The 72,089-nt window shown below is 40.7% G+C and overlaps 1 protein-coding gene across 1 annotated transcript; it reads right to left on the reverse strand.

Annotated features, from left to right (window-relative positions):
• Positions 1-10,622: 10,622 nt before the first annotated feature.
• On the reverse strand, positions 10,623-48,968 carry LOC141802314 (complement C1r subcomponent-like). The gene is made up of 8 exons (XM_074685852.1): positions 48,533-48,968; positions 12,697-12,815; positions 12,495-12,573; positions 12,224-12,358; positions 11,865-11,939; positions 11,555-11,754; positions 11,264-11,478; positions 10,623-10,989 (listed from the first exon to the last, which is right to left on the reverse strand). Exons 1-8 carry the CDS (start codon positions 48,966-48,968, stop codon positions 10,623-10,625), a joined length of 1,626 nt encoding a protein of 541 aa, XP_074541953.1.
• Between the last annotated feature and the right edge of the window lie 23,121 nt (positions 48,969-72,089).

Raw genomic sequence — 72,089 nt, forward strand, 5'->3', positions numbered from 1 at the left:
GGCAAAAGGAGTAGGAAACAATCAAAGAGGCATTTGTTTACTTTTCTTGTCATACACCATGCATCAGGAAAGTCCCTCCTCAATCGTTTTCTGCCCCTTTAGCCTTGCTTCACCTGCACTCAAGAGTGATTATGGTCCCGAATCAAACAAATCTAATGCCAAACTCCATGCATATATTTTGATCAACTGTTTTTGATCTATATCCATTGTTTTGAAATAAAACAAAAATTCAAACAGACTGTATACACACACTGTACCTCCTCTGCAAACACACTTCTCATGTCACAGTTCACTTTTATCATCCATCACTTTGTTTCCTACTTCCCTATGCATCTTATCCTCTCCCAGCTGTTAAGCAGAGCTACAGCTTGCAAGTTATAACCTGAATACCTAACAGTTATTGTTATTGTGAGAAGGACACAAAGTTGATATGAAAGCCTGCTGTGCATAAGAAAGCTGCGCGGGTGGCAGTTTGCGAAACACACGGGTATGATAGTATACAAAAATTTAGAATCGTACAGAACATTACTGATGGTTTACCGTGCACATCATAAAACACAGCACTACAAAGTATATAGAGTAGACTTTATTTATCCCTGAGGGGAAATTCAGGAGTCACAGCAGTAATCAAGAAAACAAAAGTGAGAAGTGTATAGAAAGCGCAAAATGTTCATAACAAGATAGATGCTGACAGCTTGTCCATCATTCTCCAGTTCAGCCAGCCTCCACCTCCACAGGGTCCAGGACTGAGCCTCTTCAGCAGTCTGTTCAGTCTCTGTCTCCTGGATCCTGTCTGCTCACAGCAGCTGAATGTGGCGTTGGTGTCTGATGTTGGCTCTGTTAGCCATGTCAGTGAATAGCATGATGCTACTCTGCCTTCTGGTATTCCCTCTGTTGCTAGGTTAGCACGGCTAGCTCAACCATCTTATTGGAGATAGATCTTTCGCTCCCAATAATGATGGATGGATGGACAGGTCCATGTCGTCACTTCTTAGCTCAAACCTGAGAACCAGCACATTGTCCTCACCTCCTTCCCCTCACCTTGTGGGAAAACATCCACAAGGTGAGGACAATGTGCCTTGCACAGGTTAGCATTGACATGCTATAGGCTGCTAAAAGTTGATTTCACATGTAAACAACACAGCCATGGTTACATGTAGGATCTCCAGACAAACACAGGAGAAAAAGTAGTAAAATATCACTGAAAACACAACCAGTTTGGTGTCCATGACCAAGAAATGAAGCATACAAAGTAATGATCCTCTCCAAATGCAGAGATAAGGACACTGTAAAATTACAGTGAGCTAAAGGGAGAAACCACAGTAAGTTCAAACTAAAAAGTTTTACAGTGCAATGTTTTGAGTGAGAAGCATGACCTGTGTGAATCACTGAGGCCGATATGTGTGTGTTCATGAATCCCACATGGCTTGTCTGTGTGCAAGGTTACATTATCACCAGATGTGCTACAGGCCTCAGGTCAAAGCAACTCAGGAGTTAAACAGACTGCAGAGCCTGGCCAGTGTTCATAGCTGAAACAAGCACAGAAGAAAGTTTCTCCCCTCAACACATTTGCACATTTTCCAGGAGAAGAGTAGAAGAGTATATAACCCCAACAAAAAACCCTGAGGTTAACTTGAAAAAGAGAAATGCATGTGCTGACTTTCTGTGTAGAACAATATTGAATCTGTTTAAGGGTGTTTTCACACCTACAGTGTTAGGTCGACCCAAATTTAGATCGACCTATATTTGGTCCCGTTTGGGTTGGTGTGAAACCAAAATCGGACTCTGGTGGGCACCAAACTGGTGCGGCCAGAGGAGGTGGTCTCGGTTCGGCTCTGGCCGCACTCTGGTGCCCACCAGCTGTGGTGTGAAAGCAGCCGCACTCTGGTGCGATGCAACTGTCAGGCGAACTCGGTGAGTTTGACATTAGAGGGCTCCTGTGGAGTTTTGTTTGTATGCAGGACAGCTGCGCACTCCAACATCCTTAACTACCCGTATATACTCATCTAAAAAGCAGTGCTCTCCCCTGACTCCTCACGTCAAAAACACATGGCCTATCATATAACAGGCATTAATTACCTTGTCGGTCGTCTGTATCTGTGTCTGATGAGGATCTCACGGTACATGGTAAGAATCATTATTTCTGAATTTCCCCTCGGGTATAAAAAAAAAGAAAAAGTATCGGCTTCTCCAGTGCATCTGTATGCTTTTTTCGAGCCGCAGCTGCGCTTCATTTTCAAACACTACCGTTTGCAGATGGTTTTACACAAACAATATAGAAATGAATTTTAAGCACTATAAAAACTCGGCGTAGGCCTATTTGACTCTCCATCATCTCTGATTTAAGCAAACAGTTCTCTCAGCGCTTCCAGCTTCCAACTGAAAGTACGCTACACGCGCTCTAGCCGTTGTTGTCATGGAAACATGATGCTCTCAAAATACTGCGGCGAGTGACAAAAAGCAGATGTGAAAGGAACCGCACTAACTGCAAAATTGCAACAAAGTATCAATATGACATTCCAAGCCGCACCAGGGTGCGCACTATCAGGTGTGTAAACACCCTAAAGGTGTTCTGGAGGCAGATCTCTGAAGTAAAACTCAAAACAAAGAAGCCATGATGTTTACTGCTTTCACTCTATTCAATGACGGGAGCATCTGTAGGCAACCTTTCATGAGGAGAAAGCATGCGGCCAAATTATGCAAATGTCTGTCAATTAAATGAATCAGAGGCAGAGAACGAGCAGGCTGTTAGTCTCTCTTAGACCCACAAAATGCTGCTAATGGAGATCAAAGGCTACAGCTTGATTTTATTATCACTGCTCTGAAAAAGGAAGGAAGGGAGGAGAGAAAGGGAAAGAAAAATGACAAATCAGATGATGGAGACGAATGAGTGTGGAAACACAGAAAGCCATTCAGAGCTCTGTTGAGTCCAAATATCACATTAGCTCAATAAATGGAACAAGATAAAGGATGGAGTGGGGAGGAGAGGAATCGCACAAGGCATACAATTAAAAGAGGAGAATCAGAAGAGACTGTTAGAGAGTCTGAATCAGATGAAAAATGATGAAGTTTCAGTCATTAATTCAAACATACAGCATCTAGTGTCTGCCTCTGGGGATCTTAACATAATCTCTGTACCTCTAGCTACTCATTTAAACATATCATTTTAGTTTCAGGCAAGGAAACTAAGCTTGGAAAATTAAATGCAGGGCAACCTTAGCTCAAGAAAAAAAGGTTGCCATTAAGGCTTCTGTGTCAATTGTTACGTTTCAGCAAGTCTTGTGACGTGAATGACAGGGGTCACGGACAGGGAAACTAACAAAAGAAAAAGTGAACCTTGGTAAAAAAAAAACAAAAAAAAACAAGCCCCACAGAATCTTATAGGTGGAGTGGAGGTTTCATGCTTCACAACTACCCACTAAAACAAACAGAAAAATGCCTTAAAAAGGTGGAGTTGCTTGGTGGTGGTGGTGGAGGAGGGGGGGCAACAACTGTGTAAAAGGAAATCTCTCGAGAGATCTACCTTCTCAAATCTCTCATATAGACCCTCTTCCCCTCAACACATACACTCCCAAAAAACACTCATCCCAAAAACCAAGAGACACCAACTGAAGATGTTGGCTCTTTGGAGTCACATTCTTAACTGGAGGAAAAATCCTCCTTTTATAGACTACTCAGGCTGATGAGCACCAGCTGGGTGCAACGAGGACAGGTGAGCTGCGTTAGAGCTCGTTAGGAGTGCTGGGGGTCACAAAACACCTCCATCTGTTAGTTAACTTAAGGCTGGTCATATTTCATATTCTCCAAAACTTCACACATTTAGAGACCACACACTTGATGATAACAAAAGACAGATTGCACAAAATTTCTTTCTCCTGATCTTACAGTGTGTTTTCTGCACTGTGAAGACACCACACACTAACAGATTCTTCGGCGGAGCTTCAGCTTCTTTTTGCTCAATATTCCAAATCTAATGTAGTAAAACGTGACTTTGGTGTAAACAAATATGAAAGACAAACGGGAAAAACAAGGATGGTTGTTTTTGGACTTTAGTATTTATTTAAATATAATACACACTCACACACAAAAGAAAAAGCATTATGGAAAAGGTTGTGGAGACGGCGGGGATATGGGCTGTATGAATAACAATGCAATTTGGTGGTGTTTAAAGTCATTATTAGTATTACAGATAGATTTTTTTAGTTCCTCTTCAATCAGTCAGCTGAGACAGCTCGCATCTTGATTGGCTTTGCTCTGGCACACGTGACATTACACGCTGTACCTGCTCGGCTCCTCTCAGGGCGCCCCACACACTACCTGATTTTTAGTCGCAAACATTAAACATGTACATCACATATGATCTCTGAATTGGAGGCCTTCCGAGCAGCTCCAACCAGAAAAAAATTCAGTGTAAACACACCTTATACCACCGGAAAATCACACATGATGTCATCCGACAATCAGGCCTTTGCTGGCTTGGGAGATTGGGACAAAAATCAGCTCGATTATCCTGTAGTGTATACCTGCCTTTACATCCAAGCATTCTATTCAAGATACTAATGACATTTCTAGTTAAGACACAGTCAGACTCAGCTTTTGCTTAAAGTAATTATACATTTCTATTCCACAATTTTTGGTAAAGCAATCTCTCCAACATTTCCAGTGTATAATTACAGATCTTCGTTTGTGGATGAGACACAGAGGAAAGAAAGAAAGAAAGAAAGAAAGAAAGAAAGAAAGAAAGAAAGAAAGAAAGAAAGAAAGAAAGAAAGAAAGAAAGAAAGAAAGAAAGAAAGAAAAAGAAAGAAAGAAATTGTATTCTGGGGTAACCTGAGACACACTTTTGATTCTTCTACAAACTGTTTTTTTAACCTTTTTTCCAGTGTTTTTTTCTCGTCACTTCACTTCTATCTCACGGACTGTCTAACGTTGATGTTGTTGCACTGTAGGTATAGTGCTGACTCATTCAAGTAGATGGCGGTAATTCAACGAAACCTGCCATCCGGGAAACAGTATGCCAGGTAGACTGAGAAATTTTCCTAGATCAGTAGGGCATCAGGGAATTTTTGGCATGCTGCAGATTTTGCACGTTTTGGCATAATACCTGCTACATACTAAATTTCAGCCAAAAAGTAGGCACTGCTGGTGTAGTAGGGGATTAGGAAAACAGCCTATGTCTCCTGAATGCTGGAGTCTGATTTAAATGGCGCAATGATGTAGCTCACTGGTCTGAACCTCATTGGAGTAAAGAGTACACTGACAAAATGTGAGTCAGTGTGTGATAAGTGTTGACAGTGGATCTTGGTATGAAGCTTTCTGCTAATATATGCACCACTGAATCAAAAGAAAACAAGCAACATGTTATTCAGCCAAAAATAAACATTTTTACCCTACTTAATTCTTGCTACATGGTTTTTATTTATTTTTATTTTTGCTTCTTTGCAGCAGTATCTAAAAGAAAGTAATGTTTGTCTTTTTCTCTGCTCCCCGTCTGATGCCCTGAAGTGATCCTGCCTGTGCAGAGCAGCAGACTGCCCTGAGAGGTTTGTAAGCATTTCTTTGTGCAAACAGGGTAAATCAATAACACCTTGGTTCAGGGAGCATCTCTCTGTAAGAAGGTGAGCTGACTCCACACAACTGGCAGCCTACGAGGGAAAAGGGGTGAGGAGTGGGGGAGTGCAGAAAGAACGTTACATAGATAAAATGCAAGGTAGTGATAAGATCCTCTGTAGACAGATCTTTTAGTGGAAGTTAGATAGAAAAGAGTGCAAGTATCAGCATACATTACAGATTGAGAATACAACACCTCAGCTCTTTAAGGTTCTCTGCCCTTGCATACTGGCTCTCTGTAAGTCTTCTCCAATGGGCAGCATCCGGTTAGTGAAAGTAAAGCCTATATGGGAAGTGAGAAAAGTTGCTGTTCATCGGGGTCTGCTCGAGGCTGGCTGCAGAAAGACTGGAAGACACATACACACCCAGCCATATAAATGGACTTTAACAGCATTAAAAAGCATTTTCACAGCCTGGTTCAAAAAACGGCTTGGGTCTGAAACGTTTTTTTTTTTTTTTATCTTGAGGGTTTAGAAGTTATTAGGATCGTTTCATTTTCCAATGAGAGACACAGCTCAGGTCACATGACTGACGGGCGCCTTGTAGCTGCCCGAAAAGACACTCAGCCAGTGTCATAACCAATCTGGCTGCCTCCCTGAATTGGCTTCATTTCAGGGTATCAGGAACAGAGGAGTGACGACGGCTACATCCATGTTTTATACAGTCTAGTCTACTCTCATGTAGTAATAGCAGATTTAGCTATTGCAAAGACAAACACAACTCCAGAGATGGATCCAGAGGGTGGAGCACTAATCTTACCTGTTCAATTTTTCCAGCATTACTGATAGGCAAGACTCCCTAAGTTATCTTTAACATCTCCTTTCAGTTTTATCCAATTCATTTTATTCTGCCCTGTGCCTTTTATCAAGCTGTATGATATCCATTTTAGCCCGGATTCTGATTCAATAGTTACAGAAGTATACTGGTAAACTAGGTTTGATTTTTTGATAAAACTATTAACGACAATATTTATTTTAAGTATTCTGTTTCCACAATAAGTCATTATCTATCAAATTATAAGTATATATAATATACTCTATATATAATATATAACTCTTTTTTTTTTTTTTTTTTTTTTTACAGTTAATTGTAAGTCTTAACTGTTGACCCCTGAAACTTGATTGAAAGGAGTCAATAATCACAATAACCACACTGAACAATATACTTTTGGTCATAGAACTTCTATTGCTAAGTAGACAAACAAGGACCAATAAAGGATATCTACAGTACATTAGCTTAACTTTTCACACCCATCCACACGTCTGATCAACAAGAGAAGGAATGTGGAGCTCAATGTCTTGCTCTTGCATGTGACTGGTAGCTGGGATTGAACCCTGATCCCTCTGACTGCAAGAAGACTGACTCTACCACTGCAACAGCCACCACCCTAAATATGGTGCCAGGGGCTTAAGTCAGAAAGAAAGAAAAAAACAAAAAGAGAAAAAGTGATGTATCTGACTGAGCTAATAGAGGAAAGTGGATCCAACACCAGTAAGGGAACTGGCAGCTTTAGGATCACAGATCTGATTAAACTCTGGGAAATATCAAAACAAACTTCTCCCCAGAAGGAGGAAAATCCATCCAAAAACTGAAAGTGTGGGATGTTAGGTACAAGTTCGCATGTGATTTGGACTTAATGATGCAAGTCATGTCAAACATTGGTAGGATTACTGAAAAATGTGTTTCTGAAAGCAGAGCTGCAGCAATAAGAAAGTCTTAGAGACTAAGTGTGCGTCTGTTTTCCTCGCAGTTGTTGTGTGTCTCTTCACTCTCTGCGGTGACCATAGACCATATATAGAGTGAACAGCATGGCCCCGCCATTTACCATTGTATGGTTTTGAAGCCAAAAAAAAGAGTCTAAGCCCTTCTTTGCTCTCCCCTGCGACATATTTTACAATACCTGAAAAAATCATCAAGAACGGCGGCTGCCAATCATTGTTTAATGAGATGTAGATCCTTTTTTTTGAACCTCTAATTAAAAAAAAAAAAAAACAGAGTAAAACAAAAAGGGACTTAAATACAAAGCAGCCAAATAACATCTTAGAATCACCACAACAATCAGATGTAAGGCATATTTCTATGAGGTGTATTATTTTTGTAAAGTTTGACCACAGCCCATCTAGAATGGCTGAGTAGATGGCGTTTTTGACATACACTGCAGCCAGCCATCAGGGGGAGCAGTTTTTGCGGTGACCTCACTCCGAGTCCAGCAAGATGATGCCTCTTTTTTGTTGTTTGTTCGTTTGCTTGTTTTGGCAGTCTATGGCAGTGACAGTAAATTACACTTTGGTTATCAAGCTTCATAACAGTGCTGTGAGAATGGATATTGTCATTAAGTTTCCCAAAGCAGTTCAAGGCACAAAAAATAAAGGACGCACTTAGGGAAAAGCTGAATGAGGTGATTCATCTCTGGCTGTATTTTTCAATAAAATGTTCAGTGACGAGTGTATTACAATGTGTCAGGAAGTTACAACATAATTTGCACATTCATCCACCACACAATGTGTCTTTGTGCAGTGTGATTGAGAAAAACAGTGATGTGACAGTGTATATTTTACCGATACACTTGCAACATCTTAGCAGCAGTTCTATAGAAGCACAAGGTCTGCATCTCCTGCTTTCCTCTCTATTCAGAGCTGACAATATTGTGCAGGATTGTTGACAGTGTGCGAACTCTCTGCACTCAGCCTTTACCGCAGCTCTCTGCTCTGTTGAGGGGCGAGACAAGACAGCCGAGGTGAATATATTACTCTCAATAAATGTCACAAATGCCATTTCCAACTGCTGAATGTCACAGAGACTGTCAGGGTGACTGCTAACGCTTCAGAGCACCATGACGTCTCTATTCCTGCTGTGAACATCCTGTAGCTCTGCTCTTCAATATTCAAACCAAAGCCCACCACTCTATGAAACAAATCAACATCAGTAGGTCAGAGCAAGTGAAGGTTATTGGCTAATGGAGTCTTGATGATGTTTTGGAACGATTCTGTTCTGGGTGGAGAGTAAACACGGCCACCTCAGCCAATCATAATGCACCAAGTGTGTAAGTGACTTTGCGTGTTGATGATAGCGAACGAAAAAAGCTATCCTGAGTGGCTACGATAGTGCACTTAGGGTGGAGAAAGAAAAACACAACTATAATGAAACGAAACACCAAACAGATAAAGCTTTTTTCTAAGCGAGGATGATGCTTACCCTCACTTTCAGGAACTTGGAAAAACCAAAGTGAGCTGTGGAAAAGGAGTGACACAGCTGTTTCCTCATTTCAGTAGATATCATTCAAAGGTCCTGTATAATGCAAAAATCACTTTGAGTCTTTTACTGAAATTTGTGGGTCTTTGTCTTTCCTCCCAGCCCACAAAATGTGATATTTAATGACAACCAGTACTTAGTAGTGCTTGTGAATGTAAAATCCTGAACTAAAACGAGTTGTTTGGATTTTGGGGATTTGCCGACGTCAGCAAGTCCCTTTTTTGACCAATCAGTAGCAAGTCTCACCTGATTGGTCCACTGGAGCAGAAATCCCTGAAATCCCTCCCTGCTGCTGGAGAGATTTCTCTCCGGCATCAGAGATTTCTCTCCAGCAGCGGGGAGGAGAATGCAAAAGTTGAAGAGCCATCACTGCTTTGTTTTTGGCTGTAAACAGCCACATAATTCCATGCACAAGCTTCCCATCTCGTAAAAAGAAAAGACTAAGTGGCTAGAGTTTATTTATCAAGGAAATGTGCCAGCTACACTCAGTAAAACTGTGCATGTGTGTACTAGTCACTTCACGGTCGACTGCTTTTCCAACTCTGGATGGTACAACAGAGGGCTAGTGAATAGACTGGTCCTGAATCCAGGAGCATTACCAACCATCTGCCAACAAACCTCGGACCCTGGAAATGTGAGTATTTTAAATGCTGTGTGCTGTGGAGCAGATGTAAGAGCTTTTCCTCAGTGTCCCCCCTGTCTCTGTGTTAGCTTTAGGATGCTAACTTTAGCTGCAGTTAGCCTGTTGTTTTAGCCTGTAATGTTACAGTAAATGAGCTTCGCTGTTTTCTTAACATTGTGCACTAGGAGCTTGTGGCGCCACTTTTAGTGACGCGGAAGAGCGGGGCAGTATCAGCGGTGGCTCATTTACATATGAAGGCCACGCCCACCAAATCAGAGCGTTCTGAACAGAGGAGCTATGAGAGCCTGGAAACAATGCTGCTGTGCTTCTTTCAAATCTAAAGAATAATTTGTAAAAGTATTCTTGTTATTTAGACTCTGAGACAGGTTTTCTTTTTCACCCCATGGGTCACCAGTCAATTCTTTGATTTATACAAGGGCCTCATGCAAAGTATCTGCCTCAAGGCTTTAAAGTAATTGAGTTGTTCTAGTAATTGTTGCAGCCTCAGCCAACATGTTTTGCTACATTTATTCATAGACCAGCAATCAATCTGTGTACTTGGGAAGTAAAAATGAGCTTGTATATGAGCCATATGCATCTGTGAAGGAGAAAAAAAAGACACTGCATTCAATGAAGCAAAGGAGCCTCTGTGCTCATCAGCATGTACAACAAGAGAAACACAGTGTGTGTAATTACTGCATTTAAAGTGGACAGAGATTATAAACACAAGATGAAGCGCAAGGGTGATAACCTGTATTGCATGACACTCTAAGGCATTAAAGACACATTTTTATAGGAACTCTTAGAGCCAATCATAAAGACGACCAGGGCTGATAGGGGAGGTGTTTTCATCATTAGCTCAAGACAGGACACACAATTAGGAGTTGAGCTGCTTTTGACCTTTAGAATGTAAAAAGGAGAGTAGCACTTATGAAGGTTGTTGACTTCACACAGTCTATCCATCTCACAGAAGTTTACAGTTTTAAGGAGACTTTATTTGTGGTTGAAACACAACAATCTTTTAAAAAGATATTTTGTTTGAGTCATATACACATTTTTTTAAGCAAACCAGGTCCTGTTTTTTCTGATCTTCAGGGGTTTGAGCACGTTACAAAGAAAAAAGTTGGATAACTGTTTTTCAGTTCTCTTGCATAGTCTTTTTGATCCAGCTTATGTAGTTGGAGACTCTGGTATACACACCATATGTCCCTTTTTTGCCACAGTCAACCCCCCAGCTCACAATCCCACCAGCCCAGTAACCAGTGCCGTCCCAGATGGCAAAGGGACCTCCAGAGTCGCCCTGGCAGGAGTCTTTTCCGCCCTCAGGGAGGCCAGCACAAAACATGTTATTTGTCAGATCAGGAACATTTCTTAAATTTACCTTCAATTCATTGAATGACTTATTGCAAATCCTCTGATCCACCACAGGAAGCTCCACATAATGCAGTTTATTTGTTATCATTTTAGAGTTTCGAGTTTTTATAAGGCCAAAGCCCGACACCAGTCTGTAGGAAAAGTCAAGGAAAAAAATATAAGTCAAGGTTTAAGGAACACGGAGGAAACACACACACACACACACACACACACACACACACACACACACACACACACACACACACACACACACACACACACAAAGTGCGAAAGAAGTTTTAAAAGTGTAACAAGATGATTATTGTCACACCAAAATAAGTGTGTGAAAGAAATAAGAGCCTGAATTAAAAAAAAAAAAAGAATTAAACATACAAACAAACAAAAAATAAATATGTAAATAATTACCCCAATATGCCAGTGGTATATGTGGCATTCTCTGCTGGCAAACATAATGGCATAATGGATGAGTTAAATGTGAGTCGGTCTTGCAGTTTAATCAGGCCAATGTCGTTGTTGTAGTCATAGTGATTAGGGTTGGTGTATTCAGGATGAATATGGACAGAGGAAACATACATGGGAGAGCTTATCAGGGCCTCAATATCATTACCTCCCATGAAAATCTGCATAAGAAGGTTGAAAAAAGTTAAAAGTGTAGAAAAAAGGGTATGCTGGGTACCTTAGAGGCAGCCCTCTAACCTGTATGGATGTGTCTGTGCTTCCGTGGTGACTCAGGACACTAGCTGCGGTCATAACCCAGCGGTCTGCGATCACCATGCCTGCTGCTCTTTGTCCATTTACTCGTATGAGCACTTGCCAGGGGATTGTGTTTTCTGGAGCATCACTGCCTCCAAAGATCCTCTTGAAGTAAGGGAGGGGTTCTGTCGGCTGGCCACACACTGAATCACACAGACATAAATGCAGGTAAAAATTGGTATCATATGTGATTCACTTAAATAAATCTGGTGAAAAAAAACTTGTTAAGATTTAAGTGACCAAAAAGCAATACCTGGTATGCATGTTGCAGAGACAACAGTATCATTGCTGGATTTCCATCTTCTGTCTGCTTCACATGTAAGATTAACTGAGGGCAGAGCGAAGAACACAGATGAACTAAGTTAGACACACTCCTGAAGTTTAGGAGATTCAGAAATGTTTGGATTGTCATTTACAAAGACCCAAATCAGAATAAAGTGTGAGACTCAGTTTAATCCCTCAGCTCAATCATTAACCATATTTACCACATGATGACCATGCAATGCTGATAAAAGAAATACAGTTTATGCATGATGGATTGAGCAAGTTCCACTGGTTTCTTTATGGAAAACAAATGACTGAGAGGAAAAATTAAAATTTGCAGATTCTCACCAGTTAGGCCCTCCATGAGAGAGTAAAATGGTCCATTACAGTGATACTGAACCACAGAGAGGTACTGATTCTTAAAGCCTGACAGGAAGGTCACGCCTCCATTCAGCAAATGTTCTGGCTCTCCACAATCAATGACTGCAGGGGAACAAAACAAGAACATATTTGTTGCCCTTACAGGAAATTTTGGACAGTTTCAAGATGACTGTTTTTATGGCTGAATCCCAACATATTTTAAAAGTATATTTGTTTTAGTTTTATTTCATGAACATACTGTGGCATTCTGGCAGAGGCAGGTCCCACTGTCCGTTGCTTTGGCACGTAGCAGAGAAACTGTCAATCTCCCCACCATCCTGAGACAAAAGGGGGTCAGGCAAAGAAATGAAGCACAAGAAGGGCACAAATGAACATAATCCAAATGTTCACAGGAGTTTTAAATTTAGACATTGTAAGAAAAATGGCAAGTTTTATACAACCGTCATGAGCTTGTATCCTTGATCACAGTGCACAGAGATGTTGTTTCTGTACAAATATTCATCTGAGATGGGAGTGACTTGGCCTTTTGTTACATTACCAGGAAATGGACATTTCTCTCCTGGAAAAAACATGAACACATTAAAAGATAAAACATAAAACACACATTCATTATACACACAATGGTACCACAGATTATTGTAATATTGTTTCATACTGGGTTCAAGTTTCTGTTGACCACTGGGTACTACGGGTAAAATACACCGGATGCATCTGCAGTGCATCTCCATTCTGTTACCACAAATGGATCAAATAGGTTTCATTCAAATCATTGTGTCAACTTACACTGGATCTGTTCTGTTGCAGTACATCTGCATGGCTGGTCCATCGTGTTGCAGGTAATACGCAGCCATTCTATTTTTGAGGGATGCGGAGCTGTGACGCATAAATTCAGTGTAGGAAAGCTTGAACCGGACAGGCAGTTATGACCGTACACTACCAACAAACACCCAGTGAATTTGAAGATAAAACAGAGCGTGTCAAAATCAGTTTGTATTTAGTTTGACTACGATGATAAAAGAGTGGAGCCAGACCAGGAGTCAACAGGTTTGAGGTTTTACAGCCCAACATGAATGAAGAGAGACTTATCAATGGAGAGGGAAGCGCGGGAATTCCTCAGTCTGTGACTCTAGCTGTCTGGCAGTCAGGCTGCTTGTCGGACTGAGCATGCAGCCAGTGTAAGTTGACAAATGCAGTCAAGACGCAGCGCAATGGCGTCGCACTGCAGACGTTTCTGGTGTGTTTCAGGCATTCTGTTAACACAATCCTAGAAAAATTTGACACTCATTGTTCTCAATAGTTCTCTATCAGACCTGGACTCCTAGTGTCACGCAGCTTCACAGGCTCTCTGTCCAGATCAGTCACCTTTAAAGAGAGTTTCAAAGTTTGTTGAAGTCATTCCTGATTTATTTTAGGTGCACCTCTTCATTTCCATTAATCCATACAAGTGTGTTGTGTTTGAAAGCTGTTTGTTTTTACCTGTAGCCTGTGAGGGAGGTGGCTCTGCCTTTGCGCAGTGTCCAGGTTGTCCCTGAAGTAAAGAGAGACAATGAAGCCAGGCTCTACTGACAGGATTCAGCATAAGGTGAAGGACACAAGAATCCTGGACTGATCAGGTGTTTCTCTGTCTCACCGAATGCAGAATACTGGGCAGTTCAAAAGAACAAACTACTCAACACATACTTACTGAGGAGACAGGACTGCCCCGTGCAGTCGAGTCTCAGATTCAGGCAGTTTCCAACAGTCACTCAGTGACACAAACAGAAACCTGGGAGCAGAGAAAAATCAATCTGTTTATCTGAGCTGTTGGTCCAAAGTTGATATAAACAGAAGAAGAACAAACGCTCTGGCATAGCCTGCTCTGTCAATGTAAAGCACGATGGCAATGAAACGTGTCACAAAGAAAGATAGATCACTCCGTAAAAATGTGTTTGTTCATAAAGAAAATAACACAAAATGAGTAGAGGTGACTAAATGAAGTTGTGCAAAATTTTGGAATCAGGAAAAAAATCTAATCCTCAAACTTCAAGTTTAACAGAAGAAAGAGTTTAAATTCCATCCAACCTTACCAGACAATACAAGATGTCCACCCCATCTCTGCAACAAACACTGAGTCCTTGAGTGAACTGATTCTGCTGCTAGAGGAGCAAATGTTTCACTTTCAAGTGAAGCATTAATGCCACAAAGTTTGTTTGCCCCAAATATTTCACAACTTACTGCGCAAGTGCTGGGAATCTGATTTTGTTTGTTTTGGCAAAATCAAACAAACTCTGTACTTTCAGTTTCATAGAAACAGACACTGATGCTGAAAATAAACCCTCACGGATAAAGAATAAGCATTAACTCAAAACATTTGCTTTGTTTTTGAATTACGATAAAGCTAAATAAGTTTTGTTCTCATGTGAACACATACTCATAATCGTAGTTCTAGCACTAGAGGGGCTATTAGACCTTATGGCAAACCCTACAACAGGGGTGGCCAACCAGTCAGAGACCAAGAGCCACAGAAACCACAGTGGTGCTACAAAGAGCCACATCCTGTGCATGGTTTTACAAACACACTTCCTCTCACACATGTATGAAGTGACATAAAATGAAAATCAACAATTTTCTAATTCTCAAAGCAAGATTTATTGTGTTTTTAAGTGTGATTAAATTCATGTTTGGAGCCGTGTCAAAGACAAATGTCTGTTTTACTGCAGGAGAGATGAAGGTTCATCTATCTATCTATCTATCTATCTATCTATCTATCTATCTATCTATCTATCTATCTATCTATCTATCTATCTATCTATCTATCTGTAGATAGATAGATTGATTGAAGATAGAAAGATGAGCTCATGAGAGGAGTACATGTAGAGAAGAGAAACTGAAACTTAAGTATCAATCTCATTACCCAAGTATTGTTAAATTCTGATCCCAACTTTGGCATCAGTATATCAATATTTCAGATTGATCGGCACACCCTTACTCATAACTATATAGTGGATAGAACAGCCACACACCGAATAGCAAAGAGCCACATGTGGCTCACAAGCCGCAGGTTGGCCACCCTACCCTACAACATCTGGGCATACTTCTGAGGGATCAGCTGATGGTGGGATCTCCTCCCAGACCAAGATCAGGGCATTAGTGAGCTGCTGAGAAGTCTGTGGCCTAGTCTGATCCATGGATACGTAATGTCCAATCAGTGCCCAGGGAATGAGAAGTCGAGAAGTCAGTGGCATCAAAGGCTTTATCATCTAGGAACTGCCCCCATACTCTGGCCACATGAGGCTGGAACTGTCCTGCACCAGGATGAACCAAAGCCTCAGTGCACCGCTGAAGATATAAGAATCTCTCAGGATTTCATCCCAGTACCTTAAAGAAATAAGGGTACCACTGGCCATGACATGGAGGTCTAATCCTACACACTTTCAGCTATTGATGGAGCCAAAACACTCTCCAGCGCAGATTCATAGACATCAGTTAATCTGATCAGGGAGCACCTGGACACAAAGGTAATAAACTGGAAACTGTATGATGGATTACATATCAGATCACAACCAAGAGGAAAATAAAGTCAGAAACCTGCCGGAAGCAAAAACACACAAGCGTATAACCTGAAGATGTGATGGTACTGACGAATGATTGGATAAACTTACATACTGTTTCATATGATACCTCATTCTTTAAACAGCAGCCTAAAAGAGTCTTTAGGTTACTCATAAATATAAATGGTTTTTTTTTTTTTTTTTTTTTTTTTTTTTACTTGCGAACAGTAGGACTGATTTTTGATGATTGTAAGAGTGGTTGCAGGAAATAACAGAGACCATATAACTTTGTCGGAGTTTGCATGAGGTAAGAAGGTGGGGGGCCTTTGGCACTTTTGCGCACGTTTGCTTACTTGTCACTTAAGTCAGTTGCACCCTTACGTGAGCAAAACTCACATGTTTAATAGCTTGGAAGCAACAGGTTCTGAACTAAACCTGCAATTTGCAGCCTGAAAACATATTGACAACAGCTCGATGTCCCAAATAAAGCCATTTCTTTGAGTCCATTAACCTGCATGAGCATCTTACATCGACCAATCAGTTACACATGGCAAGCTGTGAGCAGGAAACGTAGCCTTGCCCGAATATGTTCCAAAGTCTTTACAAAGGTGTTGTTGCACTGGAGGTTTTGGTAAAAGGAAAATGTTTCTCTCATTCTCTTTCTTCAGTCGTTGAAGCCTCTCCTCTCTACAGACTGACAGGAGTCAATTGGCAATATCAAATGTGATAACTGGCAGTCAGCTGCAGGTGCATTTATAAGCTCCACAGATGAATCCAGGCGGAAAAAAATAAATGAAGCTATTCGAAAAGCAATAGAGAGATGATTTTGATATAGCCCTGTCATCATCTTCACTCTCAGATACCTCTGTTTATTTTCATGAGTGAGGCTGTGGCCTTGCATGGAGTAGAACATTTCTGTCAACAAGCTCATCTTTCAAATATGTTTACCTGGATGCAGGTGAGAAAATGGGATAATCTGACTCACAATTTCAACCTCAGAGTGTTCATGTCATCATCTTTCTGTCTGATTGTTTGGGTTATCACATCTAAAAGAAGGGGTTTCTGTGTGTGAGCAGATGCTGCTCCAGTGAGAAATCTAGCAGTCATTATTGACAAGCTCCTAATTCATGAATATGAGAGCAAAGCTGAGCTGAGCCTGTATGCTGAGAGGAAAATAGATGTCAAGGCAACAGCACCAGAAATATCAGCTGTATGTTTGCACAAGAGACAAAGTCAGGGGTTCACCAAATGCATAACAGCTGATCCTCAAGGCACCGTGTGTGTCTGAGTAAGAAGCTGTAAAGATATTTGTGTCTCAATCATTTTCAAAGCAGGGGATAAGCTTAGTTGTTTTAATTTAGCCCCAACTTTGGGATCATGAGGGCAGTGGAGCATGTGGATGAATGTAAAATTAAACAGGATGAAACAGTTTTGAGATGAAAAATGCCAAGGCTGTGAAAGTGTCAGTGAGAATTGAGTCTAAAATGGCTCTGGGGCTCACTAATACCAGAAAAGGATAAGGTTTTAACTGTGAGAAGTCTGTGGCATCAGTTTTTCTATTCAGAGTATTTCGTACGGCAACAGGATTGGTAAAAACAAAGGAAACAAACAAAAAAAAAAAAAAAGGAAAGGAAAGAAAGATTTTCCTGCATTTTTCTTGTTTGTTCATCAGAGGTACAGCTGCTCTTTGTCACAGCTCTGGGTTGTAAAAGTGACAGCAAATTTGTAGTTTATATGTAGATTCATGATTTTTAAAACTACTAAAACTACTAAAACTTCTCAAAATGACAAACACAGCATTGTTTAGAACAGCTAGTATAAAAAAAATCATCTGGGTTATATCTGAAACAAGTTTTATGTCATGTTTCAATTGCAAATTTGTATAAACTGGAGGGGAAAATATGGTAAAATCAAAAAGGGGAAAAAAAAAGAGAAAAATGGTAGAGAAGGACAGCCTGCAGTCAGCCCCAGTAGAAAGGCCCCTGCTGAACCAGATTCAGGCTCAGAGTGAACGATATTAACAAAGAAATTAAAGGAGGTAACAGCCAGCAGGCAAAGTCACACCAGCAGGAGAGCAGTTGCTCATTTCTTTCTCTTCTCTCATTTGACTATGGATTTTTCACAACCAAAACATAAGAGACCCCTCTCAACTCCAAGTGACTCAGTTGGTAAAGCAATACAAAACCAATAGTTATAAAAAGAAAGGTTGCCAGGAAGAGAGAAAGTTTGAGCAGCATGCAGTAGGTGTGACTTAAAAGGCAGGGACAGAGTCTCACAGGTGGGTGACTCTGTCGGCTCTAAAATCACTGCAGGTATTTCACAAACCTCACTCTCATCTGAGCCTAGGTTTTGGCAATGTGGACAGGATAATTGGGGGGAAAATTAGGCACACTCAACTGTTTTCAATCTTGATGGCAGAACTTAGTTTCCCTTTGTACATTTTTTTTCTTAAGTTTTTTTTTTTTTTTTTTTTTTAACCTTTTACCAGAAAAAAAATAAATTTTCTTTCTTCTTCAAGGACTGCCACCTGTGTCTGTCAAACGAGGTGAAGGTATTTTTTTGCTGGTTTAGCCTTCCTCTAGGAAGATACTATCGTTTAACACTTGTTTAAAGTGTAAAAACTGACTTTTCCAGCAAGATTTTGCTTTTAAAAAAGTACTAGAACAACATTTTTAGCTGAACGCAGGGAGAATCTACAACTGCCTCAAAATAAAAGGGAAATAAAGCAATTACCAATGCAAAAAGATTTTTTGTTCTTAAGCAAAGGTGTGGTTCACATCAATATGATACCAGACATGTAGAGAAAGGAGATTGCAACAATAATCGGAGGAAAGTCTATGTTACCGAAAAGCTCATTAAAGAAAAAGAAAGACAGAATAGGGAAAGACAGATTGTTAACATTACAGGAGACAGCATCACTTAAATCAGCTGTAACAAGGCAGATGCATGCTATATCCCAGCATGCTTTGCTCCAGGTGTGAGACTTGATGATGCTGTGTTGAACATGTCAGATTTAATCTGATCTCAGTGGGTGTATGTAAGTTTGAGGAAAAGCAGGAGGCAGAGCAAACTCTACACAAAACCAACTGAGAGGAACAGGAGAGACAAGATGAGATAGAACAGTAGGAAAAAAAAAAAGAAGAAAAAGTTAGTGTCAGATTAAAGGGAACACATGTTGGCTGATTTTAAATCCCACAGTGTGCTGACACATCAACACACTAAATACAATCTGTAGGAACATCTGAAGCATACCTCTGGATCAAAACCCTGCAGTCTCACTGCTCCCTAATGCATGTTTTTTGTTTTTTAAATTTCATTAGCTCTCTCTCCACAGAGGGTCAGTATGTATAGAAGAGAGCTTCTCCTCAACCTGCTCTCTAAATCCAGCCAAAATGGAGTGGGGATGTGCATTTTCAAAGGTGCTACATTAGAAACATCCAAACAGTCCAATGTAAACTGGTGTGATCAAGAGGCGAAATCCCTGCCAGTCTTGTAACTGTATCATTCACACCTACCATAAACTAAAAAACAAATTTTTAGTATCAAGTGCTCAGCTACATGAAATTCAACAGATGATCTGTAGCATGTGAGTAATCATTCAGCTAGTTAATGTGTGTCTGAGCTCTCATTCCTGCTGAAACAAAAAAGAAGAAAAGCCTTGATCACTTTGCTAGCAACAGTGTTAACACTTTATAACATCTGATGGGCACTTTATATGCACAGATGCCATAATGTGCTCCTCTCTGCAGATGGCCATTAAGGCTTATGTGAACATTTGGAAGTTTTCCACGTACAAATCTGGCAAATGATACTCACAGTTAAGTTAAGCAAAACAGATATGTCAGCCGACCCATTGGGCGCAGATGAAATAAAGGCACATCTGAGTTTACTGACTAGAGTCCCACTTGGGACATTCTTTTCAGCAGAAGACATTTGTAAAATCTCAGATATTTCATTATAAAATCTTCAGTAAAATATGAATGTTATACATACAGTAAGTCAGGAAGTGGAACAATATGATGCAATAAAATAAAGGGAAAAAAGCTTCAACTTGGTATGAACAAAAAATAAATTGAAGCTAAGAGCTGTGACCTTCAAACAATCATCTAACCAGCTGTATTAAAAAACTCAAGTTGCATGGTAAGCATCACAAGGCAACTCTGTGCCCTGTAGAGTTAAGTGTATGGTTAATAATACAGAACACAGAGAGACTACTATTAAGGCAGCAGGCACAGCCGTAGTCAGAGCTCAGAGAAACAGATGATCACTTTCCCTCAACTTTTTAAAGACTGGCAACTGTCTTTTAATGGATAAACCAAGAGTGGTCTCTCACAGCAAGATATGCTTGGGCATGTTTTTGTTCTGAAACAAACAAATGCCTGGTAAAAAAAAAAAAAAAAAGTGACGTCTTCACGACAGTGTGTGTGACTCAGCGCCAAAAGGTGGCGGTGATCCTCCTTACAGCATCTTTAAGAATTCATTATTGGAAAATGTGGGTATGAATATTTGTTTTTGTAAGAACCTTTCCCCTAAGACCAGGCATGGTTGATACACGATGCGCAGCCTTTAAGTCATTTGCTCAGGGATCAAACACGAAACAGTCCTGACCTGTTCTCAGCGCTTTTCCGGCAGCAGTGAGCAGACCACCAGAGGGGTCAGTACACTTAGAGGAAAACAGCATTTTTACATCTCACTGACCTCAGACCAGACCCTGATCCTGATATTGCTCAGAGGGAGACCTTGTCTTACTCTTTTACAGGAAAACAAAGCCAGACAGAGCCAAATTTGTGAACATGGAAGGAAAGTAAAGCAAAATTGATCATGCCTTGTCAAATAATTCAGTCCATTAACTGAACACTGAAGCAGGCAACAAAACAAAGCATGTGTAGCCTTTATGCTTCAAAGCTGATGAAATTAGGGATGGAGGAGTTGTTTCATTCATCTTATTCAAGCATTTTATGTATGTTTTCTTCACGATTTAAGGCAAAACAATATGCAGTTACCATTAAAAACAAAGAATCAGAATATAACCAACTCATATTTTATGGTTCTTTTGTTCCACACTGTGCAGTTTTTCTGTGGCACCATAAAATGTTAATTGGAAAATAATTTGATAAGCTCATACAGTACCCTTGGTCTATCCTTGGACGAGGATGATAATCACAGATAAATTAGAGCCTCAGAGTATTTCTGTCTGCACCTGAAGGAACAGTAATAGGTTAGTAAATATGGCAAGGCTCTGAAGCTGAAAATTATATGAAAATGCCCATAATTCTGCCTAGAAGTGTTTGTGTTTGTGCCATCTGTTGTAGACGGGAAAAAAAGACCAGGCATGCTTTCACTCAAAAAAGCTGGGATAAATTTAATTTGAAACACAATGCATCAGGATATAATGACGAGTGTATTTTTGGTTTTAAGAACAGGTAAATGACTCTCCAGAGACAGCTGCTTTTTTCCCAGTCAGATTATAATTCAGCTGAGGAAAAGGCCCAAACTGAAAGCATATGGCTGAAGTAAGGAAGGGTCTCAGGGGCTGGTTGTAAATTAATTCCTGAGCGGAAAAAGAAAATAGTTGATCACACATGAAAATGGAAGCACTTCCTGTTTGGAGACATTGTATAAAGTTTAACCTGAAATGAAGCTTTAGAAACATTCATTTCTGAACGCAACACAACTCACATGTTATAATAAATTGAAAGGGGCCATAGATGCATTTCGATTACACCTTTTTGCATAATAAAAGCAATATTTCTGAAGTTTCACTAAAGAACAATTGCGCTAGAATTATGCACATCTTGAGTAAAATAGTATGTGACATCCATCTGGTCACTCATGATGATGATTAAGCCATTCACACCTCTGCTGCTCCCTGCAGTTATTGGGACAGGCTATGCTCCTGGAGAACAGCTGATAAATCCTGGGAACCATGGATGTTTCTGTCTGTACCCAGTCATTTTCCTGCCCGAAAGTCTGTTTTTGTCATGCAGTGAACGTCAGCGTCAGCATGAACAGCATAAAACAGTGGTGTGAAACAAGAGTGTGTGTGTCTCTGTCTGAGAGAGATTGAAAGACAGAGATTCACACCATCAAAAGCAAGTGTGCATGCTCTGTGGATTTGATTGTTTCGCCAGTGTGTCATGTTCTATGTAATTAACTAAGTCATTAGTTGTTGGAGGTGTAAATCTGCCTACGAAGAGGATCAGACCTGAGTTGAACCTTGATGAATACAATTCAAATGAAAGAGGAATTATTAAAATAAAGTGACAAAGTACAATTAGTTGGCTTTTGATGAAAATGTATTATTTTTTACTTCAAATAACTATTTGTGTTTTCAGTTTACATTCTTGTGCTTAATACATTTTCAGAGAATAAAGTCTAGGCCCACTGTACAACCTAATGTAACAATTAATCAACCGAAGTTTTGATGAAGTAGCAATAAAACAGGCTAAAGATGTCACGGTAACCTCAAACTTCATTGAGTTTCAGCTGAAAAGTGTTTTATTTTAGGGGGCTGCCCCCTTTTCTGCTAGGTACTGCCAGCATTCATCATGGGGTCTGGTCAGATGAAATTGGTCTTGCAGCCAATGCACTTAATCACATTTCTACAAAGCAAACAGACAGGCAGACTTCTATTCATCTATTTATTTTTCAAATCTTTGCTTGAATATTCTGCTGAACTCTTGTCATCTGGGGTTATTTAAAAAGCATGATACACTTCTGAACACAGTGAAAGGCCATGAGCGATCACTGTGCTTCCTGAGCTCTGTGGAGATCAGTGAACTATGAAAGGCCGTTTATTGAGCTGCCCTCTTCAGCACAGTCTCTGAAGGACCCCTGATGCTGGTATCATTTTTCTAAAAAGCTTTCAGTCCAGAGACTCAAATGGTCTAAAAATGCTTTATACTCCAACCCATCTGGATATCTGAGCCTGGAGCTGCTCTTCAAATTTAGTTTTTGGGATATAAAAGGGTTTTATAATGGTGAAAAGAAATTTGAGAAACATTTTGATTTATCACATAACTTTCTATTAGTTTATCTAAAAAATGGCAAACATGACTTTTTTAAAAACTGTCATCATGGTGTCATTAAAATTAAAATAATTTAACAGAGGAATGGAAAAAATATAATTAAATAATAAAATACATGAATAAATAAATAAACAGTGAGAACTAACATGCATAGACTTCAAAGTTATTTGGAGTACATGAAATTGTTTAATGGTAAAAGATTAAACTTAGCACTGTCAGGTGATTAAAAAAAAATCTAATTAATTACAGGATTTGTAATTAATTATTCAAATCAGTCGCATTTTAATCTCGTATCTGCTTAAGGCCCCCAAATGAAGAATCTGAACTCCAGGACATTACAAAATTGTAGTGCATGACTAACGAAACAAATACACGAAGAAGAGAAGATTTGTGAATTCAATAATTTTTTCATCTGGCCAATATTTAAATGTTTAAGTTCACTGCCATTGAAGTCAATAGACGTCAATTCGATTGCAACCGTTTACTGTGTCTATATAAGTAAATAAAGGTTTTAATCGGGGGAGGCAAGGTCTGGCGGAGCTTGTCAATTAAAATCATGCTTGTAAACTACTGTGGGTGAGAGCGGTGCGCTCTTTGGATGAGAGATCAGCATGGATATGCGGAGAAGACATGAGATGATGGAGGCATAACGAGATGCGGCAAGTCAGGAAAGTTCAGGCAGCTTACGCTCGTGCTAAGGATGTGTTGCAGTAGTTCAGAGAGAAAGAGTGGCGCGATCATGAGACCGCCCTAAACCAATCAAAAAAGTATGTTTTGTCCGCATTTTGGATGAAAAACAGGAAGAGGGATATAAAAGAAAAGAGTCCACTCTTCTTGGGTAGTTTTGTTGTTTACATAGTTTAAGACCCATTATTTGGGTCTTGAAAGATCGTTTAAGATACTCTGAAAATAGCTGGCAGCCAATGAGTTAATATTGCATTCATTTCTATAATGCATTGATTTGCAGAGTAATTAATTCATTAATCTAATTAACGTGTAAAATGACAGCCCTAATTAAAATATTTATAGAATTACTATCTAGTATCTCTACTAACTCAAACTTCCGCGTATCCTCCTTAGGGGGTATTGCATATGTAGATGTGCATGCTGTATTTATTGTCAGTTGGGCTTAAGCTCATGCCAAGAGTAAATGTGGTTGAGATATTTCATTGCATTAGCTCTGCTTTCTGGTTATACTCAAAGGGAAAATATTTAAGGTTTAAACATCATTTCATACAACACAACAGTGGGACAGTGGGTGAAGATTTAGATTGCACTGAGGCCCGTGAGTCCTCATCTTTAAGTCCCACAGAGAGCCAGCTAAGCATTTAAGCCCGACATGATACTGTGGTGAATGAGGGTTAGAATAGATGGGGGCAGGAGGACACAGGAATACCTCATGACCTTAAGCTATACCCACAAATACAACTAAGTGTACTTGTTAAGTATATTATCTACAAAAATTGCCATCCATAAACTTGAAGCTGATCTCTCCTGGTCAGCTATCTGATGTAGTTAGTAGTGCTGTCTTTGGCTTTGCAGGTAACTAACAAGAGATACGCAGAACTGATAGATCCCTTAAAGCATGTCTCACCTGCTAATGCAGTTGTTTTAGTTCTGTGTAGCTGTTGGTAGGTTTAATTCTGCTTCATTGTCTTCTGGATTGCTTCAATGCACTACAATAATAGCAAGCCTCTTCACATAAGAGTTTTCTGTTGTGACATCTCAACTGTTAGTAAAACTTTGTAAAAATGGAATTTTTGTTACTTGGCCACTCTATAAAGAAGACATACAAACAGAGAGAAACAAGGGGTTGGATTGGAAAAGCAGCAATACAGAGTCTCAATAAGCCTGGCTGCAGGAACATTTCTGCTGGGCAGCTATCTGACAGCTACAGCTCCCCTGACAACTCTTTTATGAACCTTAGTCATTTTAATGAGGTGTGTTTTATGGTGTTATCGCTACTTTGGCATAAACATCATCCATAATGAACATAAAGTGCTTTATCAGAAAGTGCACTTGCTCGTAGGACGTGGATGCATTATGTAATAATTCAGATGAATTATTGAATCAGCTGAGCAAATAAGTACAGCTTGCATGAGGTCTACTGGAACAAATTTTAGAAAGACTGTCAGACTGAAACAAACCTTTTTTTTTTTAACTTGAGGTAAACCAGACTTCAGATTACTTCCGGAGGACACATTTCTCTGTGGTGTTAGCCTGTTTCACAAGACACAAGTTATGAACTCAGTTGAAATCATTTCCCTCTTCTTTGTCATTACCAGTATTTTTTTTTTTAATAAAACTTCATAAGCCAAGCTGCTCTTTAAAAGAAGATAAATTTTTGACCATAATTTGATAGTCTACAGAAGCGGTCGATTTTAGTTGAATGAGTAGACCCTTGTTGTGTTTCCATACAAAAGATAAATCATAACACAAAATGTACACACTGAGAACCATTCATGATGCCCCCCAGAGTGAAGTTGACAGGATTGCAGCTATGTTAATTTATTTTTTCTTTTTCAATGAAGGGTCTGTTTCTCTCAGGCCATAATTGGTCTCTGCTGATTGCTGGGCACTCTAGGGACGCCATTGAAACAGATGCCTTGATGCTTGTGCTTCACAGTGTTTTTCACAATGACAGAATGAGCTCTTTCAATCAGAGGATATTTACACATTTGATTTATGACTGGGCTTCATTATGACAGGTTTTTAATGATCAACATGGTGCAGCTTTTTGTCGAGAGAAGGAGAAGTTAGCGATGCGTGAGATGGGCTAGTTTGGTTATCAGTTACTTTAGTGTGCTGTTACTATTGATTTGTAAACTTAAATTTACCTGTTGGATAATTAGAAGTTATCCATCAGGGTAGAAAATAAACCAGAAAAATATACTTGTACAGTAATAAGCCACTGAGGTAGTAAAATGTTTTTATACGTATGGAGAAGATGTGAGGCTTCTCTTCTTTTTACACAAAGTAAATACTGTTTCTCTGGGCTTTTAACTGATATCTAGCACTCTTTATCACTCACTTTTCACACCACCCTTCTGGCCCATGTTGAATACTTAATCCTAATTGGTCAAGTCTAGACATGCATTGATCAGTCGGTCGGCCAATGGATTGGTGCCAATTTCCTTGATTTTGGGGGATCAGCAATCGGCCCATCCTTACATATGAAACTGATCTTATGTACCTCTGGGAAGGTCTGACAGCCAGTCCATTGCCGCTTTTTGCTTTGAGACCTAAAACTCAGGGCACTTTATTGGTTATATATATGTTAAAGCATAAAGGTTTTATTGTTTCACAGGTATTGTTTGATGATTTTCAATAAAATGATATTGGAACATTGAAGGTATATGCTGTCAGTTATGCAAAATTGAAATCGATATCGGCAGGTCAAGCTTTTTAAAGATCAGTAATCGGCCAGAAAATTGGGATTTGTGCAACCCTAGTCAAGACCCCAGAAAAAACTGTCATGACTTCTTCATGGAACATCAGGCCAACCTGACTGGCTAACCACAGAATATCAAATTAATTTGCTGAAAGGAGTGATGGTGCGTCTGGCTGCTGTCCTCCTCAAGAGAAGTCCCTCTGAGTTATCTGTCTCAATTTTATCTGTTTTCTTTCATCCCAATGGAAATATGACTACTTAAGATGAAGTGGAAAGGATCCTTCAAACACAAATCATCATGAAAAGGGAAATATAATCAATTGTTGTAGTTGATGAATGTGACTATGAAGTTAAGTCAGCAAACCATGATGAACGAGTCACTTCTTTTTCTATTTTTAAGTTTGTGTTTGCCACAAATGAAAGATCTGCAGCCCAGGGAACCAGCAATACCAGCAATGTTTTTTTTTTTGTTGTTTTTTTTTTTTAAGGGGGCAGAAGACACTTAATATTTTTTGGTAAAATAGAAAACATGTACTGGAGTATCACAATAACATACTTATGTTCACAGGTCTAGGCCTGTTGATTTCAGACAGTGTCTTGAGCATGGGTGGCTGGCTCATAGTGGGCACACTGTCCCCCTTTAAGCCACATAAAAAAGACAGAGAAAAATGTTTATTTTGCCTGTCTTGGTCTTAATGTTCTTGTCCAGTCAGCAGCCGTAATATAGCTGTCACATTTTAGCAGTTGACACATTCAGCTGGTCTTGAGATAATGTCTATGATCTGGTGAGTATAACAGTAAAGATTGATTAATTGAATATAACTGTTGAGCCTGATGAAAGCCTGTCACTCTCTGAGTTTTCCTGTGGTTGTATTCTCTGAAAGGAACATTTTTGACACGGATGAACCCTGAAATATCCAGAAGTTTTCATTATTCTGAGGAAGTGGATCTACCTGAAACAGACCTTGCCTACATTTCCCAGAGTGACTTTGGAAAACCGTAGATAAGATAAGATAAGATAAGATAAGTCATACTTTTATTTATTAAGGGCCCCCTCCTGGAGCCAGGCCTGGGGGTGGGGCTCGATGGCGAGCGCCTGGTGGCCGGGCCTGTTCCCATGGGGCCCGGCCGGGCACAGCCCGAAGAGGCAACGTGGGACCCCCTTCCCGTGGACTCACCACCCGCAGGAGGGGCCATAGGGGTCGGGTGCAGTGTGAGTTGGGCGACAGCCGAAGGCAGGGACCTTGGCGGTCTGATCCTCGGCTGCAGAAGCTAGCTCTAGGGACGTGGAACGTCACCTCTCTGGCGGGGAAGGAGCCTGAGCTGGTGCGCGAGGTTGAGAAGTTCCGGCTAGACATAGTCGGCCTCACCTCAACGCACAGCAAGGGCTCTGGATCCAGCCTTCTCGAGAGGGGTTGGACTCTCTTCTACTCTGGAGTTGCCGATGGTGAGAGGCGGCGGGCTGGGGTGGCGATACTCGTTGCCCCCAGGCTCGGTGCCTGTACGTTGGAGTTCACCCCGGTGGACGAGAGGGTAGCCTCCCTCCGCCTTCGGGTGGGGGGACGGATCCTGACTGTTGTTTGTGGCTATGGTCCAAATAGCAGTTCAGAGTATCCACCCTTTCTGGAGTCCTTGGAGGGAGTGCTTGAGAGTGCTCCATCTGGGGATTCCATCGTGCTGCTGGGGGACTTCAACGCTCACGTCGGCAATGACAGTGAGACCTGGAGGGGCGTGATTGGAAGGAACGGCCCCCCCGATCTGAACCCGAGTGGTGTTTTGTTGTTGGATTTCTGTGCTCGTCACAGGTTGTCCATAACGAACACCATGTTCAAGCATAAGGGTGTCCATATGTGCACCTGGCACCAGGACACCCTAGGTCGCAGTTCGATGATCGACTTTGTAGTCGTGTCATCGGACTTGCGGCCGCATGTCTTGGACACTCGGGTAAAGAGAGGGGCGGAGCTGTCAACCGATCACCACCTGGTGGTGAGTTGGCTCCGATGGTGGGGGAAGATGCCGGTCAGACCTGGTAGACCCAAACGTATCGTGAGGGTCTGCTGGGAACGTCTGGCAGAATCTCCCATCAGAGAGAGCTTTAACTCCCACCTCCGGGAGAGCTTCAACTGTGTTCCGGGGGATGTAGGGGACATTGAGTCTGAATGGACTTTGTTCCGTGCATCCATTGTTGAGGCGGCTGATCGGAGCTGTGGCCGTAAGGTGGTTGGTGCCTGTCGGGGCGGCAACACCCGAACCCGCTGGTGGACACCAGTGGTGAGGGATGCCGTCCAGCTGAAGAAGGAGTCCTATCGCGCCTTTTTGGCGTGTGGGACTCCTGAGGCAGCAGACAGGTATCGACAGGCCAAGCGGAATGCAGCTTCGGCGGTCACTGAGGCAAAAACCCGGACATGGGAGGAGTTCGGTGAGGCCATGGAGAACGACTTCCGGACAGCTTCGAAGAGGTTCTGGACCACCATCCGGCATCTCAGGAGGGGGAAGCAGTGCACTGTAAACACTGTGCTCAGTGGAGACGGTGCGCTGCTGACCTCGACTCGGGATGTTGTGGATCGGTGGAAGGAATACTTCGAAGACCTCCTCAATCCCACCGGCACGTCTTCCTTGGAGGAAGCAGGGTCTGGGAATGATGGGGTGGGCTCGTCCATCTCTGGGGTCGAAGTCGCCGAGGTGGTTAAAAAGCTCCTCGGTGGCAGGGCCCCGGGGGTGGATGAGATCCGCCCAGAGTTCCTTAAGGCCCTGGATGTTGTGGGTCTGTCGTGGCTGACACGACTTTGCAACATCGCGTGGACATCGGGGGTAGTGCCTCTGGATTGGCAGACTGGGGTGGTGGTCCCCCTTTTTAAGAAGGGGGACCGGAGGGTGTGTTCCAACTACAGGGGGATCACACTCCTCAGCCTCCCTGGTAAGGTCTATTCGGGGGTACTGGAGAGGAGGGTCCGTAAGATCGTCGAACCTCGGATTCAGGAGGAGCAATGTGGTTTTCGTCCTGGCCGTGGAACTGTGGACCAGCTCTATACCCTCAGCAGGGTTCTTGAGGGTGCATGGGAGTTTGCCCAACCTGTCCACATGTGTTTTGTGGACTTGGAGAAGGCATTCGACCGTGTCCCTCGGGGAGTCCTGTGGGGGGTTCTCCGGGAGTATGGGGTGTCGGGCTGCTTGTTACGAGCCGTCCGTTCCCTGTACGACCGGTGCCAGAGCTTGGTCCGCATTGCTGGCAGTAAGTCGGACTCGTTTCCAGTGAGGGTTGGACTCCGCCAGGGCTGCCCTTTGTCACCGATTCTGTTCATAACTTTTATGGACAGAATTTCTAGGCGCAGCCAGGGTGTCGAGGGGGTCCAGTTCGGTGACCTCAGGATTGGATCACTGCTTTTTGCAGATGATGTGGTCCTGTTGGCTTCATCAAGCTGTGACCTTCAACTCTCTCTGGAGCGGTTCGCAGCCCAGTGTGAAGCGGCTGGGATGAGAATCAGCACCTCCAAATCTGAGTCCATGGTCCTCAGCCGGAAAAGGGTGGACTGCCCTCTCCGGGTCGGGGATGAGATCCTGCCCCAAGTGGAGGAGTTTAAGTATCTCGGGGTCTTGTTCACGAGTGAGGGAAGGATGGAGCGAGAGATCGGCAGGCGGATCGGTGCGGCGTCCGCAGTAATGCGGACTCTGCACAGGTCTGTCGTGGTGAAGAGAGAGCTGAGCCGGAAGGCGAAGCTCTCTGTTTACCGGTCGATCTTCGTTCCCACCCTCACCTATGGTCATGAGCTTTGGGTAGTGACCGAAAGAACAAGATCGCGGGTACAAGCGGCCGAAATGAGCTTCCTCCGTAGGGTGGCCGGGCTCTCCCTTAGAGATAGGGTGAGAAGCTCGGCTATCCGGGAGGAGCTCGGAGTAGAGCCGCTACTCCTCCGCGTTGAGAGGAGCCAGATGAGGTGGCTCGGGCATCTGATGAGGATGCCTCCCGGACGCCTCCCTGGTGAGGTGTTCAGGGCACGTCCCACCGGGAGGAGACCCCGGGGCAGACCCAGGACACGCTGGAGAGACTACATCTCTCGGCTGGCCTGGGAACGTCTTGGGATCCCCCCGGAAGAGCTGGCCGAAGTGGCTAGGGAGAGGGAAGTCTGGGCTTCCCTGCTTAGGCTGCTGCCCCCGCGACCCGACCCCGGATAAGCGGAAGAAGATGGATGGATGGATGGATACTTTATTAATCCCCGGAGGGAAATTCAAGTTGTTTGGGCACTCTTCCAAGCAGAGAATTGTACACTCTGATGGCTGCAGGGAGGAATGATCTTCGGAACCTCTCGGTCCTGCAGCGCACAGAGGTAAGGCGTCCCCTGCTGCTGATCCTCTGGACTATGATGTTGTGAAGTGGGTGATCAGAGTGACGGATGATGGCCTCCACTTTCTTCTGTGTATACCTTTCCACCACAGCCTCCAGTGAGTCCAAACTGGATCCAACCACAGAGCTAGCTCTCTTCACCAGTTTTTCCAGTCGCCTCTTGTCCTTCTGCTTTAAACTATTTCCCCAGCAGACTGCACCATAAAACAAAGCACTGGCTACCACGGACTGATAAAACATCTGCAGCAGCTTTCCACAGACATCAATTGATCTGAGCTTCCTTAAGAAAAAGAGACGGCTCTGCCCCTTCTTAAAGAGTGCATCTGTATTAAGGGACCAGTCCAACTTGTTGTCCAGATGTACACCAAGATATTTGTAGGTTGGCACCACCTCCACGTCCACCCCATGGATGTTAACTGGCTGATGGCAGAGCCCAGACTTTCGGAAATCCACAATCATTTCCTTTGTTTTTGAGGTGTTCAGTAGGAGACAATTTCTATGACTCCAGTCACAGAAAGCTTTTATCAGATCCCTGTATTCAGATTCCTGTCCATTTTGGATACACGCCACAATAGCAGTGTCATCGGAGTATTTTTGGATGTGGCAGGACTCAGAGTTGTATTTGAAGTCTGCAGTATAAAGTGTGAATAGGAATGGAGCCAGAACAGTTCCTTGTGGAGCCCCCGTGCTGCTCATGACCGTCCCAGAGACGCAGTTTCCCAACCTGACAAACTGTGGCCTCTCTGTGAGATAGTCTGTGATCCAGGAGACAAAGGATGGGTTCACTCCTATGTCTTTGAGCTTATCTCTCAATATCATGGGCTGGATGGTGTTAAATGCACTTGAAAAATCAAAGAACATAATTCTTACAGAGGTGCCAGGTTCTTCTAGATAGCACAGGGCACGGTGGAGCATGTATGTAACTGCATCATCCACTCCAATATGATTTCTATATGCAAACTGCAGAGGTTCTAGTGTGTCTTTGACCTCAAGTCTCAACAGACGTAAAAGCAGCCTCTCAAAGGTTTTCATAACATGTGAGGTGAGGGCAACTGGTCTGTAGTCGTTGAGTTCAGCTGGGCATTTGAGTTTTGGTACCGGCACAATACAAGATGTTTTCCACAGAGCCGGGACCTGACCCAACTGTAGACTCAGGTTGAAGATGCTCTGAAGGGGTTCACACAATTGGGCAGCACAGTCCTTAAGCAGTCTTGGACACACACCATCTGGACCAGCAGCCTTCCCTGTGCACAGTCTTCCTAACTCTAACCTCACTCCTAAAGCTGTGACAGACGGTGACGGTTGAAGAGGCACAGGTGTAAGAGGGGATGTAGCAGGAGTGGTGGAGAGACACAGATGTGTAGAAGGAGCAGCAGTAGAAGAGGAAGTGGTCGCTGTGTCAAACTTGTTGAAGAACTGGTTGAATTCATTAGCACGTTCAACATCACCCACAATTGGCTGCCTTGTCTTTGTGTTATATCCAGAGATGTTGTTGATTCCTCTCCACACCTCCCGCATGTTATTATTTTGTAGTTGTCTCTCAATTTTCTTTTTATATTTCACCTTAGCCTCCCTTAATCTCCTCTTCAGCACTTTTTGCACCAGTTTGAGCCGTTCTTTGTCGCCATCTCTAAAGGCTTCCTTTTTCTGATTGAGGATATCCTTGATGTCACTTGTGATCCAGGGTTTGTTATTGGGGAAACGGAGTACAGTCTTTGATGGTATGATATTGTCTTTACAGAAGTTGATGTATTCAGTAAAACAGTCAACCTGTTTATCAATATCTATACTATTTTCATCTGTTTCTAACAATACATTCCAGTCTGTGCACTCAAAGCAGTCTCTCAGAGCCTCACTGGCCTCAGGTGTCCATTTTCTAATTGTTACAGTAGTTGCATGCTGCCTCAATACGCAGGGTCTGTAACAAGACTGAAGTAAAACCAGATTATGATCCGACCTGCCCAGTGGTGGTAATGCAGTGGCATTGTATGCATCTTTGACGTTGGCATATAGAAGATCAAGTGTTCTGTTCACTCTGGTTGGGCAATTAACAAACTGTTTAAATCCAGTGAGATGAGAGGAGAGGCTAACATGGTTAAAGTCTCCAGATATTATTATGAGAGCCTCAGGATGTTGAGTCTGTAGCCTGGCAACAGTTTCTTGGATAACTTCACATGGAACTTCAGCCGTTGCTTTGGGTGGAATGTACACGAGGATTGTTATTATATGACTGAATTCTCTGGGAAGGTAATATGGCCTCATCCCAACTGCCAACAGTTCAATGTCCGGAGAACACATCTTCACCTTGACTGTAGTATGATCAGGATTACACCATCTCTGATTGATGTATAAAACCAGTCCTCCACCTTTTGACTTGCCACTAGCTTTGGTGTCTCTGTCCAGACGTATCAGCGTGAAGCCAGGGATATCCACACAGGAATCAGAGATGTTTTGATTCAACCAGGTCTCAGTAAAGCACATGAGGCTGCACTCACGGTATACATTTTGTGTCTTCACCAGTATCTCTAGTTCATCCTTTTTGTTGGGCAGAGAGTTGACATTCCCCATGATGACTGAAGATGACTAGAGGAGGGATTATCAGTCTATGTCATCATCATCATCATCATCTTGACTTCAGAAGCAGCGTCTAGCCCCAGTTCGCATTTTTTAAACACTAAATTCAACCTGTTATCAGCATGAAAATGTACGATTGTTCTGTGGTCAGTTTCTAGAAACTATACTATACAACAGAGACAACGTCCATCAAATGTTGACCCTCACAGAGCAACCAGCATTTGGGAGTTAATAGCGACCATGCTAACTGGTGACTCTCAGCTGACAGTATCAGTGATTCACAGCCGAGAGTCACCGGTTAACAGGGTTACACTTTACACTGAGACACCAGAGACGCCTGCGGGTGGAATTAAGTGTGCCGTCTTTCCTGATTTGGTGCAGTTCTCTGGACATAGTTTTCTTGTTCTTTTGTTATGAATCTGGTCTCAGACTCAGCAGTCTGTGTGCGCTTCTTGGTTTGGAAGGGTTTCTGAGTTACTGACACATGTTTACGTCCTGCTATGTCACAGTCTGGTAAGTGTCCACGGATAATGCAGTCATGAGGATGCAGTGACAGTTGTCTATTTAAATTGATCTCTGGGTACACGCCGGATTTCTCATCAAAAACGTCTACCATCCGTATAAAAGCCCAATAAGAAATGAATCAGTCATATTTTCCTCATTTGGACTCATACTCTGTGAAACTGTTTTAAGCAGTTGCAATCTTTATACTTTTGTTATAATGGGTCTGTCTCATTAAAGGATGATGGATTCAGTATTAAAGCAGTTTGACTATTTTCAGTGGTTTATTCTTGCAGTACTTGATTCTTTGTTGCACTGTGTCCTCTGTGTATACGTACAGGCTCTGTGGTGTCAGCCTGTTTCAGTGGAGAGTTAATGGTCTGATTGATTTGCTTTACAGCATCACTTCTGCTTGACTTCCTGCTGTGTCCACGCAATGAGTTCTGTCTTGCTTTGTTTCTCTTTCTGCAAAGATCTATGCGTGACATCCAGGGGTAGTTCTTTATGGCCAGACTTCTTTAATGTTACTGGCTAAACCGTCCTTTTGTTCCCAGTCGCCAAAAATAATCAGTTAGCTATTACACGAGTCCCAGAAGCAGACAATCTGTCATCTGAGGAGCAGTAATCAGTGACAGGACTTAAGACTTTAAATGATGTTCATTTTTAACACTGGCTTGTCATGATTTATCTCCCACTGTCACAGTGTTTGAACACAGTCAGATACAGCAGGAGTGGCTTTGAATAATGCTGAATGGTATTTTAAAAACTATGATTGTGAGTCCCTTTATGCTGACCTTCCATCATTTGAACAAAAAGGAGCCTGACAAAGGAGAGGGAAGGTCGTGAAAAGCATTTATGTGATGCTGCAGAGAAATAATACAGGACGATATGAACTCAAAGAAACTTTTTTAATCACATGACCTTTTATTCAGCCATCATGAGGTGCATGCTGGATATAATCTTCCATCTGTGATCAGGCAAGCAGGAAAGAGGACAGGGCTGAAGCACTTGTGCCTTTACAAGCCTTCCTTCATTTGACAGTCTGCAGCCTTTTATGACAACAATATAAACCTTGCTTTCATTTCAGGCGCATGGTTATTTTATTCACACACTGTTACCTGACCATAACAGAGGTGGAACATCAACTCATACACATAAACACTGGCTCTAACATGCATCTGGTTATATTCTCAGATCATAAAAAAGTGAGGCATTAATTGTCTCTAGCACGCCCCTGCAGTGATAAAGATGTGAGGCACAGCAAGGTGGCGACCCGTGGTTAAAGAAGCATAAAATTGTAACACTTATACTCAGTGGGGGTTTTAGTAAGGCATGTCATTCATGCCCTTTGAGGCTAATATCTGTGAACAGAACATGCTGGTACTTTCAGAGCTGATTTCACTGTTATCTCTTTTATCCTTAAAGTGTCCTGAGGGACAGAAACATAAACGCATCTTAAAGGGGGAGGAAAACTATGAAACTTTTTTTTTTTTTCTAATCTTTTATGCTCTCTCTAAGGGAGGAGAAAAGCTTAATTCTTGCACGTTTAAGAACATTTGAGAAGCTGTCAGATCAGATTTTACTCATGCCTAAAACATACGACAATACTGCATAGATTCCATTTCAAATGTTTACAGTTGCTTTATATCTGGCTTTCCAAAAGTGGTAAGAAGACATCACTTCTATAGAATTATATTTAAATGCTTGAAACACTGAATAGTAAATGGACTCAGTGTGCTAAAGCACTGTTACTCCATGTCACTCACACATATACACTAAGTGGCTCAAGGTGTTTTTAAGTATAACTACCCTCATTCATATTATTCATACACCTATGGCCATGCCACTTGGGGTAGGGTTTATTGTCTTTGTCTGAGGACATTTTGACATTTGGGCTAAAGGAACTGATTTGAAACCCCTTTTGATTAACAGTTGACTGACACCACCCAAAACATTTGTATTATTTGGTTGTTATTACATTGAACAAGAAAAATTGTAAATCAATTTATCAATAGTCTCAGCACACGATGGGCAGTAGTGCAATTCGGATGGGTAAATTTTTACTTGAGTAAAACAGAATCAGAGTCAAACCTGGTGACATAACATGATGAGAAAGCTCAAAAGTGCTCAGCATCACCAGCTTTTCATCCATCCATCCTAAAATCCTGTCAGCTATGGTTTGTTCGAGCCTTTTCTTACCATCATTTCCTCTCTGGTGAAGAAGTCAAGCTGACGTTTCAGGGCTCCCAATGACTCTGTTATGTCAGCTGTTTTATTCAAGAATATCTCTACCTGAGTGTCTCTGTGTGCTGCTTTGCCTCTATGTAAGGGTCAATGACGGTCATGATTTTTATGATGTAGTTATTCAAAGGCACTAATAGCGACAAGAGTTGGAAACTAGTACTTTGTATAAACTCTCTGCAGCACATCATATTCATGCCTTGTATGAAACTATGTTAAACTGCATTGTCCCGATCAAACAAAGAAATGCAATTCAATTCAAGAGTGTCTTTTTCTTGGCCTGTGCTGTTGACATGGAAGGATGAGCCATAGTAGGGCACCATTTTTTTTTCTAGATGTGTTTCTCTGTGATTCATCACTTCATGCAGTTATATGTGTCTTTTTTTTTTTCCATGGAGACACTTGTCAAAGAATTAAGGTGTTCCCTCTCAGTATCTTAAGTCAGCTGGCAAGCGAGAATATCTGAATTGCCTGAATCATCCATCAAGTTTGAATGAAGATGTCTTTCTGCTTAGTGTTAAGCTCCATGACTGTCTACAGGGTGCAGGTTATTAAGGCACAAGCCACTCTGTATGCATATATAAGGGATGTCTCAGCTTAATAATACTAATACCAATAATAACAATACTAATAATACTACTACTACTACTACTACTACTAATAATAATAATAATAATAATAATAAAAACTTTATTTGGAGACGCCTTTCATGTCACCCTAAAAGCATTGTAAAACATCATAAAAAAAGACATAAAAACAAGTGATTACATTTCACACTGTTGCTCACAAGTGCAACAGACACTGCTTGACTTGAGAAAAACTTAAGGTGCATTTTTCCTCTTGAGCATAGCTTAAGAGACTGCTTTCATACCAGTGAATGGTTACTGCAGAAGTCTTCCAGGAGAGATAAGAGCGCACAGACAGACATTCAGTAGCTGAATGGTTACAGGCATGCTACAGGTCATTTATATTTCTACATCAAGCTGAGCTCTCAACAGCAAAGATTTGTTTCTCATTTTCCATCAGGTCTGGACGATACAGTAAAGAGGCTCTGTCAGTGATCTCACCTCTTGATCTGTAGGTTGTTCATTTGTTGCATATTCATCTGTTAAAAGGATCATTGTATAGTTTTTAGAGCCGAGACACACAAAGCGCAGATGCCAAAGCAATGCTGTTTGCTTCACAGAGGTTAACCCATGCAAGTAAAATATGAATTTGTGTTTTCTTCAACTCTGTATTGAAAAACATTTTTAAATGGCCTCACATTAAGGAAAAGTAAGCCAGCTCTTAATTTGAATTCCCTCTCACACCAGCCACACCAAACACACTATTCAGCAGTCAACATTGTTAATTCAAAAAATAAAAACCTGTTGCTTTTGAAGTGCATTTTGAGATTGAAGCGGAAATCTGTGTTGCTAAATGATTGCACAATGTGCAGGAAGCAAGCTGTGTGTTTTGTTCTCAAGGTTTCAGACGAGTGGGTGTCATCGACTGAAGAAGTCCTTCATACACACTGACCTATGGAGAAAAAAAAGCATACTGATGAACAAAAAAGTGAACAAAATCATTCAGCTAACTTTTGTGTGCTCTTATTCATTCCTCTTCCCACAGTAGCTTGCGCTTGTTTTGAGTGATGTGATGGTGTCACGATGCACGGCATTTTAAAATATAAACACCTGTCTGAATAAAAACTACATCTTCTTCTGCTACAAATAAGACACATGATTAAGATATGGCTTTAGTTGTCCTTGAAGTATCTCAAATATTTACAAGTAAATAATAAATACAGACATAAGCTGTAACTATCTGGTGTAATGAGCTGACAAATTAAAGTCTGCACTGCCTGGAATCTCTTTATTTACTCTTGATTGAAGAAGAGGTAAATAACTCTTATATCTAAGCTCCATCTCTGTTGCACCTTGAAAGCAGTAGTTTATTTAATTGTAGAATAAAAATCTGTGGAGTATGAAGTTTGTGACGATCCTACAGTGAATTCAGCTCATCAAAAATAAGAGGTGAGAGGATCACATACCTGTGAGCCTCTGTCCCTTTTCCTCGCACCACTCCCATGTCCCATTTTTAAAACTTTATGTCTTCGCCTTTCCAGTCACATTTCAACTGAAATGAATCTCTAGATTATTCATTTGAGTGAGGAGAGAGAGAAAATGCTCTGCTTTCAATGTGCTCTGTCTTAAATCAGTCAGTGCTTCAAGTATTTTATTAGAAACGCTAAAGTTGGTTTGCCTAACAAAACATTTTATGACTTGATGCTTAATTTTCCCTCCCAGTTTTATTTGGCAAACTGTCTGCTGGCTAAATAGAGGCAGCTCTGTGGAGTCTTGGTTCCTGTGGGTGCATATTATGAGAGTGTCTGAGATGAAGCACAGACCAGCTGTTTTCCGCCTCCGGGAAAATGACAATAATCTCTGTGTGATTTAGTCGGTGGTGGTTCCAGTTATTTCTTCCATTACTCTAGGCCAACTTGTACTTCTGCATACCCACTCCACCTCCAGTTTGTAACATTATCCCCATTTCCACCAGGCAGTCCAGTTCAGCACAGTTTGGTACGGGTTGGATTGGTTCAGCCTGATCCTGTTTGCGTTTCCACAGCCAACCGTGTCCCCTCATGGTAGACAGCGTGTAAGCCAGATGCTTATAGCCGCGTCAGTTACATAATAGTGTGACACCATAAGAGCGTGACACAGTGTACCCCCCTAATAAATCAAATGAAGAAGAAAATCAGGACACAGTAAACAAAGGTCATTGATGGAAGACATCCAGCATTTCATCTTCTTTGTGATTTCCATGTGTCTCTTTGTTACAAAGCACAATTAAGTTTTGTTTCAGAGAAGACTGCGTACTGCAAGGGGAGAGACAGCCGCTGTCGCATGGAAAGTGACTATTCTTTTGACCAATCAGCGGACTGCAGTGTCATTGCTCCACCTTCTGAGATCTTGGGTTTAGTGTGGCACCCCTACAGATAAAGATGGGTACCTTTCACATTTGAAATGATACAGTACCGATGCCCGGTACCTGGCAATCAGTACTCGTACTTAAAGGGACCAAGTTTTGGTACTTTTTTGAGTTTATGTGATAAAAAATATCAATTTGTTTCACAATGAAATGTATATAATATTTCAATTTAACATATTTATTCTTAAATATATAACCTTGCCATGCTGTGTTCATTTCAAGCATGTAAAATCGCCTAATCTTCCACTCCCTTGCAGTCACAAGGATGTGTTTAGGTACCTAAACATGGTACCTTTTGGTTTTTTACGTGAAGCGATACCTGGTACTTTTGACAGAATTTAGTCGGTACCTATAAAAGTTCCTAATTTGGTACCCATCTCTACCAAAGGGTCCCAAAAAGTAGGATGGCTAGTCTCTGCTATTTGGGGATCTGTCAATGACCGAGACGAACCAAACTGAACCGCTTGGGGGTAACAGGGCTTTTATGTCTACTTTGGGGATATAGGTAGCTTTTGACTGTAAAAATCCAACACAGCAAAAATAAATAAATAGAAAATAAAAAATCTTATCGTAGAGATTTGTGTTTGGGTTGAACCTGCAATTTTTGTGAATGATGTACAGCTAAGTCCATTTGTCTACAGCTTTTCTGTGTATTACTTTCATCCTTCTGTCTACTACTTGTCTAATCAGAATCAAAATCAGAGTCAGAATCAGAATCACCTTTATTCGCCAAGTATTTTCAAGAATACAAGGAACTTGACTCCGGTTTAAACTGCACTCTCTCAGTACAAACTTTGTGAATAGAATTACAAAAGTAGAAAAAATAGAATAAAAGATTCTGGGCAAGGTGGCAAAAAACCCTAATGACAGGGTTGGTAACTGTGTCAAAAGCAAAGCACGAAACCAGGAAGTGCCAAGGCCTATTTTTTTTTTCTTTTTGCTTCAGGTTTAATGGAGCATGTGAGGGCCAAGGTTGAGAGGCCATGTCCCATGGTTGATGCTCCTTTCCAGTAGTCTCCCATCCTTCTCTGAATGATGAGAGATCAGAGAAACAATCTCCCATCTCTGTCCTCTGGTGGGGAATAATTATTTTGTCTGTTGGCTACAGTCACAGAGTCTGTCTTGCTGTGAGGCAACCAACACTGTGCAGCCCAGGTTGGATTATGAAAAATAAAATAAAATACAAGACTGTGTAAGTTTGTATCTGCCCCTGCCCAAATTTAGTGTCCTTGTCTTTTAACAGACCTGCTTTTTTAATTTTTCAAGTTGTTAATCTTTTTGATTCGAACAAGATATTATAAATAACTTGTTCAAAAGTTCAGCCTTCCACACTAAACAGATCAACAGTTAATGTGAAAAGTGATTATCCAGAAGGAGATTTACAGGGATTTTCATTCAAAGACAACAACAAGCACAGGGCCAGGAAACTGTTGCAGGCATCATGCTCTGCTATCACTGTTGACTCTGAGTTCACTTAGCATGCAGGCTCAGCTCTGCTGGTTATTTGAAGGCTTGTCTTGTGCGATTGTCTCGTCTCACTGGAGCCCTCAGCATCCTCAGCTTTCGTGTTTGCCTCACACTCCCAAACCTATTCTGATGTGATGGCAAAAACAATCAGACAGAGAGACAGTGACACCAACTCCCCGAGGTTGAATCTGTAAGTCCTTTGCTCCCCTGCATCCTGGTAAACACATTTTGAAGATGACCAGTGAGAGTTCAGTTTTTGAGAAAGAAGAGCCTGGTGAGAGGCGTCTTCTTTTTTTTTTTGCTGGGTCAGAGTCTCACAGGAAGAAATAAACAAAACCAAGGCATTGGGAAGAGAAGATGATGACAGGGCAATCATCAGTGAGTCTTGCAATTTCTTTTCACATCCTTCATTTATTTTTACAGCCTGGATTCATCAGTGAGTAGTCTACAGATGTACCTGCAGCTGACTGCCACATATCAATTGACTCCCATCAATCTGTAGAGGGGAGACACTTCATTGACTCAAATTTTAAACACTTTTTGTAAAAGTTGCCATCCTTATAAGCAACCCTATGTTCCTTTCTCAAGGCAAGTTAAAAGAAGTGTTTAGATAAGTTTAGAGCATCCAAGACAAATGACACAGTTTGGTTTAACGTGCGATCACTGTGACAAAGAAAGCTGCGGGGAATGAGTGGATAAAACTAGATAGTGCACCTGAAATCAGCCTTGACACAGTGGGACATTAGCATTACTCTTCACCTCTGGTTTTTATTTCAACAGCAGAATAAATGTCAGTGCTGGCAGGACTCCCTGTGCTGTGTCTCATTCACCTTCCTGAACCATTGTATTTACACAAAAAGCAGCACTGCTGGAGGTGAAATGCTGAATTACATATTTTAAATTAGCTTCAATAAAGACATTGAAATGTTCAGTCAGACTGACAAATAAATAGAAAATCAATTCAAGCTCAATTAAATACTTTGATTATATGACTTAAACTGCATATTTCTCAATGTATGACATTTCAGTTAATTTGAGCTTTGCAAGGTTTCTACACATTACTGTGCAAGTACGAACATGTTCAGATGCTTCTCACATTCTTGACTAATACATGCTGTCATCCCATCCATCCTTCATTTACTGTCACTGTTTGCAGTTAGATGGCAGTAGCTTTACATTATCTTTCTTTGCTGCAAATACTATTTAGCACACTGACCATATTGTTGTTTTCTCCCTGTCTTTACTGTCTTTCTCTTTAGTTAAATACAAAACTTAAGTACCAGAACAAGCTGTTTAGGCAAGATTGGTTGTGAGCAAGTACAAGCCAAGCCAAGATAAGATAAGACAGGATAAGATCTACTTAATTAACCCTGCAGGAAATTGGGTGCATGATAATAATAATAATAATAATAATAATAATAATAATAATAATAATAATAATAATAATAATAATAATAATAATAATAATAATAATGATAATAACATTAGTAAAGGTAAAACAACAAACTGTCAGTGAACAAATAACAAAAGATACAAAACTCAATCAAAAGTGTTGATTTAATACTAAAAAGTGTTGGAGTGGAAATTCAGTATACAAGTGTCCAAGTCAAATGCAGAAAAAGTGCCTGAGATAACAGGATGAATAAGTTACAGCAAACAGACCGCTGAAATAGTTTGACATTGATGAAATAAAAAAATATCTTGAGTTTTGTGATTCTCTCCCAGAAATAATTAGACAAGGCTTTCGTTGTTTTCAGCCGTGAATAATTTGCTGTGATAAACTCTAAACAGTGATTTATAACACTAACTCTGGATACCTCATCCAGATATGTGGAAGAACTATGTTTCATCAAAAAGGATCGCAACTCCTCATTTCTTCTTCTTTCTTTCTGAGGCAACTTTTGTTTAACTTAGCTACAGTACTAGTAGTGTCATCTCACAGGTATCTCTGGTTGGAGATATAAAGAGGTGTGAAAAATGATGGAGAGCAGAAGCAATTTATGGTATGAGAATTGGAGGTATGTGCAGGAGACCTTGCAGTCAAACTTTCACAACTGATTGTAATGGATAAAATACACCGAATGCATCTGCAGTGGGTCTCCGTTCTGTAATGGCAAATGGATCAAATAGGTTTAATTCAAATCAGTCTGTCAACTTACACTGGATCCGTTCTGTTGCAGTATGTCTGCGTGGCTGGTTTGTTGTGTTGCAGGAAATACGCAGCCATCCTATTTTTGATGGACGCAGAGCTGTGACATATAAATCCAGCACAGGGAAGATCGAGCAGGACAGGAAGTTATGACCAGAAACTATCTAAAAACACCCAGTGACTTTCAAAAGAAAACAAACCATGTCAAAATCAGTTTGTGTTTACCTAAGCTACGATGATAAGAGGACATAATGAGCGGAGCCAGACCAGGAGTCAAAAGGTTTGAGGTTTCACAGCCCAACATGACTGAAGAGAGACTTATCAATGGAGAGGGAAGCGCAGGAACTCCTTGTTATCTGTCAGTCATGCAGCTTGTCAAACTGAACAGGCAGCCAGTGTAAGTTGACAAACCTAGTCAACGGAGTCACACTGCAGACATATATGATGTAGTTCAGGCGTTAGAGATAATCAGAACTGACTCTGCTGATTATTGGACTGGTAACAATGAGCTTTGCTGATGCAAGAGAGTGTGTTACCCAGATTTAACTCTCTGTTGTCTTTTCCTGCTGCTGTTTTCATTTTTCCTTATTTTTCTTTTTATTCTTTAACATCCAAGGCTTTTGGGCTTTGCCAGTCCCGGGAGTCCTTTGCCGATAAGCCTTTTCCTACACTGCCATCCTGGAGATGAGAATTCAGCATTCAGTCATTTAAGCCCGCACCAACTAATAACCTTCAATGTCTGACTTATTGATATTTATTTGCCTCACAGAGAGCAGGGTTTGGATTGAATATTAAAGAGCAGGGCTACAGGATGTTCACAGCAGGAATATAGACGTCATGGTGCTCTGGAGCATTAACAGTCACCCCAACAGTCTCTGTGACATTCAGCAGTTGGAAATGGCATTTGTGACTTTCATTGAGTGAGAACAATATATTTACTTCGGTCGTCTCATCTCGCCCCTGAGCAGAGCAGGGAGCTGCTATAAAAGCTGTGTGAGGAGAGAGTCCTCACACTGTCGACAGTCAGACATGATTTTATCAGCACAGTAAAGCCGTGGATACAAACACTGGAGTTGTTGCTTAATGTGATATATTCTTTCTTCTTTTTTTCCTCTTGCATAAACTGTCTTCACATGATTATAATTCTTGATGTTTCAATGCATCATGAGACCTCTCTTACCTGCCACATGAAAGAGATGAAGATAAGACAGTAGATGATAAATTTGTGACAATCTGTGATGCATATGTCCCTTCAACAGTTCATAAAAAAGATGTTCCGTGATAGTTCTGATTAACACAAAAATCCCTTTCAAGCTTACAACACATGGAAGAGAAATGGCAGAATTTACTAGCATTTTAAGTTTTGCTCATGTGTGTGTGAACTGTAGCGGAAATGATGAGCATATGGAGTAATGCTAATATGTGCAGCTTTTTAAAGGTCAGTGGGTTGCAGGGGGAAATGAGTATAAAGCAGGAATACTGTGGAGAAACAGGCAGTGACTGCAGGAGGCTGATAGTGTCAGTATTCAGAGCAAACATCAGTTTAAGGTCTGTGATATTCACTGTTATTTGGAGATTTGACCACAAGACCCCAGAGTTCTAAATATTAGGTTTTAACACCTGAGGATATCAGACGTGTGTGTAGTCAACACCAGTTGTGATTTCTTTCCAATCAGGCTGCCCTTCCTGAGGGTTCTGTTTACTTTTTTCAGGGTTTCTTTAACCAGAGCAAATATCAGGGTGTTTAAAAATGTCCACTCCTCATCTGCTGAGTCCACCCTCACATCCAAAGGGTTTGGATTTCTTGACTTACTGGAATACACCGTGACTGATTCAAGCTCCAGTGAATACAAAAACACTTTTTAGTTTGTTTCCTCCCTTGAGGACAGACCTGAAAACCACGCTTTTACTTTTTTCAAATTCGAATCACGATTCTGTTTCACGGGACATTTTAAGATCTGTAATATATATCTTTCATACGCTGAAGTAAACCAGTGTGAAATCTCTGTAACTATCTACTGCTGATCTGAGACTCACCAGAAACAAATGCCGCTGGCTGCTGAACCATCGGATGTAATGAGCCAAGAAATGACATAGAGGCATAAATCATCTTCAGACACAGATATGATGACTGGGAATGAGTTCCAAGAATGGAGCTGTGGGTATAAAGAAAGCAGAGAAGCGTAGTGCTAAATATACAGTGGACACATATACAGTACAGCCAAACGCACTGAGTAGGACATGTTCATATCTGATGCATCCATGCATAAATTAGCTCATGTGCTGCAGTGTGTAATGTTGTGATAGTCAGAGGTGGCCTTGGCACAAAAAACATAATGTACAGTATTGGTGCTCACTACAGACCACCTTTTGTGGCTCGCTTGAAGAGGGAATTGATCCTCTAGTTTGCGACCCCAGAGATACCTGCAACAAATGCTTCAGTGGCATGACATGTTTTTCTCCTGCAGCGTTTGTGTGTGAATTTGTGCACATAAACAGAAAGAGCAAGAGCTGAAAGAAAGGGAATTTTAAAAAAAAGTTTTACACTTTGCAGACAATTTAGTTTCTTTTAGAGTTTCCTGGAGATCTGGTTGTCAGCTTGTTTGCTGGTGAAGCAGCAGGAAGAGCAGCAGCAGTTGAGAGATTATGATAAGACCCTTCAGAGGCAGACAATAGACGCAAAAATGCTGCTGGAATTAATGAGTGAAACTCCATCACTCCTCATCTGATTAAGACCCAGTGACAATCTTCATGCCACAGTCTCTAGTTTGCACCATCAATGATTAATAGACCGTAATATCCTGCTCACCCATCTCCCCTCCCCCTCTTTCATTCCCCTGTCCTCCATGTTTACTTCCTCTCCCCCTGCACCATACTTTGTCTTGTCCCATTCATTAGGCTAATTTGACATTTGGACCTGATAGAGGAGTTTTTTTTCTTTTGCAGAGCAGCAATAATGAAATCAAAATGCGGCTTCCTCTGTATTAGCAGCATTTGTGGGTCTAACACGGACTAACAAACTGCTAATTCTCTGCTTGCGATTCATTAAATTGACAGACATTTGCATAATTCAGCCTCCTGCTCTCTGTCCTCCTCAAAGGCTGCTTGTGTACTCTCTGGTCACAGTGGAATTAGAAGCTGTCAACGTGGTTGCTTGTTTGATCAGATTTGATTGTTTGCATAGGGATTGATACAATAATTGCAATAATTTGTGCCTTGAATGCCTAATTTTGGAGGTTAAAATGCTATGTTGAATAATTTCAACCATTAGATATATTTCTCTGACAAGTTAAAAAAAAACAGTGATTTTTCACCTGTCAGATTTGAAATCAGAAGGAAAATGGTGAAGTTAAAATCCCCACCTCATATAATGTGGATTATTCAGCTGGTGTGCTGTGTTAAACTTTTCCAAAGGTTTGACCAGTTGTATGAATTATTTCACCTGAAAGACCCCATAAAAAAATTGTACCAGGAACACAAGCATAAAGCAGTGCTCTTTATCAATCACTTCTTAATTCCAGTCCATTGTGCTGTTAAGGCTTTTATTTGGTCCGATGGCTTTGTGACATGGTTAACCCATCATATCAAACTATATACAATTCCAAGCAGACACTGCAAAACCCAGTTACAAATGATTCAAGATCAGACAAACAGACAGATAAACTCTCCCCAAAACACAACCTCCTTGGTGAACGGAACAAAAATTTTATTCTAGGAATGTATAGTTTATTAATTCCTTTCTTTATCCGCAGATGGATGTTTACATTTTGAAGTTCAATGCCATGGTCATTGCCACACTTTTCTCCTCCAATTCACATCATCAGAGAAACACACTAACAGGCATTGACCCAAGTTGAATTAAATCTGTCCAAATGTTCTGTATTTGAAAATTCTGTTCCTGAATCAGATTACCTTTGACCCTTTGGCTTGCTGCTTAACTGGAGATTATTTTCGAGCCGCTATATCTCATTGAAAATCTGTTGAACTGAATGTTCAAAATGGGATATGGAAGAAGTCATTGCATTTTGGAGATGATCCAGAACGTGTTTATAACTACCCCGATCACTGGTGTTGGAAATGAGGTGAGGTGTACGACATACATCTATGTGTCAATTCTACTGTTTTCAAACTCAAAATGATGTCTGAGTTCTGAATTCCCCAAATACTTAAATTACTTCTTTTTGGAAATGTGATGCTATCTATCTGACCAAAACACCTTAAAATTATTAACCCGACTCCATTCTCCTCTCACCTCTTTCCGCGTTGTTCATTGATGGGGAAGGATCAGGAGGTGTCCTGGTTCTCAGTTGAACACAAATTTATTAACAATAGGTCAAAAATATGCATTTACAGAGCTCTCTGGTGCAGCCTCATTTCCCTGTTCCCTACATGTTGCAGAGACAGTTCATGAGACTGCCCCTGTCTCTCTATCACGGCACCAATATATAGTCACTAACAGAGTTTCTCTAAGGAATGTAGGTTGAAACGTCTTTTTTTTGGCTCTCCAGGTGCTGTCCCCCTCTAATTGGCTGCTGGCAGTGTTGCCAACTAAGCGATTTTGTCACTATTTTTAGTGACTTTCTGGACCCCCCAGTGACAAAATTAGAGAAAGCGACTAGCGACAAATCTAGCGACCCCCACTGGGTCATTGTGATTTTCAACACTGTCAGGTAACAAATTATCAGACAAACCTGCAACTACCGAATTAAACACCCTTCATATCCCTTGCATATAAAAAACAAAAACTTATGGGTTAACCATAAAGTGAAGTTACGTGCATTCCTCCCCTATAATAATGAAGAGCTGCAGTACCAGGTGCCCTATGAGCACTATCTCAACCACATGCTATGAACTATGGGAAACAGAGGAAGAGAAGGTGAAGGAGGTAGAGGTGATATTGCTGGCATTTTGGTGGGCTCTGCTTCCTAATGACTTGCTTAGATTATTCAGCTGGTGTGCAGTGTCACGCTCGATAAACTGCTCTCCGCTAGAGGGAAAGGCTGCAGCCAGAGAGGGGGCAGGGGCTGCAGGTGGAGGTGTCAGGAGACAGTGGGGTAATGTTCTCTAAAATGCCTGGAAGGTGTGCAACCTTTATACTGCAGAGAGGGCATGGGGAGCATATGAAATATTGTACACCCCACCAGCCAATTACCCTGTTCCCTGGCTTCAGGAAAAAACCCTTCATTATGGAGTCCATAACAGTGTCACAACCCAGCTTCACTATTATCACACCTTTGTTCTTTATGTTGACACTGCAACAGAATAACATTAGTGGTTACATTTAAAGATGTTAAAACAAAGAGAGCTCCACGTACTCATATTCAGGTGTGCACAAACACAAAGTGCTGTTTTACTCTGCCTGCTTTGACTCTGAAACTTGGTGCTACCATAATGCTTGGGATTAAACTGAAGGGGAGACATTACAGGGGTGTTCATAGTGTGCCTTATGTTAGTAGTCTTAAAAAGTGCTGAGTAAACAGATTTTTACAGTTTACAGATATTATTTTCATTAACATCTTTCAACTTGGACACAGTAAAGGCATTTATTAAATGATATTAATGATAAAAAAAATCAGAAAAAAATATATGTGACTAGATGTTTGATTATTATGTTGTAACATATATAAAAAAGTTGACAGCATTTCATTGATCAGAAACGATGGAAAAAAAGATAGGTTTACAAAAGTATAGTGTACATAAGTGTACAATAAACCCCATTAAACTCAAGTTTTCTTTCAGTTAATTAAAAAAAAAAAAATTATATTTACACTGCTGTAAGTTCTGTTTACAGAGGTAGACATGCCGAACGGTCATGTTTGTCTACGGCAGATTTTGGGGGACATAAAGAGCAAAGTGTGGTTTTCAGTAAGAGCCTGGAAACACGTTCTGACATCTACATCTCTCTGAGATCTCTCGGAAGTTAGGCAGGGAAGGGGGGGCATTTTTTGTTGTTTTGCACAAAAGAAGGTAGTGGAGAACGGCAGCAGAGGACAGGGAAGGAGGTGGAGGATGGTGACGGAGGATGGCAAAGGAGGTGGCAGAAGACTGTAGTGTAGACAAATGATAGGATAAGGGAGGACGGTGGAGGTGGTGGACAGCGGAGGAGGTGAAGGACAGTAGTGGGGGTTGGTGTAGGAGGTTAGAGAAGACATCAGCAAAAGCAAGGGATGAAGGAGGTGAAGGACGGCAGAGGAGGTGGCAGATGCTGGAGGACCAGGAAGATGGCGGATGTAAAGGATGGCTGAAGAGGTGAAAGGCTTCAGAGGAGGCGGCAAAGGACCATGGAGGCGGAGGTGGCAGATGGCAAAGGGTGGCAGATGGCATCAGAGAAGGTGGGGTATGGAGGAGGACCACCAAGAAGGTCATGAACGGTGGAGGCATCCGAGGATGGTGGCAGAAGGCGGTGGAGGCGGAAGTGGAGGCGAGGTGGTGCATGGAGGTGGAGGACAGTGGAGGCTGGTGGTGGCTGGTGGAGAAGGAAGAGGACAGAGGAGGTGACAGATGGTGGTTATTCATTTCTCCTATCTCCTTTCTCCATAAACAACCTCCATGTCTTTACCATAGTGTCCCTGTTAAAATACAAGACTTTCAATAAATGGCCTACTGTGTTTAAACTTGATCAGGTTTCTTTCTTTTGCACACTCAGGGGCCTTTTGTTAAACCTCAGCAGTACCAAGCATTCTTCCTTTGTGGGGTCAGCTGCTCATCACATCTTTTTAGTGTCTGTCCTCATCCAGCCTGGGTGTGAGGATGTCTCTAAATACACATTAGATGAAGCCCATTTCATCCGTTCGGTCTAAATTCACTTAGTTCAACAAAAGAATACACCTATACCATAACACACCGCGTTCCCATAAGCTACATTTGCTACAGTATAGTCTATCCCTTGCTCTCCTCAGCATCCTCTTCTTTTTTTTTAATGGGTCATTTCAGCAGCCCTCTCTGTTTGTTCATTCCTCTTGTCTTGGTCGTCTCCTGGGTCATTAATCTATACTGCTCCAACCGCTCCTCTGGGTCGGACCAAGCTGCTGCCCCACTCACTGTGCGCTCTGAAACACTGCTGTGTTCATACTGATTTAAAACAGAGACAGAGAATGACTGTTGGAGAAATCACCCAAAGTCTTTCATCACCTGGTGCAAGAGAGCGTGTCCTTGTTTTAGGGGAAGAAGTAATTACAGATGTATCAAACTTTGTAATAAAGCTCACCTGACGCAGTCACTGAGAGTGATAGAAATTATTAGAGCTGACAGAGTCTGGAATCTGTAGTTGCAGCTCATCTGATCTCTGTTAGGCATAGACATCAGTCTCAGGTTTATGAAAGGTGTCCTTGTTTTTGGCCATTTAGACTTGACTCTATAAGCATCCCTGTTAATCAAGGGAAGTCAAAACAACTAAAATGGTTGTTCTGATATACATTATTCTTTTACAAGCTTTAAAATAATATTTTTCCAAGCTGCATCTCTGATTAGACAATCTATGCCCTCAGCATGAGCGTGTGTGTGCGTCAGTGAGAGCACTTAATCAGGTGTGCCGCCCTGCTTCCGAGTGGTCAAAGAACATTGGCAAAGCACTTGTGATTGGCTGCTGAAACGGAGGGAAACCCTCCGTTTCAGCAGCCAAGTGATGTCACCGCAGAGAAGAGGGAACCCCTGGCTTGACTGTGTTTCTACCGGCCACATCAGCTGTAGAACTCTGTGTTGTGTTAGTGTTAATTTGTTAGACTTTAAGTTGTTTAATTTGTCATAACCTTGGTGTGAAAATAAATTGTACCGCTTGACGGTCTAAACTTTCTGGTAGACTCCTGTGGCTGCATGGGACTCGATGGTAACGGGGTCTTTTGTGTCTTGGCCACCCCTGAACGGGGCATAACATGTGCATACAAGAAACTAAAGGCCCATTTGTGCTCAGCGTTACATACAGATTCAGATATGGACGGGGCCTTCTGTCCGTGCTCTACGATCATTTCGTCCATATTTCTGCATGTTTCCACAAAGCTTGGGGATTCGGCTGGACACCAGCCGAAACCTTGGAGTAGTGTTGCTGTTACTACACGATACATTGTTTTAGTGAGACAAGAAGAAGAAATAGCAACGGCAGAACTTTCACAATGTGTTTAACTGCCTCACCAACCACCGCCTTGTTCAACCCTGCTTCTGTTTCTTTTGTTTTATACAAGGGATAGAATTAGCAATACCTCCCCCATAGTCACCGTGTTAGTTTTTGAGTTTCTTGTTGTCATAAACTTTCGACTCTGGGCTGCTCTTTATTTCAAAACTAAGATAATACTGAACAATATTGGCTTTAACCACCTTCACGTTATTTTTAAAACAGTGGTATGAGAAGGTCCAAAACACAATAAGGTGCTGCCCAATAAGAAAAATGCTGAAATTGGTCACTGTTTAGTTCAGGCTTTCCAGGTATCCTCTGACTGAGCTAAAACAGATAAAATCGAGCACGACTTTGATAAGTTATAGAACAGTTTTTGTTCAGTGGCGTGTTGACATTAGAGAGTATTCTTTGTTTCCTCAGACAGCTCAGGGATTCAAACCTGTGATATTTTCAGTTGTGAGCACACTTTTCTAACCACAGCCCCTGCTGTCAGAAACCAAAGCTTCAAGTTCTAACAAGACAAATGTTGGCTGTCTGAGCTTTCATTTTTTTTATATGTCCTCTAAAATTTACATTTGAGACAGATTTTCATACTTTTAATAGTTTCTGCTCAGGAACAGAGACACTTGGATGTTGGAGGTGTTTTGTTCTTTGTTTAATCCTCTCTCAGTGGTACAGTAATGGATGGAGCCTCTCATGAGTGCTCACTGAATAAATCTCTTTATTTCAAACAGTTTACCAGGAGGGATGGACCTAAATGTGGAGCCTTTGTTACTGTGCAGAGAGGGTAAAGAAACAAACCAACCCTGGAGCGTCTCTGTGGTAATGACCAGAAGAGTAACATCATCGTTGCTCAGGGCATCTCCATGGCAACAGTGCTAATGTCACGATCCCTGTTGTCAGAGAACGTGACGGGGCAGCTTTTTATAGTAAAGTGCCGTCAGTTCACAAACTTTCTCTCGTCTCTGCATGGTATTCTCTCCTCTTTCTCCTCCACACTGTGTCCTATCTCTGGCTCTCATTTAATTCTCCTGCTCTCTTTTTCACTTTCTCATCTCTGCGCTCTCTCTGTTATTGATGTCCTTTGTGTATCCCCTGATCTCTCCTCCAGCTTTGGCTGCGCACTCTAAGCTGGTGGTGGTGTTGACAGAGATGGATGCTCAATGCCCTCAGTAATCTCTGCAGCAGCCATTTAGATAATTAAGACACTATTTTTTTCTCTGGTATCATGTCCTGAAAGAGTGTGAGTAGTTGTAATAATGCAGCAGCTAATAGAAGATGTCAACCAGTTTTAACATCAACTGCTGTGTGTGTGTGTGTGTGTGTGTGTGTGTGTGTGTGTGTGTGTGTGTGTGTGTGTGTGTGTGTGTGTGTGTGTGTGTGTGTGTGTGTGTGTGTTTACACTGTGTGTATGTTTGTGAATATGTCATCTGCTCTTAGAGCTGTTTGTTTGATGCTGTTTGTTTTTGTTTAGAGATTAGAGAAATCTGTAAATGGATGCAGCAACTAGAAAAAAGGGTGACAGCTGACATGGACCACAGAGAATAGACAAATGGACTCAAACACTCTCTGCACAAACATAAACACACTCTATGATTGTCATCTGGAAATCTGCTGTTCCAAGAAAAAAGAGCTATAAAATGAGGTGCTTTTATTAAAGTCTGTGTTTTAAATCATTTAAGCAGCAGCGTGTGGTGATGGAGGTAACATCCTCTGTGTTCCTCAGGCTAATCATAAATACAGACAAATACTAGCAGGGTGTTTCTATGACTTTATACTGCTTTTATTTTCATAACAAAACTGTCATTTTTGCTCTCCAGGGGATACTGAACACAAGATTTCTGGACAGAAGAAGTTCAGTTTGGCTGTACTGTTTTTAATTTTGCAATTTTAAAAAGAAAAAAACAAAACAACAACTGTAAACTACACCTCATGTCTCCTTCGACTGCCTGCCTTGTGTTTTCTTCTTATTCCCTCATCATCCTCTGAATGATTTGGCCTTTGCTGTGATGTGTTATCTAAAAAAAGATGATCAGGACGTGTCTGTCTCTGTCAAAGGAGGCAGTGTGTGCGTGTCACCCAGCAGTGTTTCATCCATCAAGGTGTCAGATTAAGGTACCAAGTGCCATCTCTCACAATCAGCTCATCTGTCTTTTTGAATTTTGAGTGTGGTCTTAGATGAATTGAGGAGGCAGATCCAGATTAGTGAAAGATCTACTCAGAATGTGGGCTGACTGAACCCTGGTTCAGTTTCCCTTTATTTTGCTTCATGTTTACCAGATATTTTGTAGCTGTTTCAGAACAGAAATTGTGACAGATTTGAAGCTTCAGTATCTCTCAGTGGCTTTAGGCATTCATTGTTTTAACATTATGATGGTGACTCTACGAGGTCTCGTAATACCACTGCCAGATTTACTTTGATCTTGTTATTCTGTTGGTTTAAGATCATCAGGCAGCTGTTCATCTCAGCAGCTTATTCCTGAAGATGGTACTTCCTCTTCTCCTGCTCAACCCCTGAGCTCCACATACACTCTGAGCTTTTGAAAAAGAAAGAAAAAATCCATTGATGGACTAACCTGGTCATTCAGTGTATTCAGGTAGTCAGCTGACCTCATTCTTTGAGCACAGACTGTTCCTGAACCTAGATCTGACCAACTGCAGCAACCCCAGATCATAGCACTGCCCCACAGGCTTAGACAGTAGGCGCTAGGCATGATCATTCATCTGCCTCTCTTTAGCCTCTCTTACCCTGAAGGCCCATCACTCTGGAACAGGGTCAATCTGGACTCATCAGACCACATGACCTTCTACCATTGCTCCAGAGTCCAATCTTTATGTTCCCAAGCAAATTGAAGCTTTTTTCCCCGTTAGCCTCACTGATTACTGATTGACAGTGGTCAGACTCTACTGTCATCATTGAAGGTCTTGGTAAAAAATTAATGCAGCACTGGATGAAAATAATTCTTGTGACATTGCAGAAGCTTATTAAAACAATGCCACAGCGAATGCATGTGGTAATCAAAGCCAAAGCTATTACAGTGAGTGACCTTTTTTTTTTGGTGGTGACTTTTTTTTTTGGCCCGGCAGAGTACAAAAAAGGCTGATCTTTTTGCTTCATTTATCAATACCCTACAATGCTTGGAGAAAAATGAAGGTGCACAAGTTACTTTGCATCATCAACATTTAATTTGATTTAAGTAAGTCATGTCTTATTGATGACTGTGTGCTTTCTAGGTGTCTTCATTCTCTCAGTCAGTCTCTTCATCATCGTCTGAAGTAGTGAGGGAGACAGAAGACACTTAAAATACTTCCTTAAATCCTTCTTTTAACTGAGCACTGTGATGGAAACGGGTAGAAACCGATTTTTGCAGGAGGTACGTGATAAGAGTGAGTAAGATGTGACATACAAAAGAAAATCCTTGTGAAACATAAGATGACAGCAGTTGAACAGTCTCACTTTGTAGCTGTGGCTAACAGGTGGTCCTCTAGTTTGTAGGTCACCTATTCTGTCCTTTGAGTTGCGATCTTCATATCAAAGTTGCATAAGGCCAGTGCACCCTCTCCTTATTTATGAAAGTAAAGATTTCTTACTTTTCACTCCATGTTTCTTCTCTTTTCAGTCTTTCTGAGAGATCTGTCTGATGTGCACTTTAGCAAATTTCATCCAATTCCTTTTCTGAACTAGAAAAGCACTCAGAGAGCGCAGACCTCCGCCAGGCATATTTTGTTTTTAACGCAACACTTTAGTCCTACTTTAATGTTATACTCCCTTTCAGCAGACTGTCTGCTTCAATTTAGTGTTTGTTGCAGATTTGTATGATAATTTGTTACCTGACAGTGTTGAAAATTATAATGACCCAGTACATATTTCATATTCTAGATCTTAGTATCCAGAATATTGCCAGGATCTGGATTGTACCTTTACATCTGTCAGAAATGATGGTGACCTTGTCTTGTATTGTTTTGCAAAGCAATTCGACCATTTATCATGGAGGTAAATGCACATATGTTGAAAACTGCCCTATCTCACAATGATAAAGATTCCTTTTAAAAAAAAGTCATTGATCACCTCCAAAATTGAATCACGTCTTCCTTATCTCATTTTGGAAATTTCCTGAAAATTTCCTGAAGATCTGATTGTTATTTTTTGAGTTATGTTGTTCACAGACAAACAAACAAACATACAAACCCTCCCAAAAACATAACCTCCTTGGCAGAGGTAACAATATGATGATTTTTTTTATTTTTATCCACTGTATCCGTGTTCCTTGAGGGTTAAGGGATGACAACTTTTCTGGGACAGTTTCTCGGTGAATCACAAGTATGTGCGGAAACTTTTAACGATAAAAGACAAACTGGCATGTTTTCCCAAATAGATACACACTTTTCATAAAAAAAACACTGTGTGGAGTACAGAATGCAAAAGCTCTCCACACCTGTTCTAACTTTTATGAAGGAAATGTTCTTTGGTTTTCTTCTCCTGATGTCTCTGAATAAATTTTCTGTCTAACCTCTTATTCCTCCAAGCTCCACACCTCAGCTGAGAAGAGAATATCACCTGGCACCAACTCTGACACTGTAGCTTTCACCCTGTTATTTTCTCTGTGTGAATTTTTTTCAAAGATTAAACAATTGTGGTCTGCTGGTGTCCTCTGAAGTTATTAAAAGGGGTTACAGCACAGAGCGAAAGAGGTTACTGGCTCTGAGCAGGAAAGAGATTCTAGGAATGTCAGCCCGCAGCTTGAAGTCAGTGTGCTGTAGTTGGTGAGAACAAAGCTTGTTTGGGAAGGAAATATAGTGAAATGTGAAAATAAATGTGGTGCAAAAACGGCAGGGAGAATGTGAATGGGTGAGCAAAGGGTCAGTGCTCTCATTGCAGGCTGCATAGCTCCCATCAAGTCTGTGGAAAGAAACCTAAATTTCCAACCGCCTGCTCAATGACTGTCATGCACATTTTAGTCTTACACATGTGTTTTCATTAAATCTCACCAAAAAAACCTTCAAACACAGCCTATCTACTCATCATAAGCAGAATTACACAGAGATGTCAGTATTACATAAAGCTCAATCCTCTCTGTGGTAAGATGCAGCGTGACAGACCCCAGCATGCAGAATAAAGACCTATCATCTGCTGTCACTCTCTGTCCGTCAGACCTGTGGACTTAACATGGGGGCTGGTTGAACCTGGTTTGAGTTTGATATTTATTTATTTCATCTGTTATCAAGGGCTCAGGAAGCAGAATGTACCTTTGGTGAGGGGGAGGCGTATAATGTACAACAATCCCCTCAGCGATGGATTTCACTGCTCACATCCTACACTGCTTTGATTTATGATAAAATATGGAGTGATTCACCGCTAATGCTTCACAGTCGCTCCATATACCAGACTGATGTAACTCTGGCTCATTGACACCTTTTTTCCCCCTTTCCTGGAAAATGAAGAACATCTCTGACCCACCTTAAAGGTTAACTGGGTGAAACAAAAAGAAATCAGGAGTATTACACAGGCTCTAAAGAATGAATGGTATTTGATGGGTTGTGATTCTGCCGCACTGTCCTCTGGTGATCTGTTCGTGGTCCTTGTTTTTTCTTATTTTAACTCTTGAGTTGTTAAATCTCCATAAAAGGTTGGATCATTTTGATTTTTGCTGGAAATACACTTTTTTAAAAATTTAATTTCAGGGTCGATACTAATTGTTAATAGTTAAGGATGCCGATAACTGATATTTTGATAACTGATTTTCTGCTGCCTAAACTTACCTTCCAAAGATATTTCTGCTCCCCACAGCTTCTCCAATCTGCAGAGCCAAAATATCAGTTATAATTTGTGTTTAATCAACTGTCTGCTTAAAAAAATCAAAAAAACAAAAAAAGTGATGTTGATATGCCTCAACATGCAGAATACTGCCGTCGATAATCAGCTCGGTCAATAATCAGTATATCCGTAGTTTTTGCCTCGATAATACTCTTAAGGACCTGTTTAAAGATATGCTATCTCTGTTTCTGTCCCTGCTGGTCTGCCCTCGTCTGTCTTTTTAAGAAGTGATGTCAAACCATCACCACCTTGCTTTGAGACTTGACCCTGGGAACAGGGGGGCACCTGTCCTTGTGGCCTCCACCTCATAGGAGCCGTATCAGATCTAGTGATGGAGAAAGAGAGGGACCATAGATGGATCTGGTGTGATTCAGCTGTTACAAGAGCATTAATATAGCGTTGTCCAATCAGATGGCTGTTTTCATGGTTCATCTCATTCACTAATTCACTTTCTACTGCGTATCCTAATCAGGGTCACGGGTGGCTGGAGCCCATCCCAACTGTGTTAGGGGTCAAAGGCAGGGCACACTGCCACTGGGCCAACACACACAGGCAATCTTTCACATGCACACTCACATCTATGGACCATTTGGACCTGTGTCGCCTTGGTGGCTCATTAAGGGAGGCACAATGATGATCACCATTAACTGCATTACCAATTTGTGTTTGAGTTATTCCAATATATGATGAGCTGAAGTTTGAAGATGTTTGACCAGCAAAGTTAGGAGCAACATAGTTTTATTTTTTTTCCCATCGTGGAAAGATTCATTGCTGTTAACTACATGTGGAGAGAGGGACCTTTGCCAAAAACAGTTCATAATTTCACCCTCTACCCTAGCTTTGTTTCCATGGATACCATTCATCTTTCTCACCCTCATTCTCAAAATCAGTTCATTAAATTTAATTTGAACTTCAGCAGATCTATGTAGGCTTTTCTCTCCCTCCAGTACCTTCTTTCTCTCAGTGCAGAGGTAAACAAAGCTCTGCTGATTTAGCCTGTAAGTGAACATCATTACAGATCCCGCTGAATGCACTGACCACAGACTGTGAATCTGCTCTGACACAGCCTCAGCCTCGTCTTTTGTCTGTCTGAATAATTACTCACTACCCAACAAACTCTGTCCAGCTCCCACTGTGGTCATTGTCATCATTTAATGGCTGCCACAGCGATTAGGCAGATCGGGTTGTACATTAGGGCACAACTGTCAGAGGGTAAAGTTTATGTGAGACTGTGTTTGAGTGTGGGACAGGTGCCACAGTTTGCTTCAGGGAGGGGTTTCCCTTCCTGCTTTGTCTGGATTTGACGGATGAGAGAAAGTAACAGAGAGCAGGATGTTTCGAAAAGGGGAGAAACCCAGATGACAGCTAAGAAGAGATACAAATACAATACAAATGTGTTTTTAGAACTGGTTTACAAATCCCTACAAATCTTTCTATCTTGTGTTTTGCTATTGTTTATTTGTGAAGCTTAAGTTTCCTGAGAAACAGTATCACTCAGAAAGTCACTGTAATACTGCAAACTGAAACATGGACGTCTCACTGCATGGGCTAATCCCTTCAGATGAATGTTTTAATCCATCCTCTGCTGATATTTACTAAGAGCAGAGCTGTTTGTATTTCTGTCTGAGATTTACTAAACTCAATTAGGTGCTGTAAACCACAGATGTATTCAGGTCTGAGACGTAATATCAAAACAACTCTTGCTTATTTGGGGCTGGGCCTGAAGAGAGGAAGTTGATTTTGTATTTGACATTTTGTTTCACTTCAGAAAGGAGAAAAAATACACATATGATGAAAAGTACATTGTTTCTGTTCATTCTTTTTCTTCTTTTCTAAAACCACATAGAGACATCCTTGACAAAACAAACAGATTACAGTTGTATATATTTTGACAGGAATAAAAAATATTTGTTGTATTGAAGAAAACCTCAATAAAAGTTCAACTATTTAATCCAACACAATGGTAGATGCATTTTTTCTGAAGCATCAATGTTTTTATTTTTTTATTTTGTGCAGAGAAAAAAGAAGATAAAAAAAACTTTCCTTCCAGTATATTTGTGGTGTCACGGAGCTCAGTAATGAAGAGACTGGAAGTGAACCATGAGCAAGGTTGAGGCTTGAGGGGTGAGTATCTCTTAAATCTATAGCCTTGTTTCCACCAAGTGGTCCAGTTTGGTTCGTCTTTGGTTTTGTGGCATTTCCTTAAACCCAGACGGTGACAGGTCCCCAAATAACCAACCCCTACCATCCCACTTTTTGGTGTCCTTCTGTTTGGGTAACAGACATAGACTGTAAAAAACACGAACGTAGTCTCCTCGACGTTACCCATCTGTTTCTGAAATGGAAAATGAAGCACATTGGCTATAGCGGCCATATTGGTAGTGGCAAGGGCTTTGCGTACAGCTACAGGGCGCCTGCCAGTCACGTGACCCTGAGCTTTGCCTCTGATTGGGCGAGCTTGCGATCTTAATATCCTCTGAACTGCCAAGTCAGAAAAAAATTTACCCCCCGTTCAGTGTGTGCCACTAGTAAAATTAGTGACTCAGACAGGAGACGTTTTTTTTAACCAGGCTGTAAATAGATTAATTTCTGCTTTGAAAACAGCTTTTTTTTGGCTTGGTGTGTATGTGACTTCTGGTACTTCTGGAGTCAGCCTCAAGCAACACTCGAGAAACAGCAGATTTAAGCAGTTCAGCATTGTCTCATATTTTAAGACCCGAGGTTGCCGCTTGGTGACAGACATACCGATCCAACTCCAGAAGATTGGTCAAAAGAATTGTCACCTCCCATGCGACAGCGACATGTATTTCGAGCGGCACACAGCCTTCTTTGAAGCACAGCTTAATTGGGCTTTGTAGCAAAGAGCTCCATGTCAATCCCAAATAAGATAAATTGCAGGATAAATTCCCTCTGTGTTGCATTTTTGTTCTTTCTTGTATTTATTAGCAAGGTACACAGTGTTGTGCTGCTATGCTATCATGCTATTACATAGCTGATATGTGGCTATTGGGATCCTGCTTACACGCTGCCTACCAAGAAGAGCACGGACGGCTGTGGAAACAAACTGTACTGATCCATACCAGACCAGGGATTACTCTGAGAAGTTAATGTGAAATATACTGAAATATAATGAGACAATTACAGTTAGAGAGGGCTTATGCTGTACCCGGGGAAAACACAGGCAAGAGAACTGCACGAGCACAATGGCAGGTTGGAAAATTTGACAAAGCTTTAGATCTGGGAGGAAACTATGTTTTTATTGCAGAGTACAAATCTGTCATCAACAAAAGATAAAAATTTCTGCAAAAGTCTCAGCAGGGGTCTTGGATAAATTCTGCTGAAACCTGAAAAACAACCTTATATTTAAAACCTAAATAACGCTTAGAGAAGAAAGATTTCCTCACAGCTTGAAATGTCATCCAGACTTGTGTCACAGCGTAATCACAGACATAAAGTGATGATTCATCCAAAGTTTTTTTTGTCATTCTGAATGTTTGCCGCTCTTTTTATTCCTTTCATTTCAAAGTGAAATGACACTCTGAAACTGCTAAACACTGAAAAGCAACATCTGCTTTTTATCTTCCTCTGAGGAGAAGAGATGTAAGCAATCTTCACGCTCTGCTGTCCAGGTTTAGTTTATGACTGTATCATAGACCCACCTTGTGTTATTTGTATTCACAGTAACGCCATTGATTTCCTCTTCTCAGATGACATTTAATTTCCTCCTGAAGCTTTCATTATCCACAGACATCTCTGTAAAACCTGAAGGCTTTTTGTGAGTGTGTCAAGTGTCACTCTGTCCCACTCTGAACAGTTATACATTTTTAAATACTTGGAGCCAGAGGTGAGTGTTTTTGTCAGCTCCTCCAACACAGAGGTAAATGATCCCATCAGCCTGCGCTGCCATATTCACTCAGTCAAAAGTGTCAGTCTGAATAAGGACACTGTCAGTGGTTGAACTTGGAATATAAAGCACGCTGCCGAAACTGACCCTCTTCGTTTCTTTTGACTGGAGTTTGAGTCCTTGTAAAAAAAAAAAAAAAAAAAAAAAAAGAAAAAAGGAGAATATCTGTATAAAGTCTCCAGTAGATGCTTAAAAATGAGCATTCAATTTGGTCTTTTTAAATTTTCACCACATTTAGTTCCTCCTCTGTACCTTTTGCATTTTTCATTTATGAATTCTTTATGATGTTATTTCATACAAATACAAACATCATCAAACTGTATGATGGGAAACAAATCAGCTGCCAGCTTCCACATCAGAGCCATTAAGAAACCTCTGTTTTATCTGCATTCTAATATAGATAGACACAAAATGACAGGACATTCATTGACAAATCAATCTGCTTTTTTTTTTTTTTTTTTGCAGCAAGTTGGTTTTACTAAAGCAGCTCTGGTTGGGAAGGAGAAGGTGGTTTAGAAGGGACTAAAGAAGGATTTCTTCCAAAAACCCCTTCTGAACCGGAAGTCTTCAGACATTGCACCCTGAGGCTCAAGATAGCTCCTGCAAGAAGGCGCAAGCAGTGTTGCTACATACCAGAGTATGGGAGTAATCTTAATTTTAGCATGAAATATGTCTTAATATTGTGCTTTCATCCTTATAATATCACATTGCTCAAAGCTTAGATGCTTCCTTAAAGATATTTTATTTCATCTATCAAAACAGAAAAAAAAAAAAAAAAAAAAAAAAAAAACGGAAAAAAGAGAGGTGTTTAAACTAGTGCGCCAATGATTTTGAGATTTTCAACTGGGAACTTACTTATCAAAGAACTGTAGATTCAAGATAAAGATGTCACACTCCACTTACATTTTCTTGCCACAATTAAAATAAATAAATAAAAACTTATATAAGTAGTAGGGCGGGATTTAGTGAACTAAAAGGCGAAAAAAAAGCTTTAGATTTTAAGGCAGTGATTCATCCTAATATTAAGCTGATCAGATCTCCAGCACTTCAAAGACCCACACTTTGTACTCAGATGCCTTTACAAGTGTTAAACTTGTAAAGGCCCGGCTGACTGGAATCCTTTGAATTTCCGGGGGTGGAAGAAAAAAAAAAAAACATCTTCCTCACCTGTCTCCTTCTTCTTCCTCCATAGCCCCACGTCTCCTCTCTTTTGTGTGTCCTGTTCCTGAATTGCAGCAGTGACATTTCCGAAGGTCCACATGTGGAGGAGCTGACATTCAGAGCTCTCGCACCTTGAGGTTAACTCTGTATAAAAGGTGATGGTGAATGCAGGCTGTTAGGGCATCAGTCATGTCGTGATGGACGTCAGATATGATATGATGTATGATATGGTTTGAGATGCTCAGATAAACAACATCATATTGGATTGCTATTTTATTTATGAATAAATGAGATGTTTGCTCCTTCATTCTTATTTGTGGAAGGTGGATTTAAAAAAAGTTCTCATTTGCTTTGACTGCAACAGACAGTGAACATTTGTGTCTGAAATGTATTTGCTGGGCTTGGAGGGGTTTTCACTTGGATGCATTTAGAAAATAAGGCATAATAATGAGGCTAACAAGAGGCGTCTTTAAAACATCTAAAACCATTAGATGACTGACTTTCTGCTCACTCATTACTGGAGAGGAATTTAGCCAAGTTTCAGTTTCAAAAAGTTTCTCAATATAACAGAAACTTTCCTTGAACCACTAACATCTTTAATCTCTGTCCAATATCTTTGTCACTTTTTTATTGACAGACCCAGCCTTTTGAATATTAATATTTATTGTTGTCTGGTATCACCAAACTAGCTCATATTCATTATAAGCAGCAGGTAAATCAGGGGCTGCTTCTTCTAAGTCTAAAAAATTCCCTGATGATTTCAGATACACCAAATCAATCAGAGTCCTCTTTTTTAAAACAGATATACAACCAAGATGTCAGCTTCTGCTACCAGGAGGTCTGATGAATCTACTCATTTGGCTCTTTTGAAAGAAGTATTAGAAAGCAACACAGATTTCACTCTGCACCATGTCGCATGCTGCAATACTTTGCTTAGTTTAAGTCTGCCCAATCACCTTTAGAGACACCTGCATTTTTACTTTTGGCAACACGTTGCTTTAGAGGTTCGCAAATTTTTATCTAATTCTTAGGTACTAGTCGGCCAAAGTTTTTTCTTATTTCTTTAATATTACCCCTGAAATTTCATGAGAATTTGGTGAAAATTAGCACATAACTTCTGGCCAGATTCTTTTTTGCAGTGCACCTGTGCTTGCAGTGTCTATCACAATTAGGTAAGGTCAATTTACAACCCCACTCTTGGTGAATATCACATCTGAAGGCTTCAGTTGTATCATGTAAAACATTGTAGGTCTAATCATAAAGGTTTATCATTTTACATGTGATCTCAATTATACATATCAACAAGTTCTGTACTTGGACATTATTTGAAAGAAGTTATGTGCTAATTTCAAAGAAATAAGAAAAAAAAACTTTGTCTAAATATTACCTAAGTGTGATAAAATTTGTGGACCTCTAAAGTACAGTGTGACCTTTCTGTTTCCTCTGGCAAAATAAAACTAATCAAATGGATCCAGACCCATTCACCGAGGGGATTTTGTCTGAAAATGATTTTACTAATCGTGTAGTCGTGTGGCATGTTTGCAGTGTTTTGCAAACCCAGCTTAATTTTTTAGATATGTTTTGAAGATTGTTCAGAGCCATACATAAAAACACAACAAAACACTAAGACCGCACAGTGTGTATTCATCTGTATTTCAAACATGCCAAAGACACTGAAGCAGTAATCAGTCGAGACTCTTCTGGGAAATAACAGTTGATCATATTTGAAGAGGAGTATAATGTCCCTGCTCAAATTAGTCTGCAAATTGGAATAAAACTAAATGGCTGTAGATCTTAATATTGTAAAGACACTGGAGGCAAAACAATCCAAAAGAAATTCAAGCAATTAAATGATGCTATCTGTATTTGATTAATCTGATGGATTACACTCCTCAATGACAGTTTTAAGGAGGTAATCTGCTACAGATTAGGAATAAGACAGAAACCATTCCTCAACTAAATCTTTATTTGTTTTATTTGTGTCTTGGATTTGCATTATGCTCAGTAGAAAAATGAAGTTCAGTTCTCTAGAGGAACAATCACAATTCAAATGATTATTGATATAATTAAAATGACAAAGTGCCCTTGTTTCTTGACTTCAGTCAACAGAAATTAGTTCTTTCCAACAAATTAGAAGTAAACTAATGTCACTCCAAGCAGTCGTTGTCAGTGTGTCAGCTTCAATAAATCAATAAATGATTTCCTAAATACTTTCTGCTGGAGTGGGGCTTTTTACATTTTGGGTTGATTTTGTCATGAAATTAACAGCATCTAAACAGGTGAAAATAACACTCCTGATATTTTAAGTGACTTGTTAAAATGTCCTGGGTTCATATTTTGAAAGCACCCCAAGGCTGAAAGTAGCTCTTGGTTACGTCATTCTTAAAGAATCTTAAAACTCCTCAACATTTTCTTAGAATATTCGTTAAGTTAAATGTTATTCACATGGCATATTAAGCCTCAAAAGAGTTCCTAAGGTGAAAAACTTTTAGGAGGAGGGATGATGACTTTTAAGAAGCCTAAGGGTGGCCAGTGATGGTGTTGGACTTTCCCAACACGCTAAACACTGTTTCTACTTGCTGGGACAGCTGTCAGCTGCTGATCCACCCCTAAACAGTCCAGTAAATGATTATATGAAATTCTATAACATTCATAAAGTTATACATGTTAAGGAATATGATGTCAGCAGCCATAACCTAATTGTTAGCTGGCGACTCTGTTTGAAAACAACTTTGCTTTGTGCTGTAATCTCAGAATACCAAGCCCTACTTTTCCCTCTTTATTTCAACCCACATTTGATTTTCATTGATAATATGTTTCTCAAGAAAATATCAGCTAGGGTTATTTAAATGTGCGCAGTGAGTTAACTTTGTCTTTGCTATATTATCTCTGTGGTGCCTCTTGTGTACAGTCTTATAATAGAGACACCAAGTCTGCTGTGCTGTGATACACACTGCTTATCACAAAACACCAAGAACTCAAAAGAAACTAATGAAATGTAGAATAGAATAGAATAGAATAGAATAAAATAGAAAATACTTTATTTATCCCCGAGGGGAAATTCAGGAGTCACTGCAGCATTTAAGAAAACAAAAGTAAGAAAGGGTATAGAAAGTGCAAAAAGGTCCACAAGAAAATAGATGACGACATCCCGTCCACCACTCGTCCACCACTCTCCAGCCCAGCCAGTCTCCACCTCCACAGGGTCCAGGACTGAGCCTCCCCAGCAGTCTGTTCAGTCTCTGTCTCCTGGATCCTGTCTGCTCACAGCAGGCGAAGCTCCTCCAATGTGGCACCAGCGTCCGATGTCAGCTCCGTCAGCCACGTCTGTGAACAGCACGATGCCGCTGGGTTAGCACAGCTAGCTCATCCATCCCCCGGAGCGAGATCCCACGTTCCCAACAACGATGGATGGAAGGACAGGTCCACGTCGTCATCTCCCAGCTCACACCCGAGAACCGGCATGTCGTCCTCACCTCCTCCTCCTCAGCTCGAGGGAAATCATCAAGCCCTACACTATTTAGCATTGGCATGCTACAGGCTGCTAACAGCTGAGTTCGCATGTAAACAATGCAGCCATGGTTACATGTGGGATCTCCAGACAAACACAGGAGAAAAGTAGTCAAAAATACCGCCGAAGCCACAAAAAGTTTGGTGTCCGTGACCGACAATGAACCATACAAAGTGATGATCCACTCCAAATACAAAGATGACGAAAAAGAGACGAAAAAAAAATGACAAGAAACAGACAAAGACGAGAGAGCTGCTGCAACAGGCAGCTACTTGGGTAGCGCCATGTTTTGTTCCAGCTGTTTGTTTAGTTTGTAATCTTTGCACTATATACAATATCAACATGTGCCTGTGAATAGTATATCTTCTGTAAGTGATGTTGCCCAAGTAAGAATGAACCTCTGCTGAGACAAACCATGTGTGTTAACTGTGACTGAGCTCTATCCTTTGAGGTTTCAACAGGACACTGAAAGACTGGCTTATCTCTCAAGATGAAGCGGTCAGTGCTGCTCAGTGCTCCTGTGAGCTCAGGGGGGAGTCCACACAGAGCTCTGCTTGGGGTAAGACATACACTGAAGAGACACGCTGGGAACATTAGACACAGAGGACTCTTAAAGAAAGTGAGAAATAACCATGAACTTCACTGCAGCAGGTGCATAAACAGACCTTCACTTGAATTCCAGGAGGGTATTTTTTCTGCCTTTCTTTTATCAATCTCTCTAACTGCCCCTGAATGAGTTCCCCATTATTCGGCACTGCTGCTCATACAGTTGGCTTAAGTAATTTCAAGGTCCTAATTCTGTTTCCAGAGTTACTTTCTGCAAGGAAAAGTTGGTGTGTTTTGAAAGAAGAACAATAAAGTTCAAAGAATAGTGAGAAGGAACTGAACACTTAGTTAAATATAAAGTCTACATGAATCCTTTATGGGATTCACAAAATCCTGTTTCATTCCACTGACGAAACAGAGCTACGGTCTATTTCTAGTTTTTTTTTAGTGATGCATCATTTCAATGCAGCTGTAAAGCAAAACACATTCTTTCATAAAATTATTTTGTTTGTATAAATAATGCAAAAGTTCTGTCTAGATTGTACAATTTCTAAAAAGCTCTTAGTGTTCTCTGAGAGTTCTGTTAATTCAGTGGTCTTTTAAAGAGATACATTAATTGATGATAATTCATACAGTTTCCTTCTTCAGTGATTGTTTTGCAATGTATACTGAGAGATGATGTGATTTTTTATGAGAAAGATGATTAACCTTGTTCATAGATGAGTCATGTCGCTATATTTGATCATCAGCCAGATATTATACTTGAATACCAGTAAGCAAAGATGAGGAAGAATACCTGGTGCCCTTTCTTTGCGCCTTTAATATAATTTATTTCAGGGGAAATATCACACACTAACTGATTAAAATATATATATATATATATATATATATATATATATATATATATATATATATATATATATATATATATATATATATATATATATATATATATATATATATATAAATATATATATATCAAGAGGAAATTAAAAGTTAATGCATAAAACCATCTGTGTGTCTGAATTTTCTCTGGCAGTTGATGCCACTTTTTTTTCTTTCTTTTTTTTTTAATTCTTTTACATTTTGGACTAAAGTTTTTTGAGGACTTCCCAAAACTTTCTGTTCTGGTTCTAGAGTGTGCACAGCCCCTCTCGTATCCAAATGCAGTGATGATTTCACAAGAGGCTTTCACTAGACTCTATGGAGCTGTCCTGTTTAGTATTCAATCACTGATCTCCCATCACATGTCTCCCTGTATGTGCTTAACCTCCTTCTTTCACTGAAGCTCTCTGCGCAATAACCCTGATTTGGTTATGAGCACATCAAGAAGTCTATCGGCCATGCACAGTTTTAAATTTGAGCTGATCAATATGTTTTCTTTGCTTGTTTGTTTGTTTGTTTTTTAGTATCAAAGAGCTGGTGTCACACTCTGGCCTTCGAAAGGGACCATCAGAATGCACAAAAACAACAACAGATTTTTCTCTTTTGTTCACTTCCATTTTTTAACATTGTACACTTGTTTTAGCCTTCGAAGAAACAGTAGCACATATGTGCACTGCAAAAACCTTATAATGGTAATGTAAGAAAAAGTTTCGATTCAGGCAGAAATAGTTGAACATAAAATAAATAACACATGAGCCACTGCATTATGTTGACGTAAATCAATTCAGTTATGAGATAAATAAATAAGTGGTATTTGGCTGTGTCTCATAATGGAGATGTACAGACTGCATGCAGAGGATACTAGAAAGGAGAAGAGTCCTTCCCTCCTGGCTGTGCTCGGACATCAATGAGACTCATTAAACTCTTTTAAATGAGGTCATTAAGCTGATGAAATGAGGCTGTACATATCTGAGTGTGAAACAAAAGTACAAGCTCCCCAAATTTTATCCACATAAAATCTCATTAAACTCTGACTGGAACTGGGCCTGTGTGAGACATTCAGAGACCAAAAGTCACCAGCTGCAGACAGTTCACGACTTCCTCGTTCATGTTCTAATAAACTTTAATACCAGCAATAACTACAACATTCAGCGCCCTTGAATGCAGCTCTTGATAATGCAGCCACTGAGATGTTTTGATGAGAATTTATTTTTCTTTTCCCTTGAGCTCAAATCCACAAACCTCAGGTGACACATCAGTGGCAAAGATGTGGATGTTCAAATCTACAACTCTCTGGAAAAGATGTTAACAATGCAGTTCCATACTCTAATCTCTGATCAGCCATCAGACTGAAAAAAAGATTAATGAAGTGAAACCCTGAGCACAGATCAAAGTTAACATACCTGTTTAAAAAATCGATCAAATCTATTTTGGGGGTTGGGGGAAGGTTTATGAAACAGCTGCAATCCCTTTACGACTCTTCCTTCAAGTAATGTCATCTTTGCAAACATTGCACTGTGACTTCTAGAGTTTAATGGAGGACTTCACACTGACATCAAGTTTGATGTAAGACTCGAGGCCTGTCAATTTTTTTTTTCCCTCATAATTTTCTGCAGGGCTTGACATTAACTTTGAACATATATCTTTGGTAAGTGTTTGTACATCAGGAGGTTTAAATATTGTTCCTACTGTATCCTACACATCTCATATCTGTGACCAGTTTCTCTTCTCTACATGCGCTCCTAGAAACCCATGCCCCCTTCTCCCCCTCCTTTCTCCTGCTCTAGGTGAGTGTTGCCGGTGAGATCAGTGCAGTGTGAGATAAAATGAGCTCCATCTCATCAAACGTCCTTACTTTTGAAAGGTTATTAGAGTTTTGATGCTTGTTTGTGACTTTAACCCCAGAATCTGTTTACAATGGAGAGCGAAAAAGATGCGAGTGAACTTTTAAAAAATACGTTGTCAGGCGCTAATCTCCGGGAGCTGTCGCGGTGCCCAAGACTGAGGCTGAGGATGAAGTCTGAGCGCCTGTCAGCAGCTTCATTTGCAAAAGACTTGGCGAATGGACCAATGAGCAAACACTGTGTGCAGGCAGTGCTCATGGGAGTTGTAGTGTCATAGTCTCTTATTGCAATAGGTTTAGTATTTCAGATGCCGTTTCAGAAAACTTCAATTAAACAATTCAACCCGCTGAAGTGGCTAGAAGGAGTGGCAGTGGCAGTGGTTGAGCTGAAACGTCTGTAATGTGAAAGTCATTTAAATGCATCACAGCTCTTGTGGGCCAGCTCAAGTAGTATTTCTATTCATTCCCTAACCCCTAATTCACACATAAAGCTTGAGGGCTGTGCAGTTTTGGGGAACGCAACAATTCATATGGATGCATACGTGAGATCACAGATCACAAGAGAAACACATGTGCCTGTTCCCAGCCATGATGTTGTACTTGCATGGTGATTAATTAGTATATAAAACTCATCTGGCCCTCCCAAAACTTCAGCAAATTCAGTCCATGCCTTCTCCTTTCTGTTTGTGTCTTAATAGAAACAATGTGTTGTGTCATGTACGATCATAAAGTTCCTTTTCCTCTTCCAAAACTTAGGACTTACTCTGGATCTGACCTGCTGATGACTTCTAGCAATGTGCCAGCGATGTACTTTTATTACACAAGGATGTGATTTATGATCAGGAGCCAGAGTGTGGTGCTTAATTTTGAAATGACTTGATACTATGATCGTTATTGTGTCTGTTTGCCTGCTTGATACAAACTACTCTCCAGAGATTGATTCTTTCCAGAAAGTCAAAGTAGGGATGGTCAAAGACGATCACAAAAGGGATGAGCAGATGAGCAGACAACAGAAGCATAACAATCATTTGAAGCCAAGATAGACGGAGACAGAGATTACAGAGGACAAAGAGCAGGAGAGAACTCATCATTTTTAACACTTAATGTTTCATTTCTTCTGTGAGAGAAGAATCACTTGGATTAGAACCCAATCCTGCTTTAGTGCTGATCAGGGATTATAACTGATTAAAATGCTGTTCTTTTTGTGGCCCCACTCTCATGAATCAGTCTGAGGTGATGGAGCCAAAAGATGTGACTCACATCCCACCTCTTTGTTTTATCAAAGTGTGTCCTCTTCTCCTTTCCAGGATGAGTAATAACACAAAGAGAGAGCTCAGTAACAGTCACAGGAGATAATCCCCAGAAGAGCTGGGCAGATTATAAATAACTGACATTTTAGCAAAATAAAAATCAGATAATAATCATATTTACTGTTTTGGGAACTTTTTTCCCCCATATTTGGCTGTTGGGTTGTCTGTGTTTGCCACAGGTGGCTGCAGCTCCAATGAAAAGCTGGCATATGGTTAAAAAAAAAAAAAAAAAAAAAACTTAAATGCGCAGTCTGGCCTTCCAGTTTGATTAACTGTGATGATCTGGACACACTGTGCTGGTCAAAATGAGCCACTTTCCCTCCAGCACATCATTTAACATGTCTCATTTAGCAGGAAATGTGCAGGTCACACACCAAGAGATTTCTTGTCACGGCCTTACCTCGCTTAAATTCACAGGATTTAAATCACAGCAGCTATTACATTTCTTCTTCTCTTTGTGTTTCCACTTGATTATACATCATGCTCACACTTCATTTGTCCACAGTACGCTTTCTGAATATACTCTCCACAGGGAAAAAAAAATAGAACAGCGTTTGCTCAATAATAATGGCACAACCACATCTTTGAGGGTCCCGTTTGTATAAAACCTGGAACACTGGATGGGAGGAAATGGAACACTGCAGTACAAGGTTAACAGAAGGCAACCAAAAATAAAAAATAAAGTATTATTCTGCATGTTAATTTTGAGGAAGATTGTGATTCAGTTGACTAAAAAGTGACAGCTGATATGTCCTGTCAAAAATCATGTCTATGATATTTTACACATGCACCCTCAAACTGGCTTTAATCAGCTGTGCTGTTGTCTATTAGCAGATTATCACACCTGCCTGCAGACCACTGTCTTACATTAAACTCATTTCAACGTTTGACTGCTCCCGTTAGCGGTCCATGTCCTGAAGTTAATTGCTACACTGATGAGTTAGAGGACTCATGCTAGCTCAAATAAGAAGAAAATGAAATCATGGATTGCTTACATGCGGGGCAATGATCTGAAGCCGCTCAAATCTTAACCATGTTGAGTATAAAAAGAAATCTATGATAAAAATAAGTAAAATGTAAGCATGCCACTGACCACACCACTCACAGTTGGTACTATTTACTTTTTCTCTCATACAGCAAGTCAGTCATTAGAAAAAACTAAATATTTATTCTTAGAGTAAATATAGTTCAGAAAAATAGCTTTTTTATGACTCTCAGCATTTTTGCCACGCTATAGGTTCACACTATTTTTGATTGATTGATGGATTGATTGGAGACAGGCATACGGCAAGATTACAAGCACGCAAGCAGCCAATGGGCACACAACACAGTGCAGTTGTTAGCTAATAATGGCGACTGCCCCTGAGCCTGTAGCCAGTTCTGCTGCTCCAAAAGTAGTGCAGTTTGCGTTTAAAAACTTCCACTCAAATGGAAAAAGGAGGAACGTGCAATGCAGGATATGTGACGCTAAAATTAACAGAAAAAAGGAACAATGTCCAAGACTGCACATGAAGCCAAGGAAGTAAAACCAAGCTAACACTATTAGAAGTGTGTTTGTTGGTGATATGTTTGTTGATTGTGTTTTGAACATTGTTGCTAATAATAAGACAAACAATTTCACCCACCACTGTCGGGAATGTTGATACAGCCCACTGTAGCCTATGTGACTGCATAAATGATATCCATGGCAGCAAGCCCCCGTCATCCAACACTTTATCACTCTTCATAACAAACATCCAGTCATGACTCATCAGCAGAGTAAAAAGATCCTACGCAAAACCTTTATTCCTTATCATTTAGCCTCCGATACGTTTTTCCTGTAGCTATAGTTGCATTTAGTCCACTCTGTTATTCTTTTAGACGAATAACAGAGTGGACAAACAAATGCGTGTGGCCAGGCACTGTAGGCAGCTAAATTTGTGTCTGATAATAAATGACATATTAGAATATAGAATACAGAATATAAAAGCATGCACGTCAAGATTGTTTTGTGCTTTATTTATCTATTTATTTATTTATTTTTTAACAAAAAAGAGCAATGGGCCTGTTGTATGCACTAGACAGCAAGACAGTGTATTAATGGTGTGTGTGTGTGTGTGTGTGTGTGTGTGTGTGCACTATGGATATATGCAGTTATTTCTGCTACACAGAAATACCTCACAATTGTAAAATCTTTCTCCTTCTTATGTTTCACAGATATTCAGAGTATCAAAGAGCAATTCAATTTCTTTAATGGTATGTAGCCTAGCCTTTGTCATCTACATAGGTCTAAATAATCTAACATGTAATGGATAAATGTATATCTTTTAAGATTTATGCTGGTTTAATCCATGCAGAGTTGCAGACTAATCTACATGGTATTTCTTGAAATTTACTTTAGGAGGATAAGATTTCTCTCTTCAAGATACGAACCAGAGATATAACCTGTGACTCGACTTGACAACCTTGTGACTTGAGTCGACTTGAATTGAAACCTTGTGACTTGACTCGACTTGACTTGCTCATAACAGAAAACTTGAGACTTGCTTGGGACTTGGACCAAATGACTTGCT

This window comes from Halichoeres trimaculatus, unplaced genomic scaffold (genome assembly GCF_033239565.1).
Source record: "Halichoeres trimaculatus isolate MK-OKI-2021-1 unplaced genomic scaffold, fHalTri1.1 fHalTri1_scaffold_13, whole genome shotgun sequence".
Classification (NCBI taxonomy): Eukaryota; Metazoa; Chordata; class Actinopteri; order Labriformes; family Labridae; genus Halichoeres; species Halichoeres trimaculatus.

Excerpts from the sequence above, each read along its gene's own strand:
- LOC141802314 (XM_074685852.1), bottom strand. The coding sequence starts at position 48,968 with ATGAATAACCACCATCTGTCACCTCCTCTGTCCTCTTCCTTCTCCACC. Across the intron at positions 12,816-48,532 it reads CGCTGTCCACCACCTCCACC|GAGAGAAATGTCCATTTCCT; the intron begins GTCCTCCCTTAT and ends TGTTTTTTCCAG. Across the intron at positions 10,990-11,263 it reads TATACCACTGGCATATTGGG|ACTGGTGTCGGGCTTTGGCC; the intron begins GTAATTATTTAC and ends CTTTTCCTACAG.